Below are 72,089 nucleotides of genomic sequence, written 5' to 3' on the forward strand. Positions count from 1 at the left end.
TGAAATTATGTCTAAGTCCAGCTTTGGTACATTAGAAGCAACTCTGAAACTTAACCTAAGCGTTTTTCGAAGCTACTTTTTGGCTAACTTCTTATAGGAAGGTCTAGGAGCTCTGAAAATGAACGTGCGCGTCTTTCACTCTTCCCGAGGGACTTAGAAGAATTTTGTGATATTTTTGATTAAAATGGTGTATAAGGGTATATATATAAATATATTTTATGCACTGTATATGAGCTGGCGATTTCTAAGTCTGTGGTTCCGAGAGGGGGTAACCAGGCTCACTAATAAAGGTCAAGCCACTTGGCTGCCAGAATGCCCTGCTTCAGCACAGACCAGAAAGTCATTGTGATAAGCGTATCCCCGGTATAGTCAGGGATTAATGGGAGTCGTCCCCGTCCCCCCAGTATACGCCCAGTACCATGGACCCGGTACTTGTGGTTCGGACTGTTTCCAACCAGCCATAATGTTGTGAGAGTGAAATTATGTCTAAGTCCAGCTTTGGTACATTAGAAGCAACTCTGAAACTTAGCCTAAGCGTTTTTCGAAGGTACTTTTTGGCTAACTTCTTATAGGAAGGTCTAGGAGCTCTGAAAATGAACGTGCGCGTCTTTCACTCTTCCCGAGGGACTTAGAAGAATTTTGTGATATTTATTATTAAAATGGTGTATAAGGGTATATATATAAATATATTTTATGCACTGTATATGAGCTGGCGATTTCTAAGTCTGTGGTTCCGAGAGGGGGTAACCAGGCTCACTAATAAAGGTCAAGCCACTTGGCTGCCAGAATGCCCTGCTTCAGCACAGACCAGAAAGGCATTGTGATAAGCGTATCCCCGGTTTAGTCAGGGGTTAATGGGAGTCGTCCCCGTCCCCCCAGTATACGCCCAGAACCATGGACCCGGTACTTGTGGTTCGGACTGTCTCCAACCAGCCATAATGTTGTGAGAGTGAAATTATGTCTAAGTCCAGCTTCGGTACATTAGAAGCAACTCTGAAACTTAACCTAAGCGTTTTTCGAAGCTACTTTTTGGCTAACTTCTTATAGGAAGGTCTAGGAGCTCTGAAAATGAACGTGCGCGTCTTTCACTCTTCCCGAGGGACTTAGAAGAATTTTGTGATATTTTTTATTAAAATGGTGTATAAGGGTATATATATAAATATATTTTATGCACTGTATATGACCTGGCGATTTCTAAGTCTGTGGTTCCGAGAGGGGGTAACCAGGCTCACTAATAAAGGTCAAGCCACTTGGCTGCCAGAATGCCCTGCTTCAGCACAGACCAGAAAGGCATTGTGATAAGCGTATCCCCGGAATAGTCAGGGGTTAATGGGAGTCGTCCCCGTCCCCCCAGTATACGCCCAGAACCATGGACCCGGTACTTGTGGTTCGGACTGTCTCCAACCAGCCATAATGTTGTGAGAGTGAAATTATGTTTAAGTCCAGCTTTGGTACATTAGAAGCAACTCTGAAACTTAACCTAAGCGTTTTTCGAAGCTACTTTTTGGCTAACTTCTTATAGGAAGGTCTAGGAGCTCTGAAAATGAACGTGCGCGTCTTTCACTCTTCCCGAGGGACTTAGAAGAATTTTGTGATATTTTTTATTAAAATGGTGTATAAGGGTATATATATAAATATATTTTATGCACTGTATATGAGCTGGCGATTTGTAAGTCTGTGGTTCCGAGAGGGGGTAACCAGGCTCACTAATAAAGGTCAAGCCACTTGGCTGCCAGAATACCCTGCTTCAGCACAGACCAGTAAGGCATTGTGATACGCGTATCCCCGGTATAGTCAGGGTTTAATGGGAGTCGTCCCCGTCCCCCCAGTATATGCCCAGAACCATGGACCCGGTATTTGTGGTTCGGACTGTCTCCAACCAGCCATAATGTTGTGAGAGTGAAATTATGTCTAAGTCCAGCTTTGGTACATTAGAAGCAACTCTGAAACTTAACCTAAGCGTTTTTCGAAGCTACTTTTTGGCTAACTTCTTATAGGAAGGTCTAGGAGCTCTGAAAATGAACGTGCGCGTCTTTCACTCTTCCCGAGGGACTTAGAAGAATTTTGTGATATTTTTGATTAAAATGGTGTATAAGGGTATATATATAAATATATTTTATGCACTGTATATGAGCTGGCGATTTCTAAGTCTGTGGTTCCGAGAGGGGGTAACCAGGCTCACTAATAAAGGTCAAGCCACTTGGCTGCCAGAATGCCCTGCTTCAGCACAGACCAGAAAGGCATTGTGATAAGCGTATCCCCGGTTTAGTCAGGGGTTAATGGGAGTCGTCCCCATCCCCCCAGTATACGCCAAGAACCATGGACCCGGTACTTGTGGTTCGGACTGTCTCCAACCAGCCATAATGTTGTGAGAGTGAAATTATGTCTAAGTCCAGCTTTGGTACATTAGAAGCAACTCTGAAACTTAACCTAAGCGTTTTTCGAAGCTACTTTTTGGCTAACTTATTATAGGAAGGTCTAGGAGCTCTGAAAATGAAAGTGCGCGTCTTTCACTTTTCGCGAGGGACTTAGAAGAATTTTGTGATATTTTTTATTAAAATGGTGTATAAGGGTATATATATAAATATATTTTATGCACTGTATATGAGCTGGCGATTTCTAAGTCTGTGGTTCCGAGAGGTGGTAACCAGGCTCACTAATAAAGTTCAAGCCACTTGGCTGCCAGAATGCCCTGCTTCAGCACAGACCAGAAAGGCATTGTGATAAGCGTATCCCCGGTATAGTCAGGGTTTAATGGGAGTCGTCCCCGTCCCCCCAGTATACGCCCAGAACCATGGACCCGGTACTTGTGGTTCGGACTGTCTCCAACCAGCCATAATGTTGTGAGAGTGAAATTATGTCTAAGTCCAGCTTCGGTACATTAGAAGCAACTCTGAAACTTAACCTAAGCGTTTTTCGAAGCTACTTTTTGGCTAACTTCTTATAGGAAGGTCTAGGAGCTCTGACAATGAACGTGCGCGTCTTTCACTCTTCCCGAGGGACTTAGAAAAATTTTGTGATATTTTTTATTAAAATGGTGTATAAGGGTATATATATAAATATATTTTATGCACTGTATATGAGCTGGCGATTTCTATGTCTGTGGTTCCGAGAGGGGGTAACCAGGCTCACTATAAAGGTCAAGCCACGTGGCTGCCAGAATGCCCTGCTTCAGCACAGACCAGAAAGGCATTGTGATAAGCGTATCCCCGGTATAGTCAGGGGTTAATGGGAGTCGTCCCCGTCCCCCCAGTATACGCCCAGAACTATGGACCCGGTACTTGTGGTTCGGACTATCTCCAAACAGCCATAATATTGTGAGAGTGAAATTATGTCTAAGTCCAGCTTTGGTACATTAGAAGCAACTCTGAAACTTAACCTAAGCGTTTTTCGAAGCTACTGTACTTTTTGGCTAATTTCTTATAGGAAGGTCTAGGAGCTCTGAAAATGAACGTGCGCGTCTTTCACTCTTCCCGAGGAACTTAGAAGAATTTTGTGATATTTTTTATTAAAATGGTGTATAAGGGTATATATATAAATATATTTTATGCACTGTATATGAGCTGGCGATTTCTAAGTCTGTGGTTCCGAGAGGGGGTAACCAGGCTCACTAATAAAGGTCAAGCCACTTGGCTGCCAGAATACCCTGCTTCAGCACAGACCAGTAAGGCATTGTGATACGCGTATCCCCGGTATAGTCAGGGTTTAATGGGAGTCGTCCCCGTCCCCCCAGTATATGCCCAGAACCATGGACCCGGTATTTGTGGTTCGGACTGTCTCCAACCAGCCATAATGTTGTGAGAGTGAAATTATGTCTAAGTCCAGCTTTGGTACATTAGAAGCAACTCTGAAACTTAACCTAAGCGTTTTTCGAAGCTACTTTTTGGCTAACTTCTTATAGGAAGGTCTAGGAGCTCTGAAAATGAACGTGCGCGTCTTTCACTCTTCCCGAGGGACTTAGAAGAATTTTGTGATATTTTTTATTAAAATGGTGTATAAGGGTATATATATAAATATATTTTATGCACTGTATATGAGCTGGCGATTTCTAAGTCTGTGGTTCCGAGAGGGGGTAACCAGGCTCACTAATAAAGGTCAAGCCACTTGGCTGCCAGAATGCCCTGCTTCAGCACAGACCAGAAAGGCATTGTGATAAGCGTATCCCCGGAATAGTCAGGGGTTAATGGGAGTCGTCCCCGTCCCCCCAGTATACGCCCAGAACCATGGACCCGGTACTTGTGGTTCGGACTGTCTCCAACCAGCCATAATGTTGTGAGAGTGAAATTATGTTTAAGTCCAGCTTTGGTACATTAGAAGCAACTCTGAAACTTAACCTAAGCGTTTTTCGAAGCTACTTTTTGGCTAACTTCTTATAGGAAGGTCTAGGAGCTCTGAAAATGAACGTGCGCGTCTTTCACTCTTCCCGAGGGACTTAGAAGAATTTTGTGATATTTTTTATTAAAATGGTGTATAAGGGTATATATATAAATATATTTTATGCACTGTATATGAGCTGGCGATTTGTAAGTCTGTGGTTCCGAGAGGGGGTAACCAGGCTCACTAATAAAGGTCAAGCCACTTGGCTGCCAGAATACCCTGCTTCAGCACAGACCAGTAAGGCATTGTGATACGCGTATCCCCGGTATAGTCAGGGTTTAATGGGAGTCGTCCCCGTCCCCCCAGTATATGCCCAGAACCATGGACCCGGTATTTGTGGTTCGGACTGTCTCCAACCAGCCATAATGTTGTGAGAGTGAAATTATGTCTAAGTCCAGCTTTGGTACATTAGAAGCAACTCTGAAACTTAACCTAAGCGTTTTTCGAAGCTACTTTTTGGCTAACTTCTTATAGGAAGGTCTAGGAGCTCTGAAAATGAACGTGCGCGTCTTTCACTCTTCCCGAGGGACTTAGAAGAATTTTGTGATATTTTTGATTAAAATGGTGTATAAGGGTATATATATAAATATATTTTATGCACTGTATATGAGCTGGCGATTTCTAAGTCTGTGGTTCCGAGAGGGGGTAACCAGGCTCACTAATAAAGGTCAAGCCACTTGGCTGCCAGAATGCCCTGCTTCAGCACAGACCAGAAAGGCATTGTGATAAGCGTATCCCCGGAATAGTCAGGGGTTAATGGGAGTCGTCCCCGTCCCCCCAGTATACGCCCAGAACCATGGACCCGGTACTTGTGGTTCGGACTGTCTCCAACCAGCCATAATGTTGTGAGAGTGAAATTATGTTTAAGTCCAGCTTTGGTACATTAGAAGCAACTCTGAAACTTAACCTAAGCGTTTTTCGAAGCTACTTTTTGGCTAACTTCTTATAGGAAGGTCTAGGAGCTCTGAAAATGAACGTGCGCGTCTTTCACTCTTCCCGAGGGACTTAGAAGAATTTTGTGATATTTTTTATTAAAATGGTGTATAAGGGTATATATATAAATATATTTTATGCACTGTATATGAGCTGGCGATTTGTAAGTCTGTGGTTCCGAGAGGGGGTAACCAGGCTCACTAATAAAGGTCAAGCCACTTGGCTGCCAGAATACCCTGCTTCAGCACAGACCAGTAAGGCATTGTGATACGCGTATCCCCGGTATAGTCAGGGTTTAATGGGAGTCGTCCCCGTCCCCCCAGTATATGCCCAGAACCATGGACCCGGTATTTGTGGTTCGGACTGTCTCCAACCAGCCATAATGTTGTGAGAGTGAAATTATGTCTAAGTCCAGCTTTGGTACATTAGAAGCAACTCTGAAACTTAACCTAAGCGTTTTTCGAAGCTACTTTTTGGCTAACTTCTTATAGGAAGGTCTAGGAGCTCTGAAAATGAACGTGCGCGTCTTTCACTCTTCCCGAGGGACTTAGAAGAATTTTGTGATATTTTTTATTAAAATGGTGTATAAGGGTATATATAAATATATTTTATACACTGTATATGAGCTGGCAATTTCTAAGTCTGTGGTTCCGAGAGGGGGTAACCAGGCTCACTAATAAAGGTCAAGCCACTTGGCTGCCAGAATGCCCTGCTTCAGCACAGACCAGAAAGGCATTGTGATAAGCGTATCCCCGGTATAGTCAGGGGTTAATGGGAGTCGTCCCTGTCCCCCCAGTATACGCCCAGAACCATGGACCCGGTACTTGTGGTTCGGACTGTCTCCAACCAGCCATAATGTTGTGAGAGTGAAATGATGTCTAAGTCCAGCTTTGGTACATTAGAAGCAACTCTGAAACTTAACCTAAGCGTTTTTCGAAGCTACTTTTTGGCTAACTTCTTATAGGAAGGTCTAGGAGCTCTGAAAATGAATGTGCGCGTCTTTCACTCTTCCCGAGGGACTTAGAAGAATTTTGTGATATTTTTTATTAAAATGGTGTATAAGGGTATATATATAAATATATTTTATGCACTGTATATGAGCTGGCGATTTCTAAGTCTGTAGTTCCGAGAGGGGGTAACCAGGCTCACTAATAAAGGTCAAGCCACTTGGCTGCCAGAATGCCCTGCTTCAGCACAGACCAGAAAGGCATTGTGATAAGCGTATCCCCGGTATAGTCAGGGGTTAATGGGAGTCGTCCCCGTCCCCCCAGTATACGCCCAGAACCATGGACCCGGTACTTGTGGTTCGGACTGTCTCCAACCAGCCATAATGTTGTGAGAGTGAAATTATGTCTAAGTCCAGCTTTGGTACATTAGAAGCAACTCTGAAACTTAACCTAAGCGTTTTTCGAAGCTACTTTTTGGCTAACTTCTTATAGGAAGGTCTAGGAGCTCTGAAAATGAAAGTGCGCGTCTTTCACTTTTCGCGAGGGACTTAGAAGAATTTTGTGATATTTTTTATTAAAATGGTGTATAAGGGTATATATATAAATATATTTTATGCACTGTATATGAGCTGGCGATTTCTAAGTCTGTGGTTCCGAGAGGTGGTAACCAGGCTCACTAATAAAGTTCAAGCCACTTGGCTGCCAGAATGCCCTGCTTCAGCACAGACCAGAAAGGCATTGTGATAAGCGTATCCCCGGTATAGTCAGGGTTTAATGGGAGTCGTCCCCGTCCCCCCAGTATACGCCCAGAACCATGGACCCGGTACTTGTGGTTCGGACTGTCTCCAACCAGCCATAATGTTGTGAGAGTGAAATTATGTCTAAGTCCAGCTTCGGTACATTAGAAGCAACTCTGAAACTTAACCTAAGCGTTTTTCGAAGCTACTTTTTGGCTAACTTCTTATAGGAAGGTCTAGGAGCTCTGACAATGAACGTGCGCGTCTTTCACTCTTCCCGAGGGACTTAGAAGAATTTTGTGATATTTTTTATTAAAATGGTGTATAAGGGTATATATATAAATATATTTTATGCACTGTATATGAGCTGGCGATTTCTAAGTCTGTGGTTCCGAGAGGGGGTAACCAGGCTCACTATAAAGGTCAAGCCACGTGGCTGCCAGAATGCCCTGCTTCAGCACAGACCAGAAAGGCATTGTGATAAGCGTATCCCCGGTATAGTCAGGGGTTAATGGGAGTCGTCCCCGTCCCCCCAGTATACGCCCAGAACTATGGACCCGGTACTTGTGGTTCGGACTATCTCCAACCAGCCATAATATTGTGAGAGTGAAATTATGTCTAAGTCCAGCTTTGGTACATTAGAAGCAACTCTGAAACTTAACCTAAGCGTTTTTCGAAGCTACTGTACTTTTTGGCTAACTTCTTATAGGAAGGTCTAGGAGCTCTGAAAATGAACGTGCGCGTCTTTCACTCTTCCCGAGGGACTTAGAAGAATTTTGTGATATTTTTTATTAAAATGGTGTATAAGGGTATATATATAAATATATTTTATGCACTGTATATGAGCTGGCGATTTCTAAGTCTGTGGTTCCGAGAGGGGGTAACCAGGCTCACTAATAAAGGTCAAGCCACTTGGCTGCCAGAATACCCTGCTTCAGCACAGACCAGTAAGGCATTGTGATACGCGTATCCCCGGTATAGTCAGGGTTTAATGGGAGTCGTCCCCGTCCCCCCAGTATATGCCCAGAACCATGGACCCGGTATTTGTGGTTCGGACTGTCTCCAACCAGCCATAATGTTGTGAGAGTGAAATTATGTCTAAGTCCAGCTTTGGTACATTAGAAGCAACTCTGAAACTTAACCTAAGCGTTTTTCGAAGCTACTTTTTGGCTAACTTCTTATAGGAAGGTCTAGGAGCTCTGAAAATGAACGTGCGCGTCTTTCACTCTTCCCGAGGGACTTAGAAGAATTTTGTGATATTTTTTATTAAAATGGTGTATAAGGGTATATATATAAATATATTTTATGCACTGTATATGAGCTGGCGATTTCTAAGTCTGTGGTTCCGAGAGGGGGTAACCAGGCTCACTAATAAAGGTCAAGCCACTTGGCTGCCAGAATGCCCTGCTTCAGCACAGACCAGAAAGGCATTGTGATAAGCGTATCCCCGGAATAGTCAGGGGTTAATGGGAGTCGTCCCCGTCCCCCCAGTATACGCCCAGAACCATGGACCCGGTACTTGTGGTTCGGACTGTCTCCAACCAGCCATAATGTTGTGAGAGTGAAATTATGTTTAAGTCCAGCTTTGGTACATTAGAAGCAACTCTGAAACTTAACCTAAGCGTTTTTCGAAGCTACTTTTTGGCTAACTTCTTATAGGAAGGTCTAGGAGCTCTGAAAATGAACGTGCGCGTCTTTCACTCTTCCCGAGGGACTTAGAAGAATTTTGTGATATTTTTTATTAAAATGGTGTATAAGGGTATATATATAAATATATTTTATGCACTGTATATGAGCTGGCGATTTGTAAGTCTGTGGTTCCGAGAGGGGGTAACCAGGCTCACTAATAAAGGTCAAGCCACTTGGCTGCCAGAATACCCTGCTTCAGCACAGACCAGTAAGGCATTGTGATACGCGTATCCCCGGTATAGTCAGGGTTTAATGGGAGTCGTCCCCGTCCCCCCAGTATATGCCCAGAACCATGGACCCGGTATTTGTGGTTCGGACTGTCTCCAACCAGCCATAATGTTGTGAGAGTGAAATTATGTCTAAGTCCAGCTTTGGTACATTAGAAGCAACTCTGAAACTTAACCTAAGCGTTTTTCGAAGCTACTTTTTGGCTAACTTCTTATAGGAAGGTCTAGGAGCTCTGAAAATGAACGTGCGCGTCTTTCACTCTTCCCGAGGGACTTAGAAGAATTTTGTGATATTTTTGATTAAAATGGTGTATAAGGGTATATATATAAATATATTTTATGCACTGTATATGAGCTGGCGATTTCTAAGTCTGTGGTTCCGAGAGGGGGTAACCAGGCTCACTAATAAAGGTCAAGCCACTTGGCTGCCAGAATGCCCTGCTTCAGCACAGACCAGAAAGGCATTGTGATAAGCGTATCCCCGGTTTAGTCAGGGGTTAATGGGAGTCGTCCCCATCCCCCCAGTATACGCCAAGAACCATGGACCCGGTACTTGTGGTTCGGACTGTCTCCAACCAGCCATAATGTTGTGAGAGTGAAATTATGTCTAAGTCCAGCTTCGGTACATTAGAAGCAACTCTGAAACTTAACCTAAGCGTTTTTCGAAGCTACTTTTTGGCTAACTTCTTATAGGAAGGTCTAGGAGCTCTGACAATGAACGTGCGCGTCTTTCACTCTTCCCGAGGGACTTAGAAGAATTTTGTGATATTTTTTATTAAAATGGTGTATAAGGGTATATATATAAATATATTTTATGCACTGTATATGAGCTGGCGATTTCTATGTCTGTGGTTCCGAGAGGGGGTAACCAGGCTCACTATAAAGGTCAAGCCACGTGGCTGCCAGAATGCCCTGCTTCAGCACAGACCAGAAAGGCATTGTGATAAGCGTATCCCCGGTATAGTCAGGGGTTAATGGGAGTCGTCCCCGTCCCCCCAGTATACGCCCAGAACTATGGACCTGGTACTTGTGGTTCGGACTATCTCCAACCAGCCATAATATTGTGAGAGTGAAATTATGTCTAAGTCCAGCTTTGGTACATTAGAAGTAACTCTGAAACTTAACCTAAGCGTTTTTCGAAGCTACTGTACTTTTTGGCTAACTTCTTATAGGAAGGTCTAAGAGCTCTGAAAATGAACGTGCGCGTCTTTCACTCTTCCCGAGGGACTTAGAAGAATTTTGTGATATTTTTTATTAAAATGGTGTATAAGGGTATATATATAAATATATTTTATGCACTGTATATGAGCTGGCGATTTCTAAGTCTGTGGTTTCGAGAGGGGGTAACCAGGCTCACTAATAAAGGTCAAGCCACTTGGCTGCCAGAATACCCTGCTTCAGCACAGACCAGTAAGGCATTGTGATACGCGTATCCCCGGTATAGTCAGGGTTTAATGGGAGTCGTCCCCGTCCCCCCAGTATATGCCCAGAACCATGGACCCGGTATTTGTGGTTCGGACTGTCTCCAACCAGCCATAATGTTGTGAGAGTGAAATTATGTCTAAGTCCAGCTTTGGTACATTAGAAGCAACTCTGAAACTTAACCTAAGCGTTTTTCGAAGCTACTTTTTGGCTAACTTCTTATAGGAAGGTCTAGGAGCTCTGAAAATGAACGTGCGCGTCTTTCACTCTTCCCGAGGGACTTAGAAGAATTTTGTGATATTTTTTATTAAAATGGTGTATAAGGGTACTGTATATATATAAATATATTTTATGCACTGTATATGAGCTGGCGATTTGTAAGTCTGTGGTTCCGAGAGGGGGTAACCAGGCTCACTAATAAAGGTCAAGCCACTTGGCTGCCAGAATACCCTGCTTCAGCACAGACCAGTAAGGCATTGTGATACGCGTATCCCCGGTATAGTCAGGGTTTAATGGGAGTCGTCCCCGTCCCCCCAGTATATGCCCAGAACCATGGACCCGGTATTTGTGGTTCGGACTGTCTCCAACCAGCCATAATGTTGTGAGAGTGAAATTATGTCTAAGTCCAGCTTTGGTACATTAGAAGCAACTCTGAAACTTAACCTAAGCGTTTTTCGAAGCTACTTTTTGGCTAACTTCTTATAGGAAGGTCTAGGAGCTCTGAAAATGAACGTGCGCGTCTTTCACTCTTCCCGAGGGACTTAGAAGAATTTTGTGATATTTTTGATTAAAATGGTGTATAAGGGTATATATATAAATATATTTTATGCACTGTATATGAGCTGGCGATTTCTAAGTCTGTGGTTCCGAGAGGGGGTAACCAGGCTCACTAATAAAGGTCAAGCCACTTGGCTGCCAGAATGCCCTGCTTCAGCACAGACCAGAAAGGCATTGTGATAAGCGTATCCCCGGTTTAGTCAGGGGTTAATGGGAGTCGTCCCCATTCCCCCAGTATACGCCAAGAACCATGGACCCGGTACTTGTGGTTCGGACTGTCTCCAACCAGCCATAATGTTGTGAGAGTGAAATTATGTCTAAGTCCAGCTTTGGTACATTAGAAGCAACTCTGAAACTTAACCTAAGCGTTTTTCGAAGCTACTTTTTGGCTAACTTCTTATAGGAAGGTCTAGGAGCTCTGAAAATGAAAGTGCGCGTCTTTCACTTTTCCCGAGGGACTTAGAAGAATTTTGTGATATTTTTTATTAAAATGGTGTATAAGGGTATATATATAAATATATTTTATGCACTGTATATGAGCTGGCGATTTCTAAGTCTGTGGTTCCGAGAGGTGGTAACCAGGCTCACTAATAAAGGTCAAGCCACTTGGCTGCCAGAATGCCCTGCTTCAGCACAGACCAGAAAGGCATTGTGATAAGCGTATCCCCGGTATAGTCAGGGTTTAATGGGAGTCGTCCCCGTCCCCCCAGTATACGCCCAGAACCATGGACCCGGTACTTGTGGTTCGGACTGTCTCCAACCAGCCATAATGTTGTGAGAGTGAAATTATGTCTAAGTCCAGCTTCGGTACATTAGAAGCAACTCTGAAACTTAACCTAAGCGTTTTTCGAAGCAACTTTTTGGCTAACTTCTTATAGGAAGGTCTAGGAGCTCTGACAATGAACGTGCGCGTCTTTCACTCTTCCCGAGGGACTTAGAAGAATTTTGTGATATTTTTGATTAAAATGGTGTATAAGGGTATATATATAAATATATTTTATGCACTGTATATGAGCTGGCGATTTCTATGTCTGTGGTTCCGAGAGGGGGTAACCAGGCTCACTATAAAGGTCAAGCCACGTGGCTGCCAGAATGCCCTGCTTCAGCACAGACCAGAAAGGCATTGTGATAAGCGTATCCCCGGTATAGTCAGGGGTTAATGGGAGTCGTCCCCGTCCCCCCAGTATACGCCCAGAACTATGGACCCGGTACTTGTGGTTCGGACTATCTCCAACCAGCCATAATATTGTGAGAGTGAAATTATGTCTAAGTCCAGCTTTGGTACATTAGAAGCAACTCTGAAACTTAACCTAAGCGTTTTTCGAAGCTACTTTTTGGCTAACTTCTTATAGGAAGGTCTAAAAGCTCTGAAAATGAACGTGCGCGTCTTTCACTCTTCCCGAGGGACTTAGAAGAATTTTGTGATATTTTTTATTAAAATGGTGTATAAGGGTATATATATAAATATATTTTATGCACTGTATATGAGCTGGCGATTTCTAAGTCTGTGGTTCCGAGAGGGGGTAACCAGGCTCACTAATAAAGGTCAAGCCACTTGGCTGCCAGAATGCCCTGCTTCAGCACAGACCAGAAAGGCATTGTGATAAGCGTATCCCCGGTATAGTCAGGGGTTAATGGGAGTCGTCCCCGTCCCCCCAGTATACGCCCAGAACCATGGACCCGGTACTTGTGGTTCGGACTGTCTCCAACCAGCCATAATGTTGTGAGAGTGAAATTATGTCTAAGTCCAGCTTCGGTACATTAGAAGCAACTCTGAAACTTAACCTAAGCGTTTTTCGAAGCTACTTTTTGGCTAACTTCTTATAGGAAGGTCTAGGAGCTCTGAAAATGAACGTGCGCGTCTTTCTCTCTTCCCGAGGGACTTAGAAGAATTTTGTGATATTTTTTATTAAAATGGTGTATAAGGGTATATATATAAATATATTTTATGCACTGTATATGAGCTGGCGATTTCTAAGTCTGTGGTTCCGAGAGGGGGTAACCAGGCTCACTAATAAAGGTCAAGCCACTTGGCTGCCAGAATGCCCTGCTTCAGCACAGACCAGAAAGGCATTGTGATAAGCGTATCCCCGGTATAGTCAGGGGTTAATGGGAGTCGTCCCCGTCCCCCCAGTATACGCCCAGAACCATGGACCCGGTACTTGTGGTTCGGACTGTCTCCAACCAGCCATAATGTTGTGAGAGTGAAATTATGTCTAAGTCCAGCTTTGGTACATTAGAAGCAACTCTGAAACTTAACCTAAGCGTTTTTCGAAGGTACTTTTTGGCTAACTTCTTATAGGAAGGTCTAGGAGCTCTGAAAATGAACGTGCGCGTCTTTCACTCTTCCCGAGGGACTTAGAAGAATTTTGTGATATTTTTTATTAAAATGGTGTATAAGGGTATATATATAAATATATTTTATGCACTGTATATGAGCTGGCGATTTCTAAGTCTGTGGTTCCGAGAGGGGGTAACCAGGCTCACTAATAAAGGTCAAGCCACTTGGCTGCCAGAATGCCCTGCTTCAGCACAGACCAGAAAGGCATTGTGATAAGCGTATCCCCGGTATAGTCAGGGATTAATGGGAGTCGTCCCCGTCCCCCCAGTATACGCCCAGTACCATGGACCCGGTACTTGTGGTTCGGACTGTTTCCAACCAGCCATAATGTTGTGAGAGTGAAATTATGTCTAAGTCCATCTTTGGTACATTAGAAGCAACTCTGAAACTTTACCTAAGCGTTTTTCGAAGCTACTTTTTGGCTAACTTCTTATAGGAAGGTCTAGGAGCTCTGAAAATAAACGTGAGCGTCTTTCACTCTTCCCGAGGGACTTAGAAGAATTTTGTGATATTTTTGATTAAAATGGTGTATAAGGGTATATATATAAATATATTTTATGCACTGTATATGAGCTAGCGATTTCTGAGTCTGTGGTTCCGAGAGGGGGTAACCAGGCTCACTAATAAAGGTCAAGCCACTTGGCTGCCAGAATGCCCTGCTTCAGCACAGACCAGAAAGGCATTGTGATAAGCGTATCCCCGGTATAGTCAGGGGTTAATGGGAGTCGTCCCCGTCCCCCCAGTATACGCCCAGAACCATGGACCCGGTACTTGTGGTTCGGACGGTCTCCAACCAGCCATAATGTTGTGAGAGTGAAATTATGTCTAAGTCCAGCTTCGGTACATTAGAAGCAACTCTGAAACTTAACCTAAGCGTTTTTCGAAGCTACTTTTTGGCTAACTTCTTATAGGAAGGTCTAGGAGCTCTGAAAATGAACGTGCGCGTCTTTCACTCTTCCCGAGGGACTTAGAAGAATTTTGTGATATTTTTTATTAAAATGGTGTATAAGGGTATATATATAAATATATTTTATGCACTGTATATGAGCTGGCGATTTCTAAGTCTGTGGTTCCGAGAGGGGGTAACCAGGCTCACTAATAAAGGTCAAGCCACTTGGCTGCCAGAATGCCCTGCTTCAGCACAGACCAGAAAGGCATTGTGATAAGCGTATCCCCGGTATAGTCAGGGGTTAATGGGTGTCGTCCCCGTCCCCCCAGTATACGCCCAGAACCATGGACCCGGTACTTGTGGTTCGGACTGTCTCCAACCAGCCATAATGTTGTGAGAGTGAAATTATGTCTAAGTCCAGCTTTGGTACATTAGAAGCAACTCTGAAACTTAACCTAAGCGTTTTTCGAAGCTACTTTTTGGCTAACTTCTTATAGGAAGGTCTAGGAGCTCTGAAAATGAACGTGCGCGTCTTTCACTCTTCCCGAGGGACTTAGAAGAATTTTGTGATATTTTTTATTAAAATGGTGTATAAGGGTATATATATAAATATATTTTATGCACTGTATATGAGCTGGCGATTTGTAAGTCTGTGGTTCCGAGAGGGGGTAACCAGGCTCACTAATAAAGGTCAAGCCACTTGGCTGCCAGAATGCCCTGCTTCAGCACAGACCAGAAAGGCATTGTGATAAGCGTATCCCCGGTATAGTCAGGGGTTAATGGGAGTCGTCCCCGTCCCCCCAGTATACGCCCAGAACCATGGACCCGGTACTTGTGGTTCGGACTGTCTCCAACCAGCCATAATGTTGTGAAAGTGAAATTATGTCTAAGTCCAGCTTCGGTACATTAGAAGCAACTCTGAAACTTAACCTAAGCGTTTTTCGAAGCTACTTTTTGGCTAACTTCTTATAGGAAGGTCTAGGAGCTCTGAAAATGAACGTGCGCGTCTTTCACTCTTCCCGAGGGACTTAGAAGAATTTTGTGATATTTTTGATTAAAATGGTGTATAAGGGTATATATATAAATATATTTTATGCACTGTATATGAGCTGGCGATTTCTAAGTCTGTGGTTCCGAGAGGCGGTAACCAGGCTCACTAATAAAGGTCAAGCCACTTGGCTGCCAGAATGCCCTGCTTCAGCACAGACCAGAAAGGCATTGTGATAAGCGTATCCCCGGTATAGTCAGGGGTTAATGGGAGTCGTCCCCGTCCCCCCAGTATACGCCCAGAACCATGGACCCGGTACTTGTGGTTCGGACTGTCTCCAACCAGCCATAATGTTGTGAGAGTGAAATTATGTCTAAGTCCAGCTTTGGTACATTAGAAGCAACTCTGAAACTTAACCTAAGCGTTTTTCGAAGGTACTTTTTGGCTAACTTCTTATAGGAAGGTCTAGGAGCTCTGAAAATGAACGTGCGCGTCTTTCACTCTTCCCGAGGGACTTAGAAGAATTTTGTGATATTTTTTATTAAAATGGTGTATAAGGGTATATATATAAATATATTTTATGCACTGTATATGAGCTGGCGATTTCTAAGTCTGTGGTTCCGAGAGGGGGTAACCAGGCTCACTAATAAAGGTCAAGCCACTTGGCTGCCAGAATGCCCTGCTTCAGCACAGACCAGAAAGGCATTGTGATAAGCGTATCCCCGGTATAGTCAGGGGTAAATGGGAGTCGTCCCCGTCCCCCCAGTATACGCCCAGAACCATGGACCCGGTACTTGTGGTTCGGACTGTCTCCAACCAGCCATAATGTTGTGAGAGTGAAATTATGTCTAAGTCCAGCTTCGGTACATTAGAAGCAACTCTGAAACTTAACCTAAGCGTTTTTCGAAGCTACTTTTTGGCTAACTTCTTATAGGAAGGTCTAGGAGCTCTGAAAATGAACGTGCGCGTCTTTCACTCTTCCCGAGGGACTTAGAAGAATTTTGTGATATTTTTTATTAAAATGGTGTATAAGGGTATATATATAAATATATTTTATGCACTGTATATGAGCTGGCGATTTCTAAGTCTGTGGTTCCGAGAGGGGGTAACCAGGCTCACTAATAAAGGTCAAGCCACTTGGCAGCCAGAATGCCCTGCTTCAGCACAGACCAGAAAGGCATTGTGATAAGCGTATCCCCGGTATAGTCAGGGGTTAATGGGAGTCGTCCCCGTCCCCCCAGTATACGCCCAGAACCATGGACCCGGTACTTGTGGTTCGGACTGTCTCCAACCAGCCATAATGTTGTGAGAGTGAAATTATGTCTAAGTCCAGCTTTGGTACATTAGAAGCAACTCTGAAACTTAACCTAAGCGTTTTTCGAAGCTACTTTTTGGCTAACTTCTTATAGGAAGGTCTAGGAGCTCTGAAAATGAACGTGCGCGTCTTTCTCTCTTCCAGAGGGACTTAGAAGAATTTTGTGATATTTTTTATTAAAATGGTGTATAAGGGTATATATATAAATATATTTTATGCACTGTATATGAGCTGGCGATTTGTAAGTCTGTGGTTCCGAGAGGGGGTAACCAGGCTCACTAATAAAGGTCAAGCCACTTGGCTGCCAGAATGCCCTGCTTCAGCACAGACCAGAAAGGCATTGTGATAAGCGTATCCCCGGTATAGTCAGGGGTTAATGGGAGTCGTCCCCGTTCCCCCAGTATACGCCCAGAACCATGGACCCGGTACTTGTGGTTCGGACTGTCTCCAACCAGCCATAATGTTGTGAGAGTGAAATTATGTCTAAGTCCAGCTTTGGTACATTAGAAGCAACTCTGAAACTTAACCTAAGCGTTTTTCGAAGCTACTTTTTGGCTAACTTCTTATAGGAAGGTCTAGGAGCTCTGAAAATGAACGTGCGCGTCTTTCACTCTTCCCGAGGGACTTAGAAGAATTTTGTGATATTTTTGATTAAAATGGTGTATAAGGGTATATATATAAATATATTTTATGCACTGTATATGAGCTGGCGATTTCTAAGTCTGTGGTTCCGAGAGGGGGTAACCAGGCTCACTAATAAAGGTCAAGCCACTTGGCTGCCAGAATGCCCTGCTTCAGCACAGACCAGAAAGGCATTGTGATAAGCGTATCCCCGGTATAGTCAGGGGTTAATGGGAGTCGTCCCCGTCCCCCCAGTATACGCCCAGAACCATGGACCCGGTACTTGTGGTTCGGACTGTCTCCAACCAGCCATAATGTTGTGAGAGTGAAATTATGTCTAAGTCCAGCTTCGGTACATTAGAAGCAACTCTGAAACTTAACCTAAGCGTTTTTCGAAGCTACTTTTTGGCTAACTTCTTATAGGAAGGTCTAGGAGCTCTGAAAATGAACGTGCGCGTCTTTCACTCTTCCCGAGGGACTTAGAAGAATTTTGTGATATTTTTGATTAAAATGGTGTATAAGGGTATATATATAAATATATTTTATGCACTGTATATGAGCTGGCGATTTCTAAGTCTGTGGTTCCGAGAGGCGGTAACCAGGCTCACTAATAAAGGTCAAGCCACTTGGCTGCCAGAATGCCCTGCTTCAGCACAGACCAGAAAGGCATTGTGATAAGCGTATCCCCGGTATAGTCAGGGGTTAATGGGAGTCGTCCCCGTCCCCCCAGTATACGCCCAGAACCATGGACCCGGTACTTGTGGTTCGGACTGTCTCCAACCAGCCATAATGTTGTGAGAGTGAAATTATGTCTAAGTCCAGCTTTGGTACATTAGAAGCAACTCTGAAACTTAACCTAAGCGTTTTTCGAAGCTACTTTTTGGCTAACTTCTTATAGGAAGGTCTAGGAGCTCTGAAAATGAACGTGCGCGTCTTTCACTCTTCCCGAGGGACTTAGAAGAATTTTGTGATATTTTTTATTAAAATGGTGTATAAGGGTATATATATAAATATATTTTATGCACTGTATATGAGCTGGCGATTTCTAAGTCTGTGGTTCCGAGAGGGGGTAACCAGGCTCACTAATAAAGGTCAAGCCACTTGGCTGCCAGAATGCCCTGCTTCAGCACAGACCAGAAAGGCATTGTGATAAGCGTATCCCCGGTATAGTCAGGGGTTAATGGGAGTCGTCCCCGTCCCCCCAGTATACGCCCAGAACCATGGACCCGGTACTTGTGGTTCGGACTGTCTCCAACCAGCCATAATGTTGTGAGAGTGAAATTATGTCTAAGTCCAGCTTCGGTACATTAGAAGCAACTCTGAAACTTAACCTAAGCGTTTTTCGAAGCTACTTTTTGACTAACTTCTTATAGGAAGGTCTAGGAGCTCTGAAAATGAACGTGCGCGTCTTTCACTCTTCCCGAGGGACTTAGAAGAATTTTGTGATATTTTTGATTAAAATGGTGTATAAGGGTATATATATAAATATATTTTATGCACTGTATATGAGCTGGCGATTTCTAAGTCTGTGGTTCCGAGAGGCGGTAACCAGGCTCACTAATAAAGGTCAAGCCACTTGGCTGCCAGAATGCCCTGCTTCAGCACATACCAGAAAGGCATTGTGATAAGCGTATCCCCGGTATAGTCAGGGGTTAATGGGAGTCGTCCCCGTCCCCCCAGTATACGCCCAGAACCATGGACCCGGTACTTGTGGTTCGGACTGTCTCCAACCAGCCATAATGTTGTGAGAGTGAAATTATGTCTAAGTCCAGCTTTGGTACATTAGAAGCAACTCTGAAACTTAACCTAAGCGTTTTTCGAAGGTACTTTTTGGCTAACTTCTTATAGGAAGGTCTAGGAGCTCTGAAAATGAACGTGCGCGTCTTTCACTCTTCCCGAGGGACTTAGAAGAATTTTGTGATATTTTTTATTAAAATGGTGTATAAGGGTATATATATAAATATATTTTATGCACTGTATATGAGCTGGCGATTTCAAAGTCTGTGGTTCCGAGAGGGGGTAACCAGGCTCACTAATAAAGGTCAAGCCACTTGGCTGCCAGAATGCCCTGCTTCAGCACAGACAAGAAAGGCATTGTGATAAGCGTATCCCCGGTATAGTCAGGGGTAAATGGGAGTCGTCCCCGTCCCCCCAGTATACGCCCAGAACCATGGACCCGGTACTTGTGGTTCGGACTGTCTCCAACCAGCCATAATGTGGTGAGAGTGAAATTATGTCTAAGTCCAGCTTCGGTACATTAGAAGCAACTCTGAAACTTAACCTAAGCGTTTTTCGAAGCTACTTTTTGGCTAACTTCTTATAGGAAGGTCTAGGAGCTCTGAAAATGAACGTGCGCGTCTTTCTCTCTTCCAGAGGGACTTAGAAGAATTTTGTGATATTTTTTATTAAAATGGTGTATAAGGGTATATATATAAATATATTTTATGCACTGTATATGAGCTGGCGATTTGTAAGTCTGTGGTTCCGAGAGGGGGTAACCAGGCTCACTAATAAAGGTCAAGCCACTTGGCTGCCAGAATGCCCTGCTTCAGCACAGACCAGAAAGGCATTGTGATAAGCGTATCCCCGGTATAGTCAGGGGTTAATGGGAGTCGTCCCCGTTCCCCCAGTATACGCCCAGAACCATGGACCCGGTACTTGTGGTTCGGACTGTCTCCAACCAGCCATAATGTTGTGAGAGTGAAATTATGTCTAAGTCCAGCTTTGGTACATTAGAAGCAACTCTGAAACTTAACCTAAGCGTTTTTCGAAGCTACTTTTTGGCTAACTTCTTATAGGAAGGTCTAGGAGCTCTGAAAATGAACGTGCGCGTCTTTCACTCTTCCCGAGGGACTTAGAAGAATTTTGTGATATTTTTGATTAAAATGGTGTATAAGGGTATATATATAAATATATTTTATGCACTGTATATGAGCTGGCGATTTCTAAGTCTGTGGTTCCGAGAGGGGGTAACCAGGCTCACTAATAAAGGTCAAGCCACTTGGCTGCCAGAATGCCCTGCTTCAGCACAGACCAGAAAGGCATTGTGATAAGCGTATCCCCGGTACAGTCAGGGGTTAATGGGAGTCGTCCCCGTCCCCCCAGTATACGCCCAGAACCATGGACCCGGTACTTGTGGTTCGGACTGTCTCCAACCAGCCATAATGTTGTGAGAGTGAAATTATGTCTAAGTCCAGCTTCGGTACATTAGAAGAAACTCTGAAACTTAACCTAAGCGTTTTTCGAAGCTACTTTTTGGCTAACTTCTTATAGGAAGGTCTAGGAGCTCTGAAAATGAACGTGCGCGTCTTTCACTCTTCCCGAGGGACTTAGAAGAATTTTGTGATATTTTTTATTAAAATGGTGTATAAGGGTATATATATAAATATATTTTATGCACTGTATATGAGCTGGCGATTTCTAAGTCTGTGGTTCCGAGAGGGGGTAACCAGGCTCACTAATAAAGGTCAAGCCACTTGGCTGCCAGAATGCCCTGCTTCAGCACAGACCAGAAAGGCATTGTGATAAGCGTATCCCCGGTATAGTCAGGGGTTAATGGGTGTCGTCCCCGTCCCCCCAGTATACGCCCAGAACCATGGACCCGGTACTTGTGGTTCGGACTGTCTCCAACCAGCCATAATGTTGTGAGAGTGAAATTATGTCTAAGTCCAGCTTTGGTACATTAGAAGCAACTCTGAAACTTAACCTAAGCGTTTTTCGAAGCTACTTTTTGGCTAACTTCTTATAGGAAGGTCTAGGAGCTCTGAAAATGAACGTGCGCGTCTTTCACTCTTCCCGAGGGACTTAGAAGAATTTTGTGATATTTTTTATTAAAATGGTGTATAAGGGTATATATATAAATATATTTTATGCACTGTATATGAGCTGGCGATTTCTAAGTCTGTGGTTCCGAGAGGGGGTAACCAGGCTCACTAATAAAGGTCAAGCCACTTGGCTGCCAGAATGCCCTGCTTCAGCACAGACCAGAAAGGCATTGTGATAAGCGTATCCCCGGTATAGTCAGGGGTTAATGGGAGTCGTCCCCGTCCCCCCAGTATACGCCCAGAACCATGGACCCGGTACTTGTGGTTCGGACTGTCTCCAACCAGCCATAATGTTGTGAGAGTGAAATTATGTCTAAGTCCAGCTTCGGTACATTAGAAGCAACTCTGAAACTTAACCTAAGCGTTTTTCGAAGCTACTTTTTGACTAACTTCTTATAGGAAGGTCTAGGAGCTCTGAAAATGAACGTGCGCGTCTTTCACTCTTCCCGAGGGACTTAGAAGAATTTTGTGATATTTTTGATTAAAATGGTGTATAAGGGTATATATATAAATATATTTTATGCACTGTATATGAGCTGGCGATTTCTAAGTCTGTGGTTCCGAGAGGCGGTAACCAGGCTCACTAATAAAGGTCAAGCCACTTGGCTGCCAGAATGCCCTGCTTCAGCACAGACCAGAAAGGCATTGTGATAAGCGTATCCCCGGTATAGTCAGGGGTTAATGGGAGTCGTCCCCGTCCCCCCAGTATACGCCCAGAACCATGGACCCGGTACTTGTGGTTCGGACTGTCTCCAACCAGCCATAATGTTGTGAGAGTGAAATTATGTCTAAGTCCAGCTTTGGTACATTAGAAGCAACTCTGAAACTTAACCTAAGCGTTTTTCGAAGGTACTTTTTGGCTAACTTCTTATAGGAAGGTCTAGGAGCTCTGAAAATGAACGTGCGCGTCTTTCACTCTTCCCGAGGGACTTAGAAGAATTTTGTGATATTTTTTATTAAAATGGTGTATAAGGGTATATATATAAATATATTTTATGCACTGTATATGAGCTGGCGATTTCTAAGTCTGTGGTTCCGAGAGGGGGTAACCAGGCTCACTAATAAAGGTCAAGCCACTTGGCTGCCAGAATGCCCTGCTTCAGCACAGACCAGAAAGGCATTGTGATAAGCGTATCCCCGGTATAGTCAGGGGTAAATGGGAGTCGTCCCCGTCCCCCCAGTATACGCCCAGAACCATGGACCCGGTACTTGTGGTTCGGACTGTCTCCAACCAGCCATAATGTGGTGAGAGTGAAATTATGTCTAAGTCCAGCTTCGGTACATTAGAAGCAACTCTGAAACTTAACCTAAGCGTTTTTCGAAGCTACTTTTTGGCTAACTTCTTATAGGAAGGTCTAGGAGCTCTGAAAATGAACGTGCGCGTCTTTCACTCTTCCCGAGGGACTTAGAAGAATTTTGTGATATTTTTTATTAAAATGGTGTATAAGGGTATATATATAAATATATTTTATGCACTGTATATGAGCTGGCGATTTCTAAGTCTGTGGTTCCGAGAGGGGGTAACCAGGCTCACTAATAAAGGTCAAGCCACTTGGCTGCCAGAATGCCCTGCTTCAGCACAGACCAGAAAGGCATTGTGATAAGCGTATCCCCGGTATAGTCAGGGGTTAATGGGTGTCGTCCCCGTCCCCCCAGTATACGCCCAGAACCATGGACCCGGTACTTGTGGTTCGGACTGTCTCCAACCAGCCATAATGTTGTGAGAGTGAAATTATGTCTAAGTCCAGCTTTGGTACATTAGAAGCAACTCTGAAACTTAACCTAAGCGTTTTTCGAAGCTACTTTTTGGCTAACTTCTTATAGGAAGGTCTAGGAGCTCTGAAAATGAACGTGCGCGTCTTTCACTCTTCCCGAGGGACTTAGAAGAATTTTGTGATATTTTTTATTAAAATGGTGTATAAGGGTATATATATAAATATATTTTATGCACTGTATATGAGCTGGCGATTTCTAAGTCTGTGGTTCCGAGAGGGGGTAACCAGGCTCACTAATAAAGGTCAAGCCACTTGGCTGCCAGAATGCCCTGCTTCAGCACAGACCAGAAAGGCATTGTGATAAGCGTATCCCCGGTATAGTCAGGGGTTAATGGGTGTCGTCCCCGTCCCCCCAGTATACGCCCAGAACCATGGACCCGGTACTTGTGGTTCGGACTGTCTCCAACCAGCCATAATGTTGTGAGAGTGAAATTATGTCTAAGTCCAGCTTTGGTACATTAGAAGCAACTCTGAAACTTAACCTAAGCGTTTTTCGAAGCTACTTTTTGGCTAACTTCTTATAGGAAGGTCTAGGAGCTCTGAAAATGAACGTGCGCGTCTTTCACTCTTCCCGAGGGACTTAGAAGAATTTTGTGATATTTTTGATTAAAATGGTGTATAAGGGTATATATATAAATATATTTTATGCACTGTATATGAGCTGGCGATTTCTAAGTCTGTGGTTCCGAGAGGGGGTAACCAGGCTCACTAATAAAGGTCAAGCCACTTGGCTGCCAGAATGCCCTGCTTCAGCACAGACCAGAAAGGCATTGTGATAAGCGTATCCCCGGTATAGTCAGGGGTTAATGGGAGTCGTCCCCGTCCCCCCAGTATACGCCCAGAACCATGGACCCGGTACTTGTGGTTCGGACTGTCTCCAACCAGCCATAATGTTGTGAGAGTGAAATTATGTCTAAGTCCAGCTTCGGTACATTAGAAGCAACTCTGAAACTTAACCTAAGCGTTTTTCGAAGCTACTTTTTGGCTAACTTCTTATAGGAAGGTCTAGGAGCTCTGAAAATGAACGTGCGCGTCTTTCACTCTTCCCGAGGGACTTAGAAGAATTTTGTGATATTTTTGATTAAAATGGTGTATAAGGGTATATATATAAATATATTTTATGCACTGTATATGAGCTGGCGATTTCTAAGTCTGTGGTTCCGAGAGGCGGTAACCAGGCTCACTAATAAAGGTCAAGCCACTTGGCTGCCAGAATGCCCTGCTTCAGCACAGACCAGAAAGGCATTGTGATAAGCGTATCCCCGGTATAGTCAGGGGTTAATGGGAGTCGTCCCCGTCCCCCCAGTATACGCCCAGAACCATGGACCCGGTACTTGTGGTTCGGACTGTCTCCAACCAGCCATAATGTTGTGAGAGTGAAATTATGTCTAAGTCCAGCTTTGGTACATTAGAAGCAACTCTGAAACTTAACCTAAGCGTTTTTCGAAGGTACTTTTTGGCTAACTTCTTATAGGAAGGTCTAGGAGCTCTGAAAATGAACGTGCGCGTCTTTCACTCTTCCCGAGGGACTTAGAAGAATTTTGTGATATTTTTTATTAAAATGGTGTATAAGGGTATATATATAAATATATTTTATGCACTGTATATGAGCTGGCGATTTCTAAGTCTGTGGTTCCGAGAGGGGGTAACCAGGCTCACTAATAAAGGTCAAGCCACTTGGCTGCCAGAATGCCCTGCTTCAGCACAGACCAGAAAGGCATTGTGATAAGCGTATCCCCGGTATAGTCAGGGGTAAATGGGAGTCGTCCCCGTCCCCCCAGTATACGCCCAGAACCATGGACCCGGTACTTGTGGTTCGGACTGTCTCCAACCAGCCATAATGTTGTGAGAGTGAAATTATGTCTAAGTCCAGCTTCGGTACATTAGAAGCAACTCTGAAACTTAACCTAAGCGTTTTTCGAAGCTACTTTTTGGCTAACTTCTTATAGGAAGGTCTAGGAGCTCTGAAAATGAACGTGCGCGTCTTTCACTCTTCCCGAGGGACTTAGAAGAATTTTGTGATATTTTTTATTAAAATGGTGTATAAGGGTATATATATAAATATATTTTATGCACTGTATATGAGCTGGCGATTTCTAAGTCTGTGGTTCCGAGAGGGGGTAACCAGGCTCACTAATAAAGGTCAAGCCACTTGGCTGCCAGAATGCCCTGCTTCAGCACAGACCAGAAAGGCATTGTGATAAGCGTATCCCCGGTATAGTCAGGGGTTAATGGGAGTCGTCCCCGTCCCCCCAGTATACGCCCAGAACCATGGACCCGGTACTTGTGGTTCGGACTGTCTCCAACCAGCCATAATGTTGTGAGAGTGAAATTATGTCTAAGTCCAGCTTTGGTACATTAGAAGCAACTCTGAAACTTAACCTAAGCGTTTTTCGAAGCTACTTTTTGGCTAACTTCTTATAGGAAGGTCTAGGAGCTCTGAAAATGAACGTGCGCGTCTTTCTCTCTTCCAGAGGGACTTAGAAGAATTTTGTGATATTTTTTATTAAAATGGTGTATAAGGGTATATATATAAATATATTTTATGCACTGTATATGAGCTGGCGATTTGTAAGTCTGTGGTTCCGAGAGGGGGTAACCAGGCTCACTAATAAAGGTCAAGCCACTTGGCTGCCAGAATGCCCTGCTTCAGCACAGACCAGAAAGGCATTGTGATAAGCGTATCCCCGGTATAGTCAGGGGTTAATGGGAGTCGTCCCCGTTCCCCCAGTATACGCCCAGAACCATGGACCCGGTACTTGTGGTTCGGACTGTCTCCAACCAGCCATAATGTTGTGAGAGTGAAATTATGTCTAAGTCCAGCTTTGGTACATTAGAAGCAACTCTGAAACTTAACCTAAGCGTTTTTCGAAGCTACTTTTTGGCTAACTTCTTATAGGAAGGTCTAGGAGCTCTGAAAATGAAGGTGCGCGTCTTTCACTCTTCCCGAGGGACTTAGAAGAATTTTGTGATATTTTTGATTAAAATGGTGTATAAGGGTATATATATAAATATATTTTATGCACTGTATATGAGCTGGCGATTTCTAAGTCTGTGGTTCCGAGAGGGGGTAACCAGGCTCACTAATAAAGGTCAAGCCACTTGGCTGCCAGAATGCCCTGCTTCAGCACAGACCAGAAAGGCATTGTGATAAGCGTATCCCCGGTACAGTCAGGGGTTAATGGGAGTCGTCCCCGTCCCCCCAGTATACGCCCAGAACCATGGACCCGGTACTTGTGGTTCGGACTGTCTCCAACCAGCCATAATGTTGTGAGAGTGAAATTATGTCTAAGTCCAGCTTCGGTACATTAGAAGAAACTCTGAAACTTAACATAAGCGTTTTTCGAAGCTACTTTTTGGCTAACTTCTTATAGGAAGGTCTAGGAGCTCTGAAAATGAACGTGCGCGTCTTTCACTCTTCCCGAGGGACTTAGAAGAATTTTGTGATATTTTTTATTAAAATGGTGTATAAGGGTATATATATAAATATATTTTATGCACTGTATATGAGCTGGCGATTTCTAAGTCTGTGGTTCCGAGAGGGGGTAACCAGGCTCACTAATAAAGGTCAAGCCACTTGGCTGCCAGAATGCCCTGCTTCAGCACAGACCAGAAAGGCATTGTGATAAGCGTATCCCCGGTTTAGTCAGGGGTTAATGGGAGTCGTCCCCATCCCCCCAGTATACGCCAAGAACCATGGACCCGGTACTTGTGGTTCGGACTGTCTCCAACCAGCCATAATGTTGTGAGAGTGAAATTATGTCTAAGTCCAGCTTTGGTACATTAGAAGCAACTCTAAAACTTAACCTAAGCGTTTTTCGAAGCTACTTTTTGGCTAACTTCTTATAGGAAGGTCTAGGAGCTCTGAAAATGAAAGTGCGCGTCTTTCACTGTTCCCGAGGGACTTAGAAGAATTTTGTGATATTTTTTATTAAAATGGTGTATAAGGGTATATATATAAATATATTTTATGCACTGTATATGAGCTGGCGATTTCTAAGTCTGTGGTTCCGAGAGGTGGTAACCAGGCTCACTAATAAAGTTCAAGCCACTTGGCTGCCAGAATGCCCTGCTTCAGCACAGACCAGAAAGGCATTGTGATAAGCGTATCCCCGGTTTAGTCAGGGGTTAATGGGAGTCGTCCCCATCCCCCCAGTATACGCCCAGAACTATGGACCCGGTACTTGTGGTTCGGACTGTCTCCAACCAGCTATAATGTTGTGAGAGTGAAATTATGTCTAAGTCCAGCTTTGGTACATTAGAAGCAACTCTAAAACTTAACCTAAGCGTTTTTCGAAGCTACTTTTTGGCTAACTTCTTATAGGAAGGTCTAGGAGCTCTGAAAATGAACGTGCGCGTCTTTCACTCTTCCCGAGGGACTTAGAAGAATTTTGTGATATTTTTTATTAAAATGGTGTATAAGGGTACAGTATATATATAAATATATTTTATGCACTGTATATGAGCTGGTGATTTCTAAGTCTGTGGTTCCGAGAGGGGGTAACCAGGCTCACTAATAAAGGTCAAGCCACTTGGCTGCCAGAATGCCCTGCTTCAGCACAGACCAGAAAGGCATTGTGATAAGCGTATCCCCGGTTTAGTCAGGGGTTAATGGGAGTCGTCCCCATCCCCCCAGTATACGCCAAGAACCATGGACCCGGTACTTGTGGTTCGGACTGTCTCCAACCAGCCATAATGTTGTGAGAGTGAAATTATGTCTAAGTCCAGCTTTGGTACATTAGAAGCAACTCTAAAACTTAACCTAAGCGTTTTTCGAAGCTACTTTTTGGCTAACTTCTTATAGGAAGGTCTAGGAGCTCTGAAAATGAAAGTGCGCGTCTTTCACTGTTCCCGAGGGACTTAGAAGAATTTTGTGATATTTTTTATTAAAATGGTGTATAAGGGTATATATATAAATATATTTTATGCACTGTATATGAGCTGGCGATTTCTAAGTCTGTGGTTCCGAGAGGTGGTAACCAGGCTCACTAATAAAGTTCAAGCCACTTGGCTGCCAGAATGCCCTGCTTCAGCACAGACCAGAAAGGCATTGTGATAAGCGTATCCCCGGTATAGTCAGGGTTTAATGGGAGTCGTCCCCGTCCCCCCAGTATACGCCCAGAACCATGGACCCGGTACTTGTGGTTCGGACTGTCTCCAACCAGCCATAATGTTGTGAGAGTGAAATTATGTCTAAGTCCAGCTTCGGTACATTAGAAGCAACTCTGAAACTTAACCTAAGCGTTTTTCGAAGCTACTTTTTGGCTAACTTCTTATAGGAAGGTCTAGGAGCTCTGACAATGAACGTGCGCGTCTTTCACTCTTCCCGAGGGACTTAGAAGAATTTTGTGATATTTTTTATTAAAATGGTGTATAAGGGTATATATATAAATATATTTTATGCACTGTATATGAGCTGGCGATTTGTAAGTCTGTGGTTCCGAGAGGGGGTAACCAGGCTCACTAATAAAGGTCAAGCCACTTGGCTGCCAGAATGCCCTGCTTCAGCACAGACCAGAAAGGCATTGTGATAAGCGTATCCCCGGTATAGTCAGGGGTTAATGGGAGTCGTCCCCGTCCCCCCAGTATACGCCCAGAACCATGGACCCGGTACTTGTGGTTCGGACTGTCTCCAACCAGCCATAATGTTGTGAGAGTGAAATTATGTCTAAGTCCAGCTTTGGTACATTAGAAGCAACTCTGAAACTTAACCTAAGCGTTTTTCGAAGCTACTTTTTGGCTAACTTCTTATAGGAAGGTCTAGGAGCTCTGAAAATGAACGTGCGCGTCTTTCTCTCTTCCAGAGGGACTTAGAAGAATTTTGTGATATTTTTTATTAAAATGGTGTATAAGGGTATATATATAAATATATTTTATGCACTGTATATGAGCTGGCGATTTCTAAGTCTGTGGTTCCGAGAGGGGGTAACCAGGCTCACTAATAAAGGTCAAGCCACTTGGCTGCCAGAATGCCCTGCTTCAGCACAGACCAGAAAGGCATTGTGATAAGCGTATCCCCGGTATAGTCAGGGGTTAATGGGAGTCGTCCCCGTCCCCCCAGTATACGCCCAGAACCATGGACCCGGTACTTGTGGTTCGGACTGTCTCCAACCAGCCATAATGTTGTGAGAGTGAAATTATGTCTAAGTCCAGCTTCGGTACATTAGAAGAAACTCTGAAACTTAACCTAAGCGTTTTTCGAAGCTACTTTTTGGCTAACTTCTTATAGGAAGGTCTAGGAGCTCTGAAAATGAAGGTGCGCGTCTTTCACTCTTCCCGAGGGACTTAGAAGAATTTTGTGATATTTTTGATTAAAATGGTGTATAAGGGTATATATATAAATATATTTTATGCACTGTATATGAGCTGGCGATTTCTAAGTCTGTGGTTCCGAGAGGGGGTAACCAGGCTCACTAATAAAGGTCAAGCCACTTGGCTGCCAGAATGCCCTGCTTCAGCACAGACCAGAAAGGCATTGTGATAAGCGTATCCCCGGTTTAGTCAGGGGTTAATGGGAGTCGTCCCCATCCCCCCAGTATACGCCAAGAACCATGGACCCGGTACTTGTGGTTCGGACTGTCTCCAACCAGCCATAATGTTGTGAGAGTGAAATTATGTCTAAGTCCAGCTTTGGTACATTAGAAGCAACTCTGAAACTTAACCTAAGCGTTTTTCGAAGCTACTTTTTGGCTAACTTCTTATAGGAAGGTCTAGGAGCTCTGACAATGAACGTGCGCGTCTTTCACTCTTCCCGAGGGACTTAGAAGAATTTTGTGATATTTTTTATTAAAATGGTGTATAAGGGTATATATATAAATATATTTTATGCACTGTATATGAGCTGGCGATTTGTAAGTCTGTGGTTCCGAGAGGGGGTAACCAGGCTCACTAATAAAGGTCAAGCCACTTGGCTGCCAGAATGCCCTGCTTCAGCACAGACCAGAAAGGCATTGTGATAAGCGTATCCCCGGTATAGTCAGGGGTTAATGGGAGTCGTCCCCGTCCCCCCAGTATACGCCCAGAACCATGGACCCGGTACTTGTGGTTCGGACTGTCTCCAACCAGCCATAATGTTGTGAGAGTGAAATTATGTCTAAGTCCAGCTTTGGTACATTAGAAGCAACTCTGAAACTTAACCTAAGCGTTTTTCGAAGCTACTTTTTGGCTAACTTCTTATAGGAAGGTCTAGGAGCTCTGAAAATGAACGTGCGCGTCTTTCTCTCTTCCAGAGGGACTTAGAAGAATTTTGTGATATTTTTTATTAAAATGGTGTATAAGGGTATATATATAAATATATTTTATGCACTGTATATGAGCTGGCGATTTCTAAGTCTGTGGTTCCGAGAGGGGGTAACCAGGCTCACTAATAAAGGTCAAGCCACTTGGCTGCCAGAATGCCCTGCTTCAGCACAGACCAGAAAGGCATTGTGATAAGCGTATCCCCGGTATAGTCAGGGGTTAATGGGAGTCGTCCCCGTCCCCCCAGTATACGCCCAGAACCATGGACCCGGTACTTGTGGTTCGGACTGTCTCCAACCAGCCATAATGTTGTGAGAGTGAAATTATGTCTAAGTCCAGCTTCGGTACATTAGAAGAAACTCTGAAACTTAACCTAAGCGTTTTTCGAAGCTACTTTTTGGCTAACTTCTTATAGGAAGGTCTAGGAGCTCTGAAAATGAAGGTGCGCGTCTTTCACTCTTCCCGAGGGACTTAGAAGAATTTTGTGATATTTTTGATTAAAATGGTGTATAAGGGTATATATATAAATATATTTTATGCACTGTATATGAGCTGGCGATTTCTAAGTCTGTGGTTCCGAGAGGGGGTAACCAGGCTCACTAATAAAGGTCAAGCCACTTGGCTGCCAGAATGCCCTGCTTCAGCACAGACCAGAAAGGCATTGTGATAAGCGTATCCCCGGTTTAGTCAGGGGTTAATGGGAGTCGTCCCCATCCCCCCAGTATACGCCAAGAACCATGGACCCGGTACTTGTGGTTCGGACTGTCTCCAACCAGCCATAATGTTGTGAGAGTGAAATTATGTCTAAGTCCAGCTTTGGTACATTAGAAGCAACTCTGAAACTTAACCTAAGCGTTTTTCGAAGCTACTTTTTGGCTAACTTCTTATAGGAAGGTCTAGGAGCTCTGAAAATGAAAGTGCGCGTCTTTCACTGTTCCCGAGGGACTTAGAAGAATTTTGTGATATTTTTTATTAAAATGGTGTATAAGGGTATATATATAAATATATTTTATGCACTGTATATGAGCTGGCGATTTCTAAGTCTGTGGTTCCGAGAGGTGGTAACCAGGCTCACTAATAAAGTTCAAGCCACGTGGCTGCCAGAATGCCCTGCTTTAGCACAGACCAGAAAGGCATTGTGATAAGCGTATCCCCGGTATAGTCAGGGGTTAATGGGAGTCGTCCCCGTCCCCCCAGTATACGCCCAGAACTATGGACCCGGTACTTGTGGTTCGGACTGTCTCCAACCAGCCATAATATTGTGAGGTGAAATTATGTCTAAGTCCAGCTTTGGTACATTAGAAGCAACTCTGAAACTTAACCTAAGCGTTTTTCGAAGCTACTTTCTGCCTAACTTCTTATAGGAAGGTCTAGGAGCTCTGAAAATGAACGTGCGCGTCTTTCACTCTTCCCGAGGGACTTAGAAGAATTTTGTGATATTTTTTATTAAAATGGTGTATAAGGGTATATATATAAATATATTTTATGCACTGTATATGAGCTGGCGATTTCTAAGTCTGTGGTTCCGAGAGGGGGTAACCAGGCTCACTAATAAAGGTCAAGCCACTTGGCTGCCAGAATGCCCTGCTTCAGCACAGAACAGAAAGGCATTGTGATAAGCGTATCCCCGGTATAGTCAGGGGTTAATGGGAGTCGTCCCCGTCCCCCCAGTATACGCCCAGAACCATGGACCCGGTACTTGTGGTTCGGACTGTCTCCAACCAGCCATAATGTTGTGAGAGTGAAATTATGTCTAAGTCCAGCTTCGGTACATTAGAAGAAACTCTGAAACTTAACCTAAGCGTTTTTCGAAGCTACTTTTTGGCTAACTTCTTATAGGAAGGTCTAGGAGCTCTGAAAATGAACGTGCGCGTCTTTCACTCTTCCCGAGGGACTTAGAAGAATTTTGTGATATTTTTTATTAAAATGGTGTATAAGGGTATATATATAAATATATTTTATGCACTGTATATGAGCTGGCGATTTCTAAGTCTGTGGTTCCGAGAGGGGGTAACCAGGCTCACTAATAAAGGTCAAGCCACTTGGCTGCCAGAATGCCCTGCTTCAGCACAGACCAGAAAGGCATTGTGATAAGCGTATCCCCGGTATAGTCAGGGGTTAATGGGAGTCGTCCCCATCCCCCCAGTATACGCCAAGAACCATGGACCCGGTACTTGTAGTTCGGACTGTCTCCAACCAGCCATAATGTTGTGAGTGTGAAATTATGTCTATGTCCAGCTTCGGTACATTAGAAGCAACTCTGAAACTTAACCTAAGCGTTTTTCGAAGCTACTTTTTGGCTAACTTCTTATAGGAAGGTCTAGGAGCACTGAAAATGAACGTGCGCGTCTTTCACTCTTCCCGAGGTACTTAGAAGAATTTTGTGATATTTTTTTATTAAAATGGTGTATAAGGGTATATATATAAATATATTTTATGCACAGTATATGAGCTGGCGATTTCTAAGTCTGTGGTTCCGAGAGGGGGTAACCAGGCTCACTAATAAAGGTCAAGCCACTTGGCTGCCAGAATGCCCTGCTTCAGCATAGACCAGAAAGGCATTGTGATAAGCGTATCCCCGGTATAGTCAGGGGTTAATGGGAGTCGTCCCCGTCCCCCCAGTATACGCCCAGAACCATGGACCCGGTACTTGTGGTTCGGACTGTCTCCAACCAGCCATAATGTTGTGAGAGTGAAATTATGTCTAAGTCCAGCTTCGGTACATTAGAAGCAACTCTGAAACTTAACCTACTGTAAGCGTTTTTCGAAGCTACTTTTTGGCTAACTTCTTATAGGAAGGTCTAGGAGCTCTGAAAATGAACGTGCGCGTCTTTCACTCTTCCCGAGGGACTTAGAAGAATTTTGTGATATTTTTTATTAAAATGGTGTATAAGGGTATATATATATAAATATATTTTATGCACTGTATATGAGCTGGCGATTTCTAAGTCTGTGGTTCCGAGAGGTGGTAACCAGGCTCACTAATAAAGTTCAAGCCACTTGGCTGCCAGAATGCCCTGCTTCAGCACAGACCAGAAAGGCATTGTGATAAGCGTATCCCCGGTATAGTCAGGGTTTAATGGGAGTCGTCCCCGTCCCCCCAGTATACGCCCAGAACCATGGACCCGGTACTTGTGGTTCGGACTGTCTCCAACCAGCCATAATGTTGTGAGAGTGAAATTATGTCTAAGTCCAGCTTCGGTACATTAGAAGCAACTCTGAAACTTAACCTAAGCGTTTTTCGAAGCTACTTTTTGGCTAACTTCTTATAGGAAGGTCTAGGAGCTCTGACAATGAACGTGCGCGTCTTTCACTCTTCCCGAGGGACTTAGAAGAATTTTGTGATATTTTTTATTAAAATGGTGTATAAGGGTATATATATAAATATATTTTATGCACTGTATATGAGCTTGCGATTTGTAAGTCTGTGGTTCCGAGAGGGGGTAACCAGGCTCACTATAAAGGTCAAGCCACGTGGCTGCCAGAATGCCCTGCTTTAGCACAGACCAGAAAGGCATTGTGATAAGCGTATCCCCGGTATAGTCAGGGGTTAATGGGAGTCGTCCCCGTCCCCCCAGTATACGCCCAGAACTATGGACCCGGTACTTGTGGTTCGGACTGTCTCCAACCAGCCATAATATTGTGAGGTGAAATTATGTCTAAGTCCAGCTTTGGTACATTAGAAGCAACTCTGAAACTTAACCTAAGCGTTTTTCGAAGCTACTGTACTTTTTGGCTAACTTCTTATAGGAAGGTCTAGGAGCTCTGAAAATGAACGTGCGCATCTTTCACTCTTCCCGAGGGACTTAGAAGAATTTTGTGATATTTTTTATTAAAATGGTGTATAAGGGTATATATATAAATATATTTTATGCACTGTATATGAGCTGGCGATTTCTAAGTCTGTGGTTCCGAGAGGGGGTAACCAGGCTCACTAATAAAGGTCAAGCCACTTGGCTGCCAGAATACCCTGCTTCAGCACAGACCAGTAAGGCATTGTGATACGCGTATCCCCGGTATAGTCAGGGTTTAATGGAAGTCGTCCCCGTCCCCCCAGTATATGCCCAGAACCATGGACCCGGTATTTGTGGTTCGGACTGTCTCCAACCAGCCATAATGTTGTGAGAGTGAAATTATGTCTAAGTCCAGCTTTGGTACATTAGAAGCAACTCTGAAACTTAACCTAAGCGTTTTTCGAAGCTACTTTTTGGCTAACTTCTTATAGGAAGGTCTAGGAGCTCTGAAAATGAACGTACGCGTCTTTCACTCTTCCCGAGGGACTTAGAAGAATTTTGTGATATTTTTGATTAAAATGGTGTATAAGGGTATATATATAAATATATTTTATGCACTGTATATGAGCTGGCGATTTCTAAGTCTGTGGTTCCGAGAGGGGGTAACCAGGCTCACTAATAAAGGTCAAGCCACTTGGCTGCCAGAATGCCCTGCTTCAGCACAGACCAGAAAGGCATTGTGATAAGCGTATCACCGGTATAGTCAGGGGTTAATGGGAGTCGTCCCCGTCCCCCCAGTATACGCCCAGAACCATGGACCCGGTACTTGTGGTTCGGACTGTCTCCAACCAGCCATAATGTTGTGAGAGTGAAATTATGTCTAAGTCCAGCTTTGGTACATTAGAAGCAACTCTGAAACTTAACCTAAGCGTTTTTCGAAGCTACTTTCTGGCTAACTTCTTATAGGAAGGTCTAGGAGCTCTGAAAATGAACGTGCGCGTCTTTCACTCTTCCCGAGGGACTTAGAAGAATTTTGTGATATTTTTTATTAAAATGGTGTATAAGGGTATATATATAAATATATTTTATGCACTGTATATGAGCTGGCGATTTCTAAGTCTGTGGTTCCGAGAGGGGGTAACCAGGCTCACTAATAAAGGTCAAGCCACTTGGCTGCCAGAATGCCCTGCTTCAGCACAGAACAGAAAGGCATTGTGATAAGCGTATCCCCGGTATAGTCAGGGGTTAATGGGAGTCGTCCCCGTCCCCCCAGTATACGCCCAGAACCATGGACCCGGTACTTGTGGTTCGGACTGTCTCCAACCAGCCATAATGTTGTGAGAGTGAAATTATGTCTAAGTCCAGCTTTGGTACATTAGAAGCAACTCTGAAACTTAACCTAAGCGTTTTTCGAAGGTACTTTTTGGCTAACTTCTTATAGGAAGGTCTAGGAGCTCTGAAAATGAACGTGCGCGTCTTTCACTCTTCCCGAGGGATTTAGAAGAATTTTGTGATATTTTTGATTAAAATGGTGTATAAGGGTATATATATAAATATATTTTATGCACTGTATATGAGCTGGCGATTTCTAAGTCTGTGGTTCCGAGAGGCGGTAACCAGGCTCACTAATAAAGGTCAAGCCACTTGGCTGCCAGAATGCCCTGCTTCAGCACAGACCAGAAAGGCATTGTGATAAGCGTATCCCCGGTATAGTCAGGGATTAATGGGAGTCGTCCCCGTCCCCCCAGAATACGCCCAGTACCATTGACCCGGTACTTGTGGTTCGGACTGTTTCCAACCAGCCATAATGTTGTGAGAGTGAAATTATGTCTAAGTCCAGCTTTGGTACATTAGAAGCAACTCTGAAACTTAACCTAAGCGTTTTTCGAAGCTACTTTTTGGCTAACTTCTTATAGGAAGGTCTAGGAGCTCTGAAAATGAACGTGAGCGTCTTTCACTCTTCCCGAGGGACTTAGAAGAATTTTGTGATATTTTTGATTAAAATGGTGTATAAGGGTATATATATAAATATATTTTATGCACTGTATATGAGCTGGCGATTTCTGAGTCTGTGGTTCCGAGAGGGGGTCACCAGGCTCACTAATAAAGGTCAAGCCACTTGGCTGCCAGAATGCCCTGCTTCAGCACAGACCAGAAAGGCATTGTGATAAGCGTATCCCCGGTATAGTCAGGGGTTAATGGGAGTCGTCCCCGTCCCCCCAGTATACGCCCAGAACCATGGACCCGGTACTTGTGGTTCGGACTGTCTCCAACCAGCCATAATGTTGTGAGAGTGAAATTATGTCTAAGTCCAGCTTTGGTACATTAGAAGCAACTCTGAAACTTAACCTAAGCGTTTTTCGAAGCTACTTTTTGGCTAACTTCTTATAGGAAGGTCTAGGAGCTCTGAAAATGAACGTGCGCGTCTTTCACTCTTCCCGAGGGACTTAGAAGAATTTTGTGATATTTTTTATTAAAATGGTGTATGAGGGTATATATATAAATATATTTTATGCACTGTATATGAGCTGGCGATTTGTAAGTCTGTGGTTCCGAGAGGGGGTAACCAGGCTCACTAATAAAGGTCAAGCCACTTGGCTGCCAGAATGCCCTGCTTCAGCACAGACCAGAAAGGCATTGTGATAAGCGTATCCCCGGTATAGTCAGGGGTTAATGGGAGTCGTCCCCGTCCCCCCAGTATACGCCCAGAACTATGGACCCGGTACTTGTGGTTCGGACTGTCTCCAACCAGCCATAATGTTGTGAGAGTGAAATTATGTCTAAGTCCAGCTTTGGTACATTAGAAGCAACTCTGAAACTTAACCTAAGCGTTTTTCGAAGGTACTTTTTGGCTAACTTCTTATAGGAAGGTCTAGGAGCTCTGAAAATGAACGTGCGCGTCTTTCACTCTTCCCGAGGGACTTAGAAGAATTTTGTGATATTTTTTATTAAAATGGTGTATAAGGGTATATATATAAATATATTTTATGCACTGTATATGAGCTGGCGATTTCTAAGTCTGTGGTTCCGAGAGGGGGTAACCAGGCTCACTAATAAAGGTCAAGCCACTTGGCTGCCAGAATGCCCTGCTTCAGCACAGACCAGAAAGGCATTGTGATAAGCGTATCCCCGGTATAGTCAGGGGTTAATGGGAGTCGTCCCCGTCCCCCCAGTATACGCCCAGAACCATGGACCCGGTACTTGTGGTTCGGACTGTCTCCAACCAGCCATAATGTTGTGAGAGTGAAATTATGTCTAAGTCCAGCTTTGGTACATTAGAAGCAACTCTGAAACTTAACCTAAGCGTTTTTCGAAGCTACTTTTTGGCTAACTTCTTATAGGAAGGTCTAGGAGCTCTGAAAATGAACGGGCGCGTCTTTCACTCTTCCCGAGGGACTTAGAAGAATTTTGTGATATTTTTGATTAAAATGGTGTATAAGGGTATATATATAAATATATTTTATGCACTGTATATGAGCTGGCGATTTCTAAGTCTGTGGTTCCGAGAGGGGGTAACCAGGCTCACTAATAAAGGTCAAGCCACTTGGCTGCCAGAATGCCCTGCTTCAGCACAGACCAGAAAGGCATTGTGATAAGCGTATCCCCGGTATAGTCAGGGGTTAATGGGAGTCGTCCCCGTCCCCCCAGTATACGCCCAGAACCATGGACCCGGTACTTGTGGTTCGGACTGTCTCCAACCAGCCATAATGTTGTGAGAGTGAAATTATGTCTAAGTCCAGCTTCGGTACATTAGAAGCAACTCTGAAACTTAACCTAAGCGTTTTTCGAAGCTACTTTTTGGCTAACTTCTTATAGGAAGGTCTAGGAGCTCTGAAAATGAACGTGCGCGTCTTTCACTCTTCCCGAGGGACTTAGAAGAATTTTGTGATATTTTTTATTAAAATGGTGTATAAGGGTATATATATAAATATATTTTATGCACTGTATATGAGCTGGCGATTTCTAAGTCTGTGGTTCCGAGAGGGGGTAACCAGGCTCACTAATAAAGGTCAAGCCACTTGGCTGCCAGAATGCCCTGCTTCAGCACAGACCAGAAAGGCATTGTGATAAGCGTATCCCCGGTATAGTCAGGGGTTAATGGGAGTCGTCCCCGTCCCCCCAGTATACGCCCAGAACCATGGACCCGGTACTTGTGGTTCGGACTGTCTCCAACCAGCCATAATGTTGTGAGAGTGAAATTATGTCTAAGTCCAGCTTCGGTACATTAGAAGCAACTCTGAAACTTAACCTAAGCGTTTTTCGAAGCTACTTTTTGGCTAACTTCTTATAGGAAGGTCTAGGAGCTCTGAAAATGAACGTGCGCGTCTTTCACTCTTCCCGAGGGACTTAGAAGAATTTTGTGATATTTTTTATTAAAATGGTGTATAAGGGTATATATATAAATATATTTTATGCACTGTATATGAGCTGGCGATTTCTAAGTCTGTGGTTCCGAGAGGGGGTAACCAGGCTCACTAATAAAGGTCAAGCCACTTGGCTGCCAGAATGCCCTGCTTCAGCACAGACCAGAAAGGCATTGTGATAAGCGTATCCCCGGTATAGTCAGGGGTTAATGGGAGTCGTCCCTGTCCCCCCAGTATACGCCCAGAACCATGGACCCGGTACTTGTGGTTCGGACTGTCTCCAACCAGCCATAATGTTGTGAGAGTGAAATTATGTCTAAGTCCAGCTTTGGTACATTAGAAGCAACTCTGAAACTTAACCTAAGCGTTTTTCGAAGCTACTTTTTGGCTAACTTCTTATAGGAAGGTCTAGGAGCTCTGAAAATGAATGTGCGCGTCTTTCACTCTTCCCGAGGGACTTAGAAGAATTTTGTGATATTTTTTATTAAAATGGTGTATAAGGGTATATATATAAATATATTTTATGCACTGTATATGAGCTGGCGATTTCTAAGTCTGTAGTTCCGAGAGGGGGTAACCAGGCTCACTAATAAAGGTCAAGCCACTTGGCTGCCAGAATGCCCTGCTTCAGCACAGACCAGAAAGGCATTGTGATAAGCGTATCCCCGGTATAGTCAGGGGTTAATGGGAGTCGTCCCCGTCCCCCCAGTATACGCCCAGAACCATGGACCCAGTACTTGTGGTTCGGACTGTCTCCAACCAGCCATAATGTTGTGAGAGTGAAATTATGTCTAAGTCCAGCTTTGGTACATTAGAAGCAACTCTGAAACTTAACCTAAGCGTTTTTCGAAGCTACTTTTTGGCTAACTTCTTATAGGAAGGTCTAGGAGCTCTGAAAATGAACGTGCGCGTCTTTCACTCTTCCCGAGGGACTTAGAAGAATTTTGTGATATTTTTTATTAAAATGGTGTATAAGGGTATATATATAAATATATTTTATGCACTGTATATGAGCTGGCGATTTCTAAGTCTGTGGTTCCGAGAGGGGGTAACCAGGCTCACTAATAAAGGTCAAGCCACTTGGCTGCCAGAATGCCCTGCTTCAGCACAGACCAGAAAGGCATTGTGATAAGCGTATCCCCGGTATAGTCAGGGGTTAATGGGAGTCGTCCCCGTCCCCCCAGTATACGCCCAGAACCATGGACCCGGTACTTGTGGTTCGGACTGTCTCCAACCAGCCATAATGTTGTGAGAGTGAAATTATGTCTAAGTCCAGCTTTGGTACATTAGAAGCAACTCTGAAACTTAACCTAAGCGTTTTTCGAAGCTACTTTTTGGCTAACTTCTTATAGGAAGGTCTAGGAGCTCTGAAAATGAACGGGCGCGTCTTTCACTCTTCCCGAGGGACTTAGAAGAATTTTGTGATATTTTTGATTAAAATGGTGTATAAGGGTATATATATAAATATATTTTATGCACTGTATATGAGCTGGCGATTTCTAAGTCTGTGGTTCCGAGAGGGGGTAACCAGGCTCACTAATAAAGGTCAAGCCACTTGGCTGCCAGAATGCCCTGCTTCAGCACAGACCAGAAAGGCATTGTGATAAGCGTATCCCCGGTATAGTCAGGGGTTAATGGGAGTCGTCCCCGTCCCCCCAGTATACGCCCAGAACCATGGACCCGGTACTTGTGGTTCGGACTGTCTCCAACCAGCCATAATGTTGTGAGAGTGAAATTATGTCTAAGTCCAGCTTCGGTACATTAGAAGCAACTCTGAAACTTAACCTAAGCGTTTTTCGAAGCTACTTTTTGGCTAACTTCTTATAGGAAGGTCTAGGAGCTCTGAAAATGAACGTGCGCGTCTTTCACTCTTCCCGAGGGACTTAGAAGAATTTTGTGATATTTTTTATTAAAATGGTGTATAAGGGTATATATATAAATATATTTTATGCACTGTATATGAGCTGGCGATTTCTAAGTCTGTGGTTCCGAGAGGGGGTAACCAGGCTCACTAATAAAGGTCAAGCCACTTGGCTGCCAGAATGCCCTGCTTCAGCACAGACCAGAAAGGCATTGTGATAAGCGTATCCCCGGTATAGTCAGGGGTTAATGGGAGTCGTCCCCGTCCCCCCAGTATACGCCCAGAACCATGGACCCGGTACTTGTGGTTCGGACTGTCTCCAACCAGCCATAATGTTGTGAGAGTGAAATTATGTCTAAGTCCAGCTTCGGTACATTAGAAGCAACTCTGAAACTTAACCTAAGCGTTTTTCGAAGCTACTTTTTGGCTAACTTCTTATAGGAAGGTCTAGGAGCTCTGAAAATGAACGTGCGCGTCTTTCACTCTTCCCGAGGGACTTAGAAGAATTTTGTGATATTTTTTATTAAAATGGTGTATAAGGGTATATATATAAATATATTTTATGCACTGTATATGAGCTGGCGATTTCTAAGTCTGTGGTTCCGAGAGGGGGTAACCAGGCTCACTAATAAAGGTCAAGCCACTTGGCTGCCAGAATGCCCTGCTTCAGCACAGACCAGAAAGGCATTGTGATAAGCGTATCCCCGGTATAGTCAGGGGTTAATGGGAGTCGTCCCTGTCCCCCCAGTATACGCCCAGAACCATGGACCCGGTACTTGTGGTTCGGACTGTCTCCAACCAGCCATAATGTTGTGAGAGTGAAATTATGTCTAAGTCCAGCTTTGGTACATTAGAAGCAACTCTGAAACTTAACCTAAGCGTTTTTCGAAGCTACTTTTTGGCTAACTTCTTATAGGAAGGTCTAGGAGCTCTGAAAATGAATGTGCGCGTCTTTCACTCTTCCCGAGGGACTTAGAAGAATTTTGTGATATTTTTTATTAAAATGGTGTATAAGGGTATATATATAAATATATTTTATGCACTGTATATGAGCTGGCGATTTCTAAGTCTGTAGTTCCGAGAGGGGGTAACCAGGCTCACTAATAAAGGTCAAGCCACTTGGCTGCCAGAATGCCCTGCTTCAGCACAGACCAGAAAGGCATTGTGATAAGCGTATCCCCGGTATAGTCAGGGGTTAATGGGAGTCGTCCCCGTCCCCCCAGTATACGCCCAGAACCATGGACCCAGTACTTGTGGTTCGGACTGTCTCCAACCAGCCATAATGTTGTGAGAGTGAAATTATGTCTAAGTCCAGCTTTGGTACATTAGAAGCAACTCTGAAACTTAACCTAAGCGTTTTTCGAAGCTACTTTTTGGCTAACTTCTTATAGGAAGGTCTAGGAGCTCTGAAAATGAACGTGCGCGTCTTTCACTCTTCCCGAGGGACTTAGAAGAATTTTGTGATATTTTTGATTAAAATGGTGTATAAGGGTATATATATAAATATATTTTATGCACTGTATATGAGCTGGCGATTTCTAAGTCTGTGGTTCCGAGAGGGGGTAACCAGGCTCACTAATAAAGGTCAAGCCACTTGGCTGCCAGAATGCCCTGCTTCAGCACAGACCAGAAAGGCATTGTGATAAGCGTATCCCCGGTATAGTCAGGGGTTAATGGGAGTCGTCCCTGTCCCCCCAGTATACGCCCAGAACCATGGACCCGGTACTTGTGGTTCGGACTGTCTCCAACCAGCCATAATGTTGTGAGAGTGAAATTATGTCTAAGTCCAGCTTTGGTACATTAGAAGCAACTCTGAAACTTAACCTAAGCGTTTTTCGAAGCTACTTTTTGGCTAACTTCTTATAGGAAGGTCTAGGAGCTCTGAAAATGAATGTGCGCGTCTTTCACTCTTCCCGAGGGACTTAGAAGAATTTTGTGATATTTTTTATTAAAATGGTGTATAAGGGTATATATATAAATATATTTTATGCACTGTATATGAGCTGGCGATTTCTAAGTCTGTAGTTCCGAGAGGGGGTAACCAGGCTCACTAATAAAGGTCAAGCCACTTGGCTGCCAGAATGCCCTGCTTCAGCACAGACCAGAAAGGCATTGTGATAAGCGTATCCCCGGTATAGTCAGGGGTTAATGGGAGTCGTCCCCGTCCCCCCAGTATACGCCCAGAACCATGGACCCGGTACTTGTGGTTCGGACTGTCTCCAACCAGCCATAATGTGAGAGTGAAATTATGTCTACTGTAAGTCCAGCTTTGGTACATTAGAAGCAACTCTGAAACTTAACCTAAGCGTTTTTCGAAGCTACTTTTTGGCTAACTTCTTATAGGAAGGTCTAGGAGCTCTGAAAATGAACGTGCGCGTCTTTCACTCTTCCCGAGGGACTTAGAAGAATTTTGTGATATTTTTTATTAAAATGGTGTATAAGGGTATATATATAAATATATTTTATGCACTGTATATGAGCTGGCGATTTGTAAGTCTGTGGTTCCGAGAGGGGGTAACCAGGCTCACTAATAAAGGTCAAGCCACTTGGCTGCCAGAATGCCCTGCTTCAGCACAGACCAGAAAGGCATTGTGATAAGCGTATCCCCGGTATAGTCAGGGGTTAATGGGAGTCGTCCCCGTCCCCCCAGTATACGCCCAGAACCATGGACCCGGTACTTGTGGTTCGGACTGTCTCCAACCAGCCATAATGTTGTGAGAGTGAAATTATGTCTAAGTCCAGCTTTGGTACATTAGAAGCAACTCTGAAACTTAACCTAAGCGTTTTTCGAAGCTACTTTTTGGCTAACTTCTTATAGGAAGGTCTAGGAGCTCTGAAAATGAACGTGCGCGTCTTTCACTCTTCCCGAGGGACTTAGAAGAATTTTGTGATATTTTTGATTAAAATGGTGTATAAGGGTATATATATAAATATATTTTATGCACTGTATATGAGCTGGCGATTTGTAAGTCTGTGGTTCCGAGAGGGGGTAACCAGGCTCACTATAAAGGTCAAGCCACGTGGCTGCCAGAATGCCCTGCTTTAGCACAGACCAGAAAGGCATTGTGATAAGCGTATCCCCGGTATAGTCAGGGGTTAATGGGAGTCGTCCCCGTCCCCCCAGTATACGCCCAGAACTATGGACCCGGTACTTGTGGTTCGGACTGTCTCCAACCAGCCATAATATTGTGAGGTGAAATTATGTCTAAGTCCAGCTTTGGTACATTAGAAGCAACTCTGAAACTTAACCTAAGCGTTTTTCGAAGCTACTGTACTTTTTGGCTAACTTCTTATAGGAAGGTCTAGGAGCTCTGAAAATGAACGTGCGCGTCTTTCACTCTTCCCGAGGGACTTAGAAGAATTTTGTGATATTTTTTATTAAAATGGTGTATAAGGGTATATATATAAATATATTTTATGCACTGTATATGAGCTGGCGATTTCTAAGTCTGTGGTTCCGAGAGGGGGTAACCAGGCTCACTAATAAAGGTCAAGCCACTTGGCTGCCAGAATACCCTGCTTCAGCACAGACCAGTAAGGCATTGTGATACGCGTATCCCCGGTATAGTCAGGGTTTAATGGAAGTCGTCCCCGTCCCCCCAGTATATGCCCAGAACCATGGACCCGGTATTTGTGGTTCGGACTGTCTCCAACCAGCCATAATGTTGTGAGAGTGAAATTATGTCTAAGTCCAGCTTTGGTACATTAGAAGCAACTCTGAAACTTAACCTAAGCGTTTTTCGAAGCTACTTTTTGGCTAACTTCTTATAGGAAGGTCTAGGAGCTCTGAAAATGAACGTACGCGTCTTTCACTCTTCCCGAGGGACTTAGAAGAATTTTGTGATATTTTTGATTAAAATGGTGTATAAGGGTATATATATAAATATATTTTATGCACTGTATATGAGCTGGCGATTTCTAAGTCTGTGGTTCCGAGAGGGGGTAACCAGGCTCACTAATAAAGGTCAAGCCACTTGGCTGCCAGAATGCCCTGCTTCAGCACAGACCAGAAAGGCATTGTGATAAGCGTATCACCGGTATAGTCAGGGGTTAATGGGAGTCGTCCCCGTCCCCCCAGTATACGCCCAGAACCATGGACCCGGTACTTGTGGTTCGGACTGTCTCCAACCAGCCATAATGTTGTGAGAGTGAAATTATGTCTAAGTCCAGCTTTGGTACATTAGAAGCAACTCTGAAACTTAACCTAAGCGTTTTTCGAAGCTACTTTTTGGCTAACTTCTTATAGGAAGGTCTAGGAGCTCTGAAAATGAACGTGCGCGTCTTTCACTCTTCCCGAGGGACTTAGAAGAATTTTGTGATATTTTTTATTAAAATGGTGTATAAGGGTATATATATAAATATATTTTATGCACTGTATATGAGCTGGCGATTTCTAAGTCTGTGGTTCCGAGAGGGGGTAACCAGGCTCACTAATAAAGGTCAAGCCACTTGGCTGCCAGAATGCCCTGCTTCAGCACAGAACAGAAAGGCATTGTGATAAGCGTATCCCCGGTATAGTCAGGGGTTAATGGGAGTCGTCCCCGTCCCCCCAGTATACGCCCAGAACCATGGACCCGGTACTTGTGGTTCGGACTGTCTCCAACCAGCCATAATGTTGTGAGAGTGAAATTATGTCTAAGTCCAGCTTTGGTACATTAGAAGCAACTCTGAAACTTAACCTAAGCGTTTTTCGAAGCTACTTTTTGGCTAACTTCTTATAGGAAGGTCTAGGAGCTCTGAAAATGAACGTGCGCGTCTTTCACTCTTCCCGAGGGACTTAGAAGAATTTTGTGATATTTTTTATTAAAATGGTGTATGAGGGTATATATATAAATATATTTTATGCACTGTATATGAGCTGGCGATTTGTAAGTCTGTGGTTCCGAGAGGGGGTAACCAGGCTCACTAATAAAGGTCAAGCCACTTGGCTGCCAGAATGCCCTGCTTCAGCACAGACCAGAAAGGCATTGTGATAAGCGTATCCCCGGTATAGTCAGGGGTTAATGGGAGTCGTCCCCGTCCCCCCAGTATACGCCCAGAACTATGGACCCGGTACTTGTGGTTCGGACTGTCTCCAACCAGCCATAATGTTGTGAGAGTGAAATTATGTCTAAGTCCAGCTTTGGTACATTAGAAGCAACTCTGAAACTTAACCTAAGCGTTTTTCGAAGGTACTTTTTGGCTAACTTCTTATAGGAAGGTCTAGGAGCTCTGAAAATGAACGTGCGCGTCTTTCACTCTTCCCGAGGGACTTAGAAGAATTTTGTGATATTTTTGATTAAAATGGTGTATAAGGGTATATATATAAATATATTTTATGCACTGTATATGAGCTGGCGATTTCTAAGTCTGTGGTTCCGAGAGGCGGTAACCAGGCTCACTAATAAAGGTCAAGCCACTTGGCTGCCAGAATGCCCTGCTTCAGCACAGACCAGAAAGGCATTGTGATAAGCGTATCCCCGGTATAGTCAGGGATTAATGGGAGTCGTCCCCGTCCCCCCAGTATACGCCCAGTACCATGGACCCGGTACTTGTGGTTCGGACTGTTTCCAACCAGCCATAATGTTGTGAGAGTGAAATTATGTCTAAGTCCAGCTTTGGTACATTAGAAGCAACTCTGAAACTTAACCTAAGCGTTTTTCGAAGCTACATTTTGGCTAACTTCTTATAGGAAGGTCTAGGAGCTCTGAAAATGAACGTGAGCGTCTTTCACTCTTCCCGAGGGACTTAGAAGAATTTTGTGATATTTTTGATTAAAATGGTGTATAAGGGTATATATATAAATATATTTTATGCACTGTATATGAGCTGGCGATTTCTAAGTCTGTGGTTCCGAGAGGGGGTAACCAGGCTCACTAATAAAGGTCAAGCCACTTGGCTGCCAGAATACCCTGCTTCAGCATAGACCAGTAAGGCATTGTGATACGCGTATCCCCGGTATAGTCAGGGTTTAATGGAAGTCGTCCCCGTCCCCCCAGTATATGCCCAGAACCATGGACCCGGTATTTGTGGTTCGGACTGTCTCCAACCAGCCATAATGTTGTGAGAGTGAAATTATGTCTAAGTCCAGCTTTGGTACATTAGAAGCAACTCTGAAACTTAACCTAAGCGTTTTTCGAAGCTACTTTTTGGCTAACTTCTTATAGGAAGGTCTATGAGCTCTGAAAATGAACGTACGCGTCTTTCACTCTTCCCGAGGGACTTAGAAGAATTTTGTGATATTTTTGATTAAAATGGTGTATAAGGGTATATATATAAATATATTTTATGCACTGTATATGAGCTGGCGATTTCTAAGTCTGTGGTTCCGAGAGGGGGTAACCAGGCTCACTAATAAAGGTCAAGCCACTTGGCTGCCAGAATGCCCTGCTTCAGCACAGACCAGAAAGGCATTGTGATAAGCGTATCACCGGTATAGTCAGGGGTTAATGGGAGTCGTCCCCGTCCCCCCAGTATACGCCCAGAACCATGGACCCGGTACTTGTGGTTCGGACTGTCTCCAACCAGCCATAATGTTGTGAGAGTGAAATTATGTCTAAGTCCAGCTTTGGTACATTAGAAGCAACTCTGAAACTTAACCTAAGCGTTTTTCGAAGCTACTTTTTGGCTAACTTCTTATAGGAAGGTCTAGGAGCTCTGAAAATGAACGTGCGCGTCTTTCACTCTTCCCGAGGGACTTAGAAGAATTTTGTGATATTTTTTATTAAAATGGTGTATAAGGGTATATATATAAATATATTTTATGCACTGTATATGAGCTGGCGATTTCTAAGTCTGTGGTTCCGAGAGGGGGTAACCAGGCTCACTAATAAAGGTCAAGCCACTTGGCTGCCAGAATGCCCTGCTTCAGCACAGAACAGAAAGGCATTGTGATAAGCGTATCCCCGGTATAGTCAGGGGTTAATGGGAGTCGTCCCCGTCCCCCCAGTATACGCCCAGAAACATGGACCCGGTACTTGTGGTTCGGACTGTCTCCAACCAGCCATAATGTTGTGAGAGTGAAATTATGTCTAAGTCCAGCTTTGGTACATTAGAAGCAACTCTGAAACTTAACCTAAGCGTTTTTCGAAGCTACTTTTTGGCTAACTTCTTATAGGAAGGTCTAGGAGCTCTGAAAATGAACGTGCGCGTCTTTCACTCTTCCCGAGGGACTTAGAAGAATTTTGTGATATTTTTTATTAAAATGGTGTATGAGGGTATATATATAAATATATTTTATGCACTGTATATGAGCTGGCGATTTGTAAGTCTGTGGTTCCGAGAGGGGGTAACCAGGCTCACTAATAAAGGTCAAGCCACTTGGCTGCCAGAATGCCCTGCTTCAGCACAGACCAGAAAGGCATTGTGATAAGCGTATCCCCGGTATAGTCAGGGGTTAATGGGAGTCGTCCCCGTCCCCCCAGTATACGCCCAGAACTATGGACCCGGTACTTGTGGTTCGGACTGTCTCCAACCAGCCATAATGTTGTGAGAGTGAAATTATGTCTAAGTCCAGCTTTGGTACATTAGAAGCAACTCTGAAACTTAACCTAAGCGTTTTTCGAAGGTACTTTTTGGCTAACTTCTTATAGGAAGGTCTAGGAGCTCTGAAAATGAACGTGCGCGTCTTTCACTCTTCCCGAGGGACTTAGAAGAATTTTGTGATATTTTTGATTAAAATGGTGTATAAGGGTATATATATAAATATATTTTATGCACTGTATATGAGCTGGCGATTTCTAAGTCTGTGGTTCCGAGAGGCGGTAACCAGGCTCACTAATAAAGGTCAAGCCACTTGGCTGCCAGAATGCCCTGCTTCAGCACAGACCAGAAAGGCATTGTGATAAGCGTATCCCCGGTATAGTCAGGGATTAATGGGAGTCGTCCCCGTCCCCCCAGTATACGCCCAGTACCATGGACCCGGTACTTGTGGTTCGGACTGTTTCCAACCAGCCATAATGTTGTGAGAGTGAAATTATGTCTAAGTCCAGCTTTGGTACATTAGAAGCAACTCTGAAACTTAACCTAAGCGTTTTTCGAAGCTACATTTTGGCTAACTTCTTATAGGAAGGTCTAGGAGCTCTGAAAATGAACGTGAGCGTCTTTCACTCTTCCCGAGGGACTTAGAAGAATTTTGTGATATTTTTGATTAAAATGGTGTATAAGGGTATATATATAAATATATTTTATGCACTGTATATGAGCTGGCGATTTCTAAGTCTGTGGTTCCGAGAGGGGGTAACCAGGCTCACTAATAAAGGTCAAGCCACTTGGCTGCCAGAATACCCTGCTTCAGCATAGACCAGTAAGGCATTGTGATACGCGTATCCCCGGTATAGTCAGGGTTTAATGGAAGTCGTCCCCGTCCCCCCAGTATATGCCCAGAACCATGGACCCGGTATTTGTGGTTCGGACTGTCTCCAACCAGCCATAATGTTGTGAGAGTGAAATTATGTCTAAGTCCAGCTTTGGTACATTAGAAGCAACTCTGAAACTTAACCTAAGCGTTTTTCGAAGCTACTTTTTGGCTAACTTCTTATAGGAAGGTCTATGAGCTCTGAAAATGAACGTACGCGTCTTTCACTCTTCCCGAGGGACTTAGAAGAATTTTGTGATATTTTTGATTAAAATGGTGTATAAGGGTATATATATAAATATATTTTATGCACTGTATATGAGCTGGCGATTTCTAAGTCTGTGGTTCCGAGAGGGGGTAACCAGGCTCACTAATAAAGGTCAAGCCACTTGGCTGCCAGAATGCCCTGCTTCAGCACAGACCAGAAAGGCATTGTGATAAGCGTATCACCGGTATAGTCAGGGGTTAATGGGAGTCGTCCCCGTCCCCCCAGTATACGCCCAGAACCATGGACCCGGTACTTGTGGTTCGGACTGTCTCCAACCAGCCATAATGTTGTGAGAGTGAAATTATGTCTAAGTCCAGCTTTGGTACATTAGAAGCAACTCTGAAACTTAACCTAAGCGTTTTTCGAAGCTACTTTTTGGCTAACTTCTTATAGGAAGGTCTAGGAGCTCTGAAAATGAACGTGCGCGTCTTTCACTCTTCCCGAGGGACTTAGAAGAATTTTGTGATATTTTTTATTAAAATGGTGTATAAGGGTATATATATAAATATATTTTATGCACTGTATATGAGCTGGCGATTTCTAAGTCTGTGGTTCCGAGAGGGGGTAACCAGGCTCACTAATAAAGGTCAAGCCACTTGGCTGCCAGAATGCCCTGCTTCAGCACAGAACAGAAAGGCATTGTGATAAGCGTATCCCCGGTATAGTCAGGGGTTAATGGGAGTCGTCCCCGTCCCCCCAGTATACGCCCAGAAACATGGACCCGGTACTTGTGGTTCGGACTGTCTCCAACCAGCCATAATGTTGTGAGAGTGAAATTATGTCTAAGTCCAGCTTTGGTACATTAGAAGCAACTCTGAAACTTAACCTAAGCGTTTTTCGAAGCTACTTTTTGGCTAACTTCTTATAGGAAGGTCTAGGAGCTCTGAAAATGAACGTGCGCGTCTTTCACTCTTCCCGAGGGACTTAGAAGAATTTTGTGATATTTTTTATTAAAATGGTGTATGAGGGTATATATATAAATATATTTTATGCACTGTATATGAGCTGGCGATTTGTAAGTCTGTGGTTCCGAGAGGGGGTAACCAGGCTCACTAATAAAGGTCAAGCCACTTGGCTGCCAGAATGCCCTGCTTCAGCACAGACCAGAAAGGCATTGTGATAAGCGTATCCCCGGTATAGTCAGGGGTTAATGGGAGTCGTCCCCGTCCCCCCAGTATACGCCCAGAACTATGGACCCGGTACTTGTGGTTCGGACTGTCTCCAACCAGCCATAATGTTGTGAGAGTGAAATTATGTCTAAGTCCAGCTTTGGTACATTAGAAGCAACTCTGAAACTTAACCTAAGCGTTTTTCGAAGGTACTTTTTGGCTAACTTCTTATAGGAAGGTCTAGGAGCTCTGAAAATGAACGTGCGCGTCTTTCACTCTTCCCGAGGGACTTAGAAGAATTTTGTGATATTTTTGATTAAAATGGTGTATAAGGGTATATATATAAATATATTTTATGCACTGTATATGAGCTGGCGATTTCTAAGTCTGTGGTTCCGAGAGGCGGTAACCAGGCTCACTAATAAAGGTCAAGCCACTTGGCTGCCAGAATGCCCTGCTTCAGCACAGACCAGAAAGGCATTGTGATAAGCGTATCCCCGGTATAGTCAGGGATTAATGGGAGTCGTCCCCGTCCCCCCAGTATACGCCCAGTACCATGGACCCGGTACTTGTGGTTCGGACTGTTTCCAACCAGCCATAATGTTGTGAGAGTGAAATTATGTCTAAGTCCAGCTTTGGTACATTAGAAGCAACTCTGAAACTTAACCTAAGCGTTTTTCGAAGCTACTTTTTGGCTAACTTCTTATAGGAAGGTCTAGGAGCTCTGAAAATGAACGTGAGCGTCTTTCACTCTTCCCGAGGGACTTAGAAGAATTTTGTGATATTTTTGATTAAAATGGTGTATAAGGGTATATATATAAATATATTTTATGCACTGTATATGAGCTGGCGATTTCTGAGTCTGTGGTTCCGAGAGGGGGTAACCAGGCTCACTAATAAAGGTCAAGCCACTTGGCTGCCAGAATGCCCTGCTTCAGCACAGACCAGAAAGGCATTGTGATAAGCGTATCCCCGGTATAGTCAGGGGTTAATGGGAGTCGTCCCCGTCCCCCCAGTATACGCCCAGAACCATGGACCCGGTACTTGTGGTTCGGACTGTCTCCAACCAGCCATAATGTTGTGAGAGTGAAATTATGTCTAAGTCCAGCTTTGGTACATTAGAAGCAACTCTGAAACTTAACCTAAGCGTTTTTCGAAGCTACTTTTTGGCTAACTTCTTATAGGAAGGTCTAGGAGCTCTGAAAATGAACGTGCGCGTCTTTCACTCTTCCCGAGGGACTTAGAAGAATTTTGTGATATTTTTTATTAAAATGGTGTATGAGGGTATATATATAAATATATTTTATGCACTGTATATGAGCTGGCGATTTGTAAGTCTGTGGTTCCGAGAGGGGGTAACCAGGCTCACTAATAAAGGTCAAGCCACTTGGCTGCCAGAATGCCCTGCTTCAGCACAGACCAGAAAGGCATTGTGATAAGCGTATCCCCGGTATAGTCAGGGGTTAATGGGAGTCGTCCCCGTCCCCCCAGTATACGCCCAGAACTATGGACCCGGTACTTGTGGTTCGGACTGTCTCCAACCAGCTATAATGTTGTGAGAGTGAAATTATGTCTAAGTCCAGCTTTGGTACATTAGAAGCAACTCTGAAACTTAACCTAAGCGTTTTTCGAAGCTACTTTTTGGCTAACTTCTTATAGGAAGGTCTAGGAGCTCTGAAAATGAACGTGCGCGTCTTTCACTCTTCCCGAGGGACTTAGAAGAATTTTGTGATATTTTTTATTAAAATGGTGTATAAGGGTACAGTATATATATAAATATATTTTATGCACTGTATATGAGCTGGTGATTTCTAAGTCTGTGGTTCCGAGAGGGGGTAACCAGGCTCACTAATAAAGGTCAAGCCACTTGGCTGCCAGAATGCCCTGCTTCAGCACAGACCAGAAAGGCATTGTGATAAGCGTATCCCCGGTATAGTCAGGGGTTAATGGGAGTCGTCCCCGTCCCCCCAGTATACGCCCAGAACCATGGACCCGGTACTTGTGGTTCGGACTGTCTCCAACCAGCCATAATGTTGTGAGAGTGAAATTATGTCTAAGTCCAGCTTTGGTACATTAGAAGCAACTCTGAAACTTAACCTAAGCGTTTTTCGAAGCTACTTTTTGGCTAACTTCTTATAGGAAGGTCTAGGAGCTCTGAAAATGAACGTGCGCGTCTTTCACTCTTCCCGAGGGACTTAGAAGAATTTTGTGATATTTTTTATTAAAATGGTGTATAAGGGTATATATATAAATATATTTTATGCACTGTATATGAGCTGGCGATTTGTAAGTCTGTGGTTCCGAGAGGGGGTAACCAGGCTCACTAATAAAGGTCAAGCCACTTGGCTGCCAGAATGCCCTGCTTCAGCACAGACCAGAAAGGCATTGTGATAAGCGTATCCCCGGTATAGTCAGGGGTTAATGGGAGTCGTCCCCGTCCCCCCAGTATACGCCCAGAACCATGGACCCGGTACTTGTGGTTCGGACTGTCTCCAACCAGCCATAATGTTGTGAGAGTGAAATTATGTCTAAGTCCAGCTTTGGTACATTAGAAGCAACTCTGAAACTTAACCTAAGCGTTTTTCGAAGCTACTTTTTGGCTAACTTCTTATAGGAAGGTCTAGGAGCTCTGAAAATGAACGTGCGCGTCTTTCACTCTTCCCGAGGGACTTAGAAGAATTTTGTGATATTTTTTATTAAAATGGTGTATAAGGGTATATATATAAATATATTTTATGCACTGTATATGAGCTGGCGATTTGTAAGTCTGTGGTTCCGAGAGGGGGTAACCAGGCTCACTAATAAAGGTCAAGCCACTTGGCTGCCAGAATGCCCTGCTTCAGCACAGACCAGAAAGGCATTGTGATAAGCGTATCCCCGGTATAGTCAGGGGTTAATGGGAGTCGTCCCCGTCCCCCCAGTATACGCCCAGAACCATGGACCCGGTACTTGTGGTTCGGACTGTCTCCAACCAGCCATAATGTTGTGAGAGTGAAATTATGTCTAAGTCCAGCTTTGGTACATTAGAAGCAACTCTGAAACTTAACCTAAGCGTTTTTCGAAGCTACTTTTTGGCTAACTTCTTATAGGAAGGTCTAGGAGCTCTGAAAATGAACGTGCGCGTCTTTCACTCTTCCCGAGGGACTTAGAAGAATTTTGTGATATTTTTTATTAAAATGGTGTATAAGGGTATATATATAAATATATTTTATGCACTGTATATGAGCTGGCGATTTCTAAGTCTGTGGTTCCGAGAGGGGGTAACCAGGCTCACTAATAAAGGTCAAGCCACTTGGCTGCCAGAATGCCCTGCTTCAGCACAGACCAGAAAGGCATTGTGATAAGCGTATCCCCGGTATAGTCAGGGGTTAATGGGAGTCGTCCCTGTCCCCCCAGTATACGCCCAGAACCATGGACCCGGTACTTGTGGTTCGGACTGTCTCCAACCAGCCATAATGTTGTGAGAGTGAAATTATGTCTAAGTCCAGCTTTGGTACATTAGAAGCAACTCTGAAACTTAACCTAAGCGTTTTTCGAAGATACTTTTTGGCTAACTTCTTATAGGAAGGTCTAGGAGCTCTGAAAATGAACGTGCGCGTCTTTCACTCTTCCCGAGGGACTTAGAAGAATTTTGTGATATTTTTTATTAAAATGGTGTATAAGGGTATATATATAAATATATTTTATGCACTGTATATGAGCTGGCGATTTCTAAGTCTGTAGTTCCGAGAGGGGGTAACCAGGCTCACTAATAAAGGTCAAGCCACTTGGCTGCCAGAATGCCCTGCTTCAGCACAGACCAGAAAGGCATTGTGATAAGCGTATCCCCGGTATAGTCAGGGGTTAATGGGAGTCGTCCCCGTCCCCCCAGTATACGCCCAGAACCATGGACCCAGTACTTGTGGTTCGGACTGTTTCCAACCAGCCATAATGTTGTGAGAGTGAAATTATGTCTAAGTCCAGCTTTGGTACATTAGAAGCAACTCTGAAACTTAACCTAAGCGTTTTTCGAAGCTACTTTTTGGCTAACTTCTTATAGGAAGGTCTAGGAGCTCTGAAAATGAACGTGCGCGTCTTTCACTCTTCCCGAGGGACTTAGAAGAATTTTGTGATATTTTTGATTAAAATGGTGTATAAGGGTATATATATAAATATATTTTATGCACTGTATATGAGCTGGCGATTTCTAAGTCTGTGGTTCCGAGAGGGGGTAACCAGGCTCACTAATAAAGGTCAAGCCACTTGGCTGCCAGAATGCCCTGCTTCAGCACAGACCAGAAAGGCATTGTGATAAGCGTTTCCCCGGTATAGTCAGGGGTTAATGGGAGTCGTCCCCGTCCCCCAGTATACGCCCAGAACCATGGACCCGGTACTTGTGGTTCGGACTGTCTCCAACCAGCCATAATGTTGTGAGAGTGAAATTATGTCTAAGTCCAGCTTCGGTACATTAGAAGCAACTCTGAAACTTAACCTAAGCGTTTTTCGAAGCTACTTTTTGGCTAACTTCTTATAGGAAGGTCTAGGAGCTCTGAAAATGAACGTGCGCGTCTTTCACTCTTCCCGAGGGACTTAGAAGAATTTTGTGATATTTTTTATTAAAATGGTGTATAAGGGTATATATATAAATATATTTTATGCACTGTATATGAGCTGGCGATTTCTAAGTCTGTGGTTCCGAGAGGGGGTAACCAGGCTCACTAATAAAGGTCAAGCCACTTGGCTGCCAGAATGCCCTGCTTCAGCACAGACCAGAAAGGCATTGTGATAAGCGTATCCCCGGTATAGTCAGGGGTTAATGGGAGTCGTCCCCGTCCCCCCAGTATACGCCCAGAACCATGGACCCGGTACTTGTGGTTCGGACTGTCTCCAACCAGCCATAATGTTGTGAGAGTGAAATTATGTCTAAGTCCAGCTTTGGTACATTAGAAGCAACTCTGAAACTTAACCTAAGCGTTTTTCGAAGCTACTTTTTGGCTAACTTCTTATAGGAAGGTCTAGGAGCTCTGAAAATGAACGTGCGCGTCTTTCACTCTTCCCGAGGGACTTAGAAGAATTTTGTGATATTTTTTATTAAAATGGTGTATAAGGGTATATATATAAATATATTTTATGCACTGTATATGAGCTGGCGATTTGTAAGTCTGTGGTTCCGAGAGGGGGTAACCAGGCTCACTAATAAAGGTCAAGCCACTTGGCTGCCAGAATGCCCTGCTTCAGCACAGACCAGAAAGGCATTGTGATAAGCGTATCCCCGGTATAGTCAGGGGTTAATGGGAGTCGTCCCCGTCCCCCCAGTATACGCCCAGAACCATGGACCCGGTACTTGTGGTTCGGACTGTCTCCAACCAGCCATAATGTTGTGAGAGTGAAATTATGTCTAAGTCCAGCTTTGGTACATTAGAAGCAACTCTGAAACTTAACCTAAGCGTTTTTCGAAGCTACTTTTTGGCTAACTTCTTATAGGAAGGTCTAGGAGCTCTGAAAATGAACGTGCGCGTCTTTCACTCTTCCCGAGGGACTTAGAAGAATTTTGTGATATTTTTTATTAAAATGGTGTATAAGGGTATATATATAAATATATTTTATGCACTGTATATGAGCTGGCGATTTCTAAGTCTGTGGTTCCGAGAGGGGGTAACCAGGCTCACTAATAAAGGTCAAGCCACTTGGCTGCCAGAATGCCCTGCTTCAGCACAGACCAGAAAGGCATTGTGATAAGCGTATCCCCGGTATAGTCAGGGGTTAATGGGAGTCGTCCCTGTCCCCCCAGTATACGCCCAGAACCATGGACCCGGTACTTGTGGTTCGGACTGTCTCCAACCAGCCATAATGTTGTGAGAGTGAAATTATGTCTAAGTCCAGCTTTGGTACATTAGAAGCAACTCTGAAACTTAACCTAAGCGTTTTTCGAAGATACTTTTTGGCTAACTTCTTATAGGAAGGTCTAGGAGCTCTGAAAATGAATGTGCGCGTCTTTCACTCTTCCCGAGGGACTTAGAAGAATTTTGTGATATTTTTTATTAAAATGGTGTATAAGGGTATATATATAAATATATTTTATGCACTGTATATGAGCTGGCGATTTCTAAGTCTGTAGTTCCGAGAGGGGGTAACCAGGCTCACTAATAAAGGTCAAGCCACTTGGCTGCCAGAATGCCCTGCTTCAGCACAGACCAGAAAGGCATTGTGATAAGCGTATCCCCGGTATAGTCAGGGGTTAATGGGAGTCGTCCCCGTCCCCCCAGTATACGCCCAGAACCATGGACCCAGTACTTGTGGTTCGGACTGTCTCCAACCAGCCATAATGTTGTGAGAGTGAAATTATGTCTAAGTCCAGCTTTGGTACATTAGAAGCAACTCTGAAACTTAACCTAAGCGTTTTTCGAAGCTACTTTTTGGCTAACTTCTTATAGGAAGGTCTAGGAGCTCTGAAAATGAACGTGCGCGTCTTTCACTCTTCCCGAGGGACTTAGAAGAATTTTGTGATATTTTTGATTAAAATGGTGTATAAGGGTATATATATAAATATATTTTATGCACTGTATATGAGCTGGCGATTTGTAAGTCTGTGGTTCCGAGAGGGGGTAACCAGGCTCACTAATAAAGGTCAAGCCACTTGGCTGCCAGAATGCCCTGCTTCAGCACAGACCAGAAAGGCATTGTGATAAGCGTTTCCCCGGTATAGTCAGGGGTTAATGGGAGTCGTCCCCGTCCCCCCAGTATACGCCCAGAACCATGGACCCGGTACTTGTGGTTCGGACTGTCTCCAACCAGCCATAATGTTGTGAGAGTGAAATTATGTCTAAGTCCAGCTTCGGTACATTAGAAGCAACTCTGAAACTTAACCTAAGCGTTTTTCGAAGCTACTTTTTGGCTAACTTCTTATAGGAAGGTCTAGGAGCTCTGAAAATGAACGTGCGCGTCTTTCACTCTTCCCGAGGGACTTAGAAGAATTTTGTGATATTTTTTATTAAAATGGTGTATAAGGGTATATATATAAATATATTTTATGCACTGTACATGAGCTGGCGATTTCTAAGTCTGTGGTTCCGAGAGGGGGTAACCAGGCTCACTAATAAAGGTCAAGCCACTTGGCTGCCAGAATGCCCTGCTTCAGCACAGATCAGAAAGGCATTGTGATAAGCGTATCCCCGGTATAGTCAGGGGTTAATGGGAGTCGTCCCCGTCCCCCCAGTATACGCCCAGAACCATGGACCCAGTACTTGTGGTTCGGACTGTCTCCAACCAGCCATAATGTTGTGAGAGTGAAATTATGTCTAAGTCCAGCTTTGGTACATTAGAAGCAACTCTGAAACTTAACCTAAGCGTTTTTCGAAGCTACTTTTTGGCTAACTTCTTATAGGAAGGTCTAGGAGCTCTGAAAATGAACGTGCGCGTCTTTCACTCTTCCCGAGGGACTTAGAAGAATTTTGTGATATTTTTGATTAAAATGGTGTATAAGGGTATATATATAAATATATTTTATGCACTGTATATGAGCTGGCGATTTCTAAGTCTGTGGTTCCGAGAGGGGGTAACCAGGCTCACTAATAAAGGTCAAGCCACTTGGCTGCCAGAATGCCCTGCTTCAGCACAGACCAGAAAGGCATTGTGATAAGCGTATCCCCGGTATAGTCAGGGGTTAATGGGAGTCGTCCCCGTCCCCCCAGTATACGCCCAGAACCATGGACCCGGTACTTGTGGTTCGGACTGTCTCCAACCAGCCATAATGTTGTGAGAGTGAAATTATGTCTAAGTCCAGCTTCGGTACATTAGAAGCAACTCTGAAACTTAACCTAAGCGTTTTTCGAAGCTACTTTTTGGCTAACTTCTTATAGGAAGGTCTAGGAGCTCTGAAAATGAACGTGCGCGTCTTTCACTCTTCCCGAGGGACTTAGAAGAATTTTGTGATATTTTTTATTAAAATGGTGTATAAGGGTATATATATAAATATATTTTATGCACTGTATATGAGCTGGCGATTTCTAAGTCTGTGGTTCCGAGAGGGGGTAACCAGGCTCACTAATAAAGGTCAAGCCACTTGGCTGCCAGAATGCCCTGCTTCAGCACAGACCAGAAAGGCATTGTGATAAGCGTATCCCCGGTATAGTCAGGGGTTAATGGGAGTCGTCCCTGTCCCCCCAGTATACGCCCAGAACCATGGACCCGGTACTTGTGGTTCGGACTGTCTCCAACCAGCCATAATGTTGTGAGAGTGAAATTATGTCTAAGTCCAGCTTTGGTACATTAGAAGCAACTCTGAAACTTAACCTAAGCGTTTTTCGAAGCTACTTTTTGGCTAACTTCTTATAGGAAGGTCTAGGAGCTCTGAAAATGAATGTGCGCGTCTTTCACTCTTCCCGAGGGACTTAGAAGAATTTTGTGATATTTTTTATTAAAATGGTGTATAAGGGTATATATATAAATATATTTTATGCACTGTATATGAGCTGGCGATTTCTAAGTCTGTAGTTCCGAGAGGGGGTAACCAGGCTCACTAATAAAGGTCAAGCCACTTGGCTGCCAGAATGCCCTGCTTCAGCACAGACCAGAAAGGCATTGTGATAAGCGTATCCCCGGTATAGTCAGGGGTTAATGGGAGTCGTCCCCGTCCCCCCAGTATACGCCCAGAACCATGGACCCAGTACTTGTGGTTCGGACTGTCTCCAACCAGCCATAATGTTGTGAGAGTGAAATTATGTCTAAGTCCAGCTTTGGTACATTAGAAGCAACTCTGAAACTTAACCTAAGCGTTTTTCGAAGCTACTTTTTGGCTAACTTCTTATAGGAAGGTCTAGGAGCTCTGAAAATGAACGTGCGCGTCTTTCACTCTTCCCGAGGGACTTAGAAGAATTTTGTGATATTTTTGATTAAAATGGTGTATAAGGGTATATATATAAATATATTTTATGCACTGTATATGAGCTGGCGATTTCTAAGTCTGTGGTTCCGAGAGGGGGTAACCAGGCTCACTAATAAAGGTCAAGCCACTTGGCTGCCAGAATGCCCTGCTTCAGCACAGACCAGAAAGGCATTGTGATAAGCGTATCCCCGGTATAGTCAGGGGTTAATGGGAGTCGTCCCCGTCCCCCCAGTATACGCCCAGAACCATGGACCCGGTACTTGTGGTTCGGACTGTCTCCAACCAGCCATAATGTTGTGAGAGTGAAATTATGTCTAAGTCCAGCTTCGGTACATTAGAAGCAACTCTGAAACTTAACCTAAGCGTTTTTCGAAGCTACTTTTTGGCTAACTTCTTATAGGAAGGTCTAGGAGCTCTGAAAATGAACGTGCGCGTCTTTCACTCTTCCCGAGGGACTTAGAAGAATTTTGTGATATTTTTTATTAAAATGGTGTATAAGGGTATATATATAAATATATTTTATGCACTGTATATGAGCTGGCGATTTCTAAGTCTGTGGTTCCGAGAGGGGGTAACCAGGCTCACTAATAAAGGTCAAGCCACTTGGCTGCCAGAATGCCCTGCTTCAGCACAGACCAGAAAGGCATTGTGATAAGCGTATCCCCGGTATAGTCAGGGGTTAATGGGAGTCGTCCCTGTCCCCCCAGTATACGCCCAGAACCATGGACCCGGTACTTGTGGTTCGGACTGTCTCCAACCAGCCATAATGTTGTGAGAGTGAAATTATGTCTAAGTCCAGCTTTGGTACATTAGAAGCAACTCTGAAACTTAACCTAAGCGTTTTTCGAAGCTACTTTTTGGCTAACTTCTTATAGGAAGGTCTAGGAGCTCTGAAAATGAATGTGCGCGTCTTTCACTCTTCCCGAGGGACTTAGAAGAATTTTGTGATATTTTTTATTAAAATGGTGTATAAGGGTATATATATAAATATATTTTATGCACTGTATATGAGCTGGCGATTTCTAAGTCTGTAGTTCCGAGAGGGGGTAACCAGGCTCACTAATAAAGGTCAAGCCACTTGGCTGCCAGAATGCCCTGCTTCAGCACAGACCAGAAAGGCATTGTGATAAGCGTATCCCCGGTATAGTCAGGGGTTAATGGGAGTCGTCCCCGTCCCCCCAGTATACGCCCAGAACCATGGACCCAGTACTTGTGGTTCGGACTGTCTCCAACCAGCCATAATGTTGTGAGAGTGAAATTATGTCTAAGTCCAGCTTTGGTACATTAGAAGCAACTCTGAAACTTAACCTAAGCGTTTTTCGAAGCTACTTTTTGGCTAACTTCTTATAGGAAGGTCTAGGAGCTCTGAAAATGAACGTGCGCGTCTTTCACTCTTCCCGAGGGACTTAGAAGAATTTTGTGATATTTTTGATTAAAATGGTGTATAAGGGTATATATATAAATATATTTTATGCACTGTATATGAGCTGGCGATTTCTAAGTCTGTGGTTCCGAGAGGGGGTAACCAGGCTCACTAATAAAGGTCAAGCCACTTGGCTGCCAGAATGCCCTGCTTCAGCACAGACCAGAAAGGCATTGTGATAAGCGTATCCCCGGTATAGTCAGGGGTTAATGGGAGTCGTCCCTGTCCCCCCAGTATACGCCCAGAACCATGGACCCGGTACTTGTGGTTCGGACTGTCTCCAACCAGCCATAATGTTGTGAGAGTGAAATTATGTCTAAGTCCAGCTTTGGTACATTAGAAGCAACTCTGAAACTTAACCTAAGCGTTTTTCGAAGCTACTTTTTGGCTAACTTCTTATAGGAAGGTCTAGGAGCTCTGAAAATGAATGTGCGCGTCTTTCACTCTTCCCGAGGGACTTAGAAGAATTTTGTGATATTTTTTATTAAAATGGTGTATAAGGGTATATATATAAATATATTTTATGCACTGTATATGAGCTGGCGATTTCTAAGTCTGTAGTTCCGAGAGGGGGTAACCAGGCTCACTAATAAAGGTCAAGCCACTTGGCTGCCAGAATGCCCTGCTTCAGCACAGACCAGAAAGGCATTGTGATAAGCGTATCCCCGGTATAGTCAGGGGTTAATGGGAGTCGTCCCCGTCCCCCCAGTATACGCCCAGAACCATGGACCCGGTACTTGTGGTTCGGACTGTCTCCAACCAGCCATAATGTGAGAGTGAAATTATGTCTACTGTAAGTCCAGCTTTGGTACATTAGAAGCAACTCTGAAACTTAACCTAAGCGTTTTTCGAAGCTACTTTTTGGCTAACTTCTTATAGGAAGGTCTAGGAGCTCTGAAAATGAACGTGCGCGTCTTTCACTCTTCCCGAGGGACTTAGAAGAATTTTGTGATATTTTTTATTAAAATGGTGTATAAGGGTATATATATAAATATATTTTATGCACTGTATATGAGCTGGCGATTTGTAAGTCTGTGGTTCCGAGAGGGGGTAACCAGGCTCACTAATAAAGGTCAAGCCACTTGGCTGCCAGAATGCCCTGCTTCAGCACAGACCAGAAAGGCATTGTGATAAGCGTATCCCCGGTATAGTCAGGGGTTAATGGGAGTCGTCCCCGTCCCCCCAGTATACGCCCAGAACCATGGACCCGGTACTTGTGGTTCGGACTGTCTCCAACCAGCCATAATGTGAAAGTGAAATTATGTCTACTGTAAGTCCAGCTTTGGTACATTAGAAGCAACTCTGAAACTTAACCTAAGCGTTTTTCGAAGCTACTTTTTGGCTAACTTCTTATAGGAAGGTCTAGGAGCTCTGAAAATGAACGTGCGCGTCTTTCACTCTTCCCGAGGGACTTAGAAGAATTTTGTGATATTTTTTATTAAAATGGTGTATAAGGGTATATATATAAATATATTTTATGCACTGTATATGAGCTGGCGATTTGTAAGTCTGTGGTTCCGAGAGGGGGTAACCAGGCTCACTAATAAAGGTCAAGCCACTTGGCTGCCAGAATGCCCTGCTTCAGCACAGACCAGAAAGGCATTGTGATAAGCGTATCCCCGGTATAGTCAGGGGTTAATGGGAGTCGTCCCCGTCCCCCCAGTATACGCCCAGAACCATGGACCCGGTACTTGTGGTTCGGACTGTCTCCAACCAGCCATAATGTTGTGAGAGTGAAATTATGTCTAAGTCCAGCTTTGGTACATTAGAAGCAACTCTGAAACTTAACCTAAGCGTTTTTCGAAGCTACTTTTTGGCTAACTTCTTATAGGAAGGTCTAGGAGCTCTGAAAATGAACGTGCGCGTCTTTCACTCTTCCCGAGGGACTTAGAAGAATTTTGTGATATTTTTGATTAAAATGGTGTATAAGGGTATATATATAAATATATTTTATGCACTGTATATGAGCTGGCGATTTCTAAGTCTGTGGTTCCGAGAGGGGGTAACCAGGCTCACTAATAAAGGTCAAGCCACTTGGCTGCCAGAATGCCCTGCTTCAGCACAGACCAGAAAGGCATTGTGATAAGCGTATCCCCGGTATAGTCAGGGGTTAATGGGAGTCGTCCCTGTCCCCCCAGTATACGCCCAGAACCATGGACCCGGTACTTGTGGTTCGGACTGTCTCCAACCAGCCATAATGTTGTGAGAGTGAAATTATGTCTAAGTCCAGCTTTGGTACATTAGAAGCAACTCTGAAACTTAACCTAAGCGTTTTTCGAAGCTACTTTTTGGCTAACTTCTTATAGGAAGGTCTAGGAGCTCTGAAAATGAATGTTCGCGTCTTTCACTCTTCCCGAGGGACTTAGAAGAATTTTGTGATATTTTTTATTAAAATGGTGTATAAGGGTATATATATAAATATATTTTATGCACTGTATATGAGCTGGCGATTTCTAAGTCTGTAGTTCCGAGAGGGGGTAACCAGGCTCACTAATAAAGGTCAAGCCACTTGGCTGCCAGAATGCCCTGCTTCAGCACAGACCAGAAAGGCATTGTGATAAGCGTATCCCCGGTATAGTCAGGGGTTAATGGGAGTCGTCCCCGTCCCCCCAGTATACGCCCAGAACCATGGACCCAGTACTTGTGGTTCGGACTGTCTCCAACCAGCCATAATGTTGTGAGAGTGAAATTATGTCTAAGTCCAGCTTTGGTACATTAGAAGCAACTCTGAAACTTAACCTAAGCGTTTTTCGAAGCTACTTTTTGGCTAACTTCTTATAGGAAGGTCTAGGAGCTCTGAAAATGAACGTGCGCGTCTTTCACTCTTCCCGAGGGACTTAGAAGAATTTTGTGATATTTTTGATTAAAATGGTGTATAAGGGTATATATATAAATATATTTTATGCACTGTATATGAGCTGGCGATTTCTAAGTCTGTGGTTCCGAGAGGGGGTAACCAGGCTCACTAATAAAGGTCAAGCCACTTGGCTGCCAGAATGCCCTGCTTCAGCACAGACCAGAAAGGCATTGTGATAAGCGTATCCCCGGTATAGTCAGGGGTTAATGGGAGTCGTCCCTGTCCCCCCAGTATACGCCCAGAACCATGGACCCGGTACTTGTGGTTCGGACTGTCTCCAACCAGCCATAATGTTGTGAGAGTGAAATTATGTCTAAGTCCAGCTTTGGTACATTAGAAGCAACTCTGAAACTTAACCTAAGCGTTTTTCGAAGCTACTTTTTGGCTAACTTCTTATAGGAAGGTTTAGGAGCTCTGAAAATGAATGTGCGCGTCTTTCACTCTTCCCGAGGGACTTAGAAAAATTTTGTGATATTTTTTATTAAAATGGTGTATAAGGGTATATATATAAATATATTTTATGCACTGTATATGAGCTGGCGATTTCTAAGTCTGTAGTTCCGAGAGGGGGTAACCAGGCTCACTAATAAAGGTCAAGCCACTTGGCTGCCAGAATGCCCTGCTTCAGCACAGACCAGAAAGGCATTGTGATAAGCGTATCCCCGGTATAGTCAGGGGTTAATGGGAGTCGTCCCCGTCCCCCCAGTATACGCCCAGAACCATGGACCCGGTACTTGTGGTTCGGACTGTCTCCAACCAGCCATAATGTGAGAGTGAAATTATGTCTACTGTAAGTCCAGCTTTGGTACATTAGAAGCAACTCTGAAACTTAACCTAAGCGTTTTTCGAAGCTACTTTTTGGCTAACTTCTTATAGGAAGGTCTAGGAGCTCTGAAAATGAACGTGCGCGTCTTTCACTCTTCCCGAGGGACTTAGAAGAATTTTGTGATATTTTTTATTAAAATGGTGTATAAGGGTATATATATAAATATATTTTATGCACTGTATATGAGCTGGCGATTTGTAAGTCTGTGGTTCCGAGAGGGGGTAACCAGGCTCACTAATAAAGGTCAAGCCACTTGGCTGCCAGAATGCCCTGCTTCAGCACAGACCAGAAAGGAATTGTGATAAGCGTATCCCCGGTATAGTCAGGGGTTAATGGGAGTCGTCCCCGTCCCCCCAGTATACGCCCAGAACCATGGACCCGGTACTTGTGGTTCGGACTGTCTCCAACCAGCCATAATGTGAGAGTGAAATTATGTCTACTGTAAGTCCAGCTTTGGTACATTAGAAGCAACTCTGAAACTTAACCTAAGCGTTTTTCGAAGCTACTTTTTGGCTAACTTCTTATAGGAAGGTCTAGGAGCTCTGAAAATGAACGTGCGCGTCTTTCACTCTTCCCGAGGGACTTAGAAGAATTTTGTAATATTTTTTATTAAAATGGTGTATAAGGGTATATATATAAATATATTTTATGCACTGTATATGAGCTGGCGATTTGTAAGTCTGTGGTTCCGAGAGGGGGTAACCAGGCTCACTAATAAAGGTCAAGCCACTTGGCTGCCAGAATGCCCTGCTTCAGCACAGACCAGAAAGGCATTGTGATAAGCGTATCCCCGGTATAGTCAGGGGTTAATGGGAGTCGTCCCCGTCCCCCCAGTATACGCCCAGAACCATGGACCCGGTACTTGTGGTTCGGACTGTCTCCAACCAGCCATAATGTTGTGAGAGTGAAATTATGTCTAAGTCCAGCTTTGGTACATTAGAAGCAACTCTGAAACTTAACCTAAGCGTTTTTCGAAGCTACTTTTTGGCTAACTTCTTATAGGAAGGTCTAGGAGCTCTGAAAATGAACGTGCGCGTCTTTCACTCTTCCCGAGGGACTTAGAAGAATTTTGTGATATTTTTGATTAAAATGGTGTATAAGGGTATATATATAAATATATTTTATGCACTGTATATGAGCTGGCGATTTGTAAGTCTGTGGTTCCGAGAGGGGGTAACCAGGCTCACTATAAAGGTCAAGCCACGTGGCTGCCAGAATGCCCTGCTTTAGCACAGACCAGAAAGGCATTGTGATAAGCGTATCCCCGGTATAGTCAGGGGTTAATGGGAGTCGTCCCCGTCCCCCCAGTATACGCCCAGAACTATGGACCCGGTACTTGTGGTTCGGACTGTCTCCAACCAGCCATAATATTGTGAGGTGAAATTATGTCTAAGTCCAGCTTTGGTACATTAGAAGCAACTCTGAAACTTAACCTAAGCGTTTTTCGAAGCTACTGTACTTTTTGGCTAACTTCTTATAGGAAGGTCTAGGAGCTCTGAAAATGAACGTGCGCGTCTTTCACTCTTCCCGAGGGACTTAGAAGAATTTTGTGATATTTTTTATTAAAATGGTGTATAAGGGTATATATATAAATATATTTTATGCACTGTATATGAGCTGGCGATTTCTAAGTCTGTGGTTCCGAGAGGGGGTAACCAGGCTCACTAATAAAGGTCAAGCCACTTGGCTGCCAGAATACCCTGCTTCAGCACAGACCAGTAAGGCATTGTGATAAGCGTATCCCCGGTATAGTCAGGGTTTAATGGAAGTCGTCCCCGTCCCCCCAGTATATGCCCAGAACCATGGACCCGGTATTTGTGGTTCGGACTGTCTCCAACCAGCCATAATGTTGTGAGAGTGAAATTATGTCTAAGTCCAGCTTTGGTACATTAGAAGCAACTCTGAAACTTAACCTAAGCGTTTTTCGAAGCTACTTTTTGGCTAACTTCTTATAGGAAGGTCTAGGAGCTCTGAAAATGAACGTACGCGTCTTTCACTCTTCCCGAGGGACTTAGAAGAATTTTGTGATATTTTTGATTAAAATGGTGTATAAGGGTATATATATAAATATATTTTATGCACTGTATATGAGCTGGCGATTTCTAAGTCTGTGGTTCCGAGAGGGGGTAACCAGGCTCACTAATAAAGGTCAAGCCACTTGGCTGCCAGAATGCCCTGCTTCAGCACAGACCAGAAAGGCATTGTGATAAGCGTATCCCCGGTATAGTCAGGGGTTAATGGGAGTCGTCCCCGTCCCCCCAGTATACGCCCAGAACCATGGACCCGGTACTTGTGGTTCGGACTGTCTCCAACCAGCCATAATGTGAGAGTGAAATTATGTCTACTGTAAGTCCAGCTTTGGTACATTAGAAGCAACTCTGAAACTTAACCTAAGCGTTTTTCGAAGCTACTTTTTGGCTAACTTCTTATAGGAAGGTCTAGGAGCTCTGAAAATGAACGTGCGCGTCTTTCACTCTTCCCGAGGGACTTAGAAGAATTTTGTGATATTTTTTATTAAAATGGTGTATAAGGGTATATATATAAATATATTTTATGCACTGTATATGAGCTGGCGATTTGTAAGTCTGTGGTTCCGAGAGGGGGTAACCAGGCTCACTAATAAAGGTCAAGCCACTTGGCTGCCAGAATGCCCTGCTTCAGCACAGACCAGAAAGGAATTGTGATAAGCGTATCCCCGGTATAGTCAGGGGTTAATGGGAGTCGTCCCCGTCCCCCCAGTATACGCCCAGAACCATGGACCCGGTACTTGTGGTTCGGACTGTCTCCAACCAGCCATAATGTGAGAGTGAAATTATGTCTACTGTAAGTCCAGCTTTGGTACATTAGAAGCAACTCTGAAACTTAACCTAAGCGTTTTTCGAAGCTACTTTTTGGCTAACTTCTTATAGGAAGGTCTAGGAGCTCTGAAAATGAACGTGCGCGTCTTTCACTCTTCCCGAGGGACTTAGAAGAATTTTGTAATATTTTTTATTAAAATGGTGTATAAGGGTATATATATAAATATATTTTATGCACTGTATATGAGCTGGCGATTTGTAAGTCTGTGGTTCCGAGAGGGGGTAACCAGGCTCACTAATAAAGGTCAAGCCACTTGGCTGCCAGAATGCCCTGCTTCAGCACAGACCAGAAAGGCATTGTGATAAGCGTATCCCCGGTATAGTCAGGGGTTAATGGGAGTCGTCCCCGTCCCCCCAGTATACGCCCAGAACCATGGACCCGGTACTTGTGGTTCGGACTGTCTCCAACCAGCCATAATGTTGTGAGAGTGAAATTATGTCTAAGTCCAGCTTTGGTACATTAGAAGCAACTCTGAAACTTAACCTAAGCGTTTTTCGAAGCTACTTTTTGGCTAACTTCTTATAGGAAGGTCTAGGAGCTCTGAAAATGAACGTGCGCGTCTTTCACTCTTCCCGAGGGACTTAGAAGAATTTTGTGATATTTTTGATTAAAATGGTGTATAAGGGTATATATATAAATATATTTTATGCACTGTATATGAGCTGGCGATTTGTAAGTCTGTGGTTCCGAGAGGGGGTAACCAGGCTCACTATAAAGGTCAAGCCACGTGGCTGCCAGAATGCCCTGCTTTAGCACAGACCAGAAAGGCATTGTGATAAGCGTATCCCCGGTATAGTCAGGGGTTAATGGGAGTCGTCCCCGTCCCCCCAGTATACGCCCAGAACTATGGACCCGGTACTTGTGGTTCGGACTGTCTCCAACCAGCCATAATATTGTGAGGTGAAATTATGTCTAAGTCCAGCTTTGGTACATTAGAAGCAACTCTGAAACTTAACCTAAGCGTTTTTCGAAGATACTGTACTTTTTGGCTAACTTCTTATAGGAAGGTCTAGGAGCTCTGAAAATGAACGTGCGCGTCTTTCACTCTTCCCGAGGGACTTAGAAGAATTTTGTGATATTTTTTATTAAAATGGTGTATAAGGGTATATATATAAATATATTTTATGCACTGTATATGAGCTGGCGATTTCTAAGTCTGTGGTTCCGAGAGGGGGTAACCAGGCTCACTAATAAAGGTCAAGCCACTTGGCTGCCAGAATACCCTGCTTCAGCACAGACCAGTAAGGCATTGTGATAAGCGTATCCCCGGTATAGTCAGGGTTTAATGGAAGTCGTCCCCGTCCCCCCAGTATATGCCCAGAACCATGGACCCGGTATTTGTGGTTCGGACTGTCTCCAACCAGCCATAATGTTGTGAGAGTGAAATTATGTCTAAGTCCAGCTTTGGTACATTAGAAGCAACTCTGAAACTTAACCTAAGCGTTTTTCGAAGCTACTTTTTGGCTAACTTCTTATAGGAAGGTCTAGGAGCTCTGAAAATGAACGTACGCGTCTTTCACTCTTCCCGAGGGACTTAGAAGAATTTTGTGATATTTTTGATTAAAATGGTGTATAAGGGTATATATATAAATATATTTTATGCACTGTATATGAGCTGGCGATTTCTAAGTCTGTGGTTCCGAGAGGGGGTAACCAGGCTCACTAATAAAGGTCAAGCCACTTGGCTGCCAGAATGCCCTGCTTCAGCACAGACCAGAAAGGCATTGTGATAAGCGTATCACCGGTATAGTCAGGGGTTAATGGGAGTCGTCCCCGTCCCCCCAGTATACGCCCAGAACCATGGACCCGGTACTTGTGGTTCGGACTGTCTCCAACCAGCCATAATGTTGTGAGAGTGAAATTATGTCTAAGTCCAGCTTTGGTACATTAGAAGCAACTCTGAAACTTAACCTAAGCGTTTTTCGAAGCTACTTTTTGGCTAACTTCTTATAGGAAGGTCTAGGAGCTCTGAAAATGAACGTGCGCGTCTTTCACTCTTCCCGAGGGACTTAGAAGAATTTTGTGATATTTTTTATTAAAATGGTGTATAAGGGTATATATATAAATATATTTTATGCACTGTATATGAGCTGGCGATTTCTAAGTCTGTGGTTCCGAGAGGGGGTAACCAGGCTCACTAATAAAGGTCAAGCCACTTGGCTGCCAGAATGCCCTGCTTCAGCACAGAACAGAAAGGCATTGTGATAAGCGTATTCCCGGTATAGTCAGGGGTTAATGGGAGTCGTCCCCGTCCCCCCAGTATACGCCCAGAACCATGGACCCGGTACTTGTGGTTCGGACTGTCTCCAACCAGCCATAATGTTGTGAGAGTGAAATTATGTCTAAGTCCAGCTTTGGTACATTAGAAGCAACTCTGAAACTTAACCTAAGCGTTTTTCGAAGCTACTTTTTGGCTAACTTCTTATAGGAAGGTCTAGGAGCTCTGAAAATGAACGTGCGCGTCTTTCACTCTTCCCGAGGGACTTAGAAGAATTTTGTGATATTTTTTATTAAAATGGTGTATGAGGGTATATATATAAATATATTTTATGCACTGTATATGAGCTGGCGATTTGTAAGTCTGTGGTTCCGAGAGGGGGTAACCAGGCTCACTAATAAAGGTCAAGCCACTTGGCTGCCAGAATGCCCTGCTTCAGCACAGACCAGAAAGGCATTGTGATAAGCGTATCCCCGGTATAGTCAGGGGTTAATGGGAGTCGTCCCCGTCCCCCCAGTATACGCCCAGAACCATGGACCCGGTACTTGTGGTTCGGACTGTCTCCAACCAGCCATAATGTTGTGAGAGTGAAATTATGTCTAAGTCCAGCTTTGGTACATTAGAAGCAACTCTGAAACTTAACCTAAGCGTTTTTCGAAGGTACTTTTTGGCTAACTTCTTATAGGAAGGTCTAGGAGCTCTGAAAATGAACGTGCGCGTCTTTCACTCTTCCCGAGGGACTTAGAAGAATTTTGTGATATTTTTGATTAAAATGGTGTATAAGGGTATATATATATAAATATATTTTATGCACTGTATATGAGCTGGCGATTTCTAAGTCTGTGGTTCCGAGAGGCGGTAACCAGGCTCACTAATAAAGGTCAAGCCACTTGGCTGCCAGAATGCCCTGCTTCAGCACAGACCAGAAAGGCATTGTGATAAGCGTATCCCCGGTATAGTCAGGGATTAATGGGAGTCGTCCCCGTCCCCCCAGTATACGCCCAGTACCATGGACCCGGTACTTGTGGTTCGGACTGTTTCCAACCAGCCATAATGTTGTGAGAGTGAAATTATGTCTAAGTCCAGCTTTGGTACATTAGAAGCAACTCTGAAACTTAACCTAAGCGTTTTTCGAAGCTACTTTTTGGCTAACTTCTTATAGGAAGGTCTAGGAGCTCTGAAAATGAACGTGAGCGTCTTTCACTCTTCCCGAGGGACTTAGAAGAATTTTGTGATATTTTTGATTAAAATGGTGTATAAGGGTATATATATAAATATATTTTATGCACTGTATATGAGCTGGCGATTTCTGAGTCTGTGGTTCCGAGAGGGGGTAACCAGGCTCACTAATAAAGGTCAAGCCACTTGGCTGCCAGAATGCCCTGCTTCAGCACAGACCAGAAAGGCATTGTGATAAGCGTATCCCCGGTATAGTCAGGGGTTAATGGGAGTCGTCCCCGTCCCCCCAGTATACGCCCAGAACCATGGACCCGGTACTTGTGGTTCGGACTGTCTCCAACCAGCCATAATGTTGTGAGAGTGAAATTATGTCTAAGTCCAGCTTTGGTACATTAGAAGCAACTCTGAAACTTAACCTAAGCGTTTTTCGAAGCTACTTTTTGGCTAACTTCTTATAGGAAGGTCTAGGAGCTCTGAAAATGAACGTGCGCGTCTTTCACTCTTCCCGAGGGACTTAGAAGAATTTTGTGATATTTTTTATTAAAATGGTGTATAAGGGTATATATATAAATATATTTTATGCACTGTATATGAGCTGGCGATTTCTAAGTCTGTGGTTCCGAGAGGGGGTAACCAGGCTCACTAATAAAGGTCAAGCCACTTGGCTGCCAGAATGCCCTGCTTCAGCACAGAACAGAAAGGCATTGTGATAAGCGTATCCCCGGTATAGTCAGGGGTTAATGGGAGTCGTCCCCGTCCCCCCAGTATACGCCCAGAACCATGGACCCGGTACTTGTGGTTCGGACTGTCTCCAACCAGCCATAATGTTGTGAGAGTGAAATTATGTCTAAGTCCAGCTTTGGTACATTAGAAGCAACTCTGAAACTTAACCTAAGCGTTTTTCGAAGCTACTTTTTGGCTAACTTCTTATAGGAAGGTCTAGGAGCTCTGAAAATGAACGTGCGCGTCTTTCACTCTTCCCGAGGGACTTAGAAGAATTTTGTGATATTTTTTATTAAAATGGTGTATGAGGGTATATATATAAATATATTTTATGCACTGTATATGAGCTGGCGATTTGTAAGTCTGTGGTTCCGAGAGGGGGTAACCAGGCTCACTAATAAAGGTCAAGCCACTTGGCTGCCAGAATGCCCTGCTTCAGCACAGACCAGAAAGGCATTGTGATAAGCGTATCCCCGGTATAGTCAGGGGTTAATGGGAGTCGTCCCCGTCCCCCCAGTATACGCCCAGAACTATGGACCCGGTACTTGTGGTTCGGACTGTCTCCAACCAGCCATAATGTTGTGAGAGTGAAATTATGTCTAAGTCCAGCTTTGGTACATTAGAAGCAACTCTGAAACTTAACCTAAGCGTTTTTCGAAGGTACTTTTTGGCTAACTTCTTATAGGAAGGTCTAGGAGCTCTGAAAATAAACGTGCGCGTCTTTCACTCTTCCCGAGGGACTTAGAAGAATTTTGTGATATTTTTTATTAAAATGGTGTATAAGGGTATATATATAAATATATTTTATGCACTGTATATGAGCTGGCGATTTCTAAGTCTGTGGTTCCGAGAGGCGGTAACCAGGCTCACTAATAAAGGTCAAGCCACTTGGCTGCCAGAATGCCCTGCTTCAGCACAGACCAGAAAGGCATTGTGATAAGCGTATCCCCGGTATAGTCAGGGATTAATGGGAGTCGTCCCCGTCCCCCCAGTATACGCCCAGTACCATGGACCCGGTACTTGTGGTTCGGACTGTTTCCAACCAGCCATAATGTTGTGAGAGTGAAATTATGTCTAAGTCCAGCTTTGGTACATTAGAAGCAACTCTGAAACTTAACCTAAGCGTTTTTCGAAGCTACTTTTTGGCTAACTTCTTATAGGAAGGTCTAGGAGCTCTGAAAATGAACGTGAGCGTCTTTCACTCTTCCCGAGGGACTTAGAAGAATTTTGTGATATTTTTGATTAAAATGGTGTATAAGGGTATATATATAAATATATTTTATGCACTGTATATGAGCTGGCGATTTCTGAGTCTGTGGTTCCGAGAGGGGGTAACCAGGCTCACTAATAAAGGTCAAGCCACTTGGCT

The sequence above is a fragment of the Ascaphus truei genome, chromosome 3, assembly GCF_040206685.1.
Source record: "Ascaphus truei isolate aAscTru1 chromosome 3, aAscTru1.hap1, whole genome shotgun sequence".
Lineage (NCBI taxonomy): Eukaryota > Metazoa > Chordata > Amphibia > Anura > Ascaphidae > Ascaphus > Ascaphus truei.